The sequence below is a fragment of the Pinus tabuliformis genome, chromosome Q (assembly GCF_031772625.1).
Source record: "Pinus tabuliformis cultivar Carrire ecotype Pingquan chromosome Q, CPIR1, whole genome shotgun sequence".
Lineage (NCBI taxonomy): Eukaryota > Viridiplantae > Streptophyta > Pinopsida > Pinales > Pinaceae > Pinus > Pinus tabuliformis.
The window spans coordinates 224583421-224655509 of record NC_142296.1 but is presented as its reverse complement, the minus strand read 5'-3'; positions in this window follow the sequence as shown (position 1 = coordinate 224655509).

Here is a 72089-nt window from a genome sequence, read left to right as displayed (position 1 = left end):
TTAGCTTCTCAGTTTGAGCTTGATTTTTCATTGATCGCATGCTTGGTTTCAAGTGTGATGGGATCAGTGTGGTTCCTGGACAGTGGTGCGTCTTTTCACATGACGGGAGATAGAGATTTGTTCTCTGATCTGGAGGACAAAGATCTTGGAGTGCACATCGAGATGGGCGATGATGGTAGATACAGTGCGACCGGTATCGGTACCATTTCCTTTGAGAGGGAGTCTGGTAAACCCTTTGTATTGAAGGAAGTCATGCATGTTCCAGGATTGAAGAAGAATCTCATCTCAGTGGCGATGTTAGAAGACAAGGGGTATGATGTTGTTTTCAGCGAGGGAAAGGCCTTCCTGCGCAGCAAGACAACTGGTGAGACCCGGAAGATAGGGGTTCGAGTGAGGAACCTTTATCAGTTGCATGTAGATGGATGCGCAGCAATGGCAGGCAAGGCAGAAGGATTGGTGAGCCGGGATGATGGCGAGTTGTGGCACAGGAGATTGGGTCACCTTCACCATGGAGCCTTGAAGATACTGCAGCAGATCACTACAGGGCTTCCTAAAGGCACACTTGCGCAGTCAGATCAGTGCAAGGGGTGTACTTTGGGGAAGTTTGTGAAAGCCACCTTTCACGAGAAGGATAGTCGCGCCACGACGATCCTTGAGAGAATTCACACAGACGTGTGTGGACCTTTCTCAGTTGCTTCGACAGCAAAACACAGGTATTATGTGATTTTTGTTGATGATTTCTCTCGTAAGTGCTGGATCTTCTTCATGCAGAAGAAGAGCGAGACATATTCAAAGTTCTGTGAATTCAAAGCACTGGTCGAGAAGGAGTCGGGGAAGAAGGTGAAGGCTCTTAGGAGCGATAATGGTGGTGAATACATCTCGGACGAGTTCAAGGATTTCTGCAAGGCATAAGGGATTCGTAGAGAGCTCATAGCTCCCCATAACCCACAGCAGAACGGGGTAGCTGAGCGGAAGAACAGAACGATTGTGGGTGCTGCACGGGCAATGTTGCATGATCAGGGCCTACCCCTTCACTTGTGGGCGGAAGCATGCAATACAGCAGTTTATGTGCAAAACCGTTGTCCTCATAGGATACTTGGCATGAGTACACCCGAGGAGGCTTATTTTGGTAAGAAGCCTGATCTTTCTCATTTGAGGATTTTTGGTGCTAACGTTTACATGCATGTGACGAAGGATGCCAGAAAGAAGTTGGAGCCGACTGCAGAGGTTGGGATATTTGTGGGGTACACTGATACGCCCTACAACTATCGTGTGTATTTTCCAGACAGTGGTAAAACTGTTGTGCGACGGGATATAAAATTTCAGGAGGAGAAAGCCATGAAGTGTTCGCTTGAGAGGGAGCTACACTTGCATGCAGATGAGGAGCTATTAGTTCCTAAGGATGAGCTTCAGGACGTGGATCAGCCACAGGACGAGGTTCATGGAGTGGAAGAGACCACTCATGCAGCGCCAACCATCAGAGGGCGAAAGTGCTTGACAGAAGCTGAGCGACTGGCTCAAGATGCAGAGAAAGTTGTAGGACCACCTACAGCCCAACGCAGGCAGAGACAGTCACCTGATCGGTACACTGGATACATGGCTCTTATGAGCAAGTGTGTTGTGACTGAGCCATCCTCTTTCGAGGAAGCTGTGGAGGATCCCGCATGGGTAGACGCCATGGTGGAAGAGTATGATTCTATTGTCAGAAACAGTGCATGGGAGATTGTTCCTAGACCGGAAGGGAAATCAGTGGTGGGTTCGAGATGGATCTACAAAGTTAAGCAGGTAGCTGACGGGAGTGTGGAGAAGTACAAGGCAAGATTTGTTGCCCGAGGCTTTTCACAGATTGAGGGGATCGATTATGAGGAGACCTTTGCACCTGTCGCAAGGTATTCTTCCATACGGACGATTCTTGCTCTCTCAGCGCAGATGGGATGGCACATTCATCAGATGGATGTGAAGACTGCGTTCCTCAACGGAGTCATTGAGGAGGAGGTGTACATTGAGCAACCCGAAGGCTTTGAAGTCTTCAGCAGCGAGTCGCATGTGTGCAGGCTCAAGAGAGTGCTGTATGGGTTGAAGCAAGCACCACGTGCTTGGTACACACGGATAGACAGCTATTTCACAGGACTTGGATTCTCCAAGAGCGAGGCGGATCCGAACCTATACCAGATTGTGGTGGAGGGTAAGTTGCTTATCATTGTACTGTATGTTGATGATTTGATTCTAACGGGTGATGAGCTGTTGATACTGTCATGCAAGAAGGATCTTGCTACAGAGTTTGAGATGAAGGACTTGGGCCTCCTTCACTATTTCCTAGGATTGGAAATATGGCAGCACAGTGGTGGACTGTTTGTTTCTCAGGGCAAGTATGCTCGGGAGATACTGGAGAAGTTCAACATGCATGGCTGCAAGCCTGTTGATACTCCTGTTCCTGGAGGTTGGAGGAAGGAGGATGCCACTTCGGGAGAAGTGGATGCCACTGTTTATCGACAGTTGGTGGGGTCGCTGATGTATTTGGTCAATACACGACCTGATATATGCTATGTAGTTAACCAACTTTCACAAGCTATGGTTAAGCCTACCAAGCTCTTCTGGAAGGCGGGCAAGCATGTATTGCGCTACTTGAGAGGCACATCGGGATATGGTTTGTGGTACAGACAGGAGGATGAGGTGAAGCTATGTGGCTTCACGGATGCAGATTGGGCAGGGAGCCCAACAGACAGAAAGAGCACATCAGGAGGGGTCTTCAGTATCGGATCGACAGCAGTTTCTTGGTACAGCAGGAAGCAGAGATCCGTGGCACCCAGTTCAGCGGAGGCCAAGTATATGGCAGCAAGTTTGGCTGCATGCGAGGCTATATGGATGAGGAAGATCCTGGTTGGTTTGTTCGGTTCTCATTTGGATCCTACTGTGATTTACTGTGATAACCAGAGTTGCATTAAACTCTCGGCTAATCCTGTATTTCATGATAGATCTAAACATATTGACATCAGGTACCATCATATCAGAGATTGTGTGCAGCGGAGGATCATGTTACTTTCGTACATTCCAACGGAGGATCAGGATGCTGATATTCTGACGAAGGCTCTCACCAGGAGCAAATTCGAGTACCACCGAGGCAGGATAGGGGTTGTTGATAATCCATATCTTGTCGAGAGGGAGTGTTGAGATTGCAACAAGATGATGGAGCTTAGTGAAAAGAGTCGCCTTCACTAAGTGGGCCCGCAGGCTATTTTTGGCGCAAGTCTATTTTTAGACTATGTCTATTTTTAGACATATGGATCATGTCTATGTTTATGGATGATTGATCAAGTTGGGAAAAATAGATGGACTTCTATTTTTGATGAAAGTGTGAGTGATCACAGTGTGAGTGATCAAGTCTATTTTTAGACTGGCTGTCAAAATAGAAAAGTCAAATATTATTATCTCACAATAATATTTGGACTATAAACTTAATCTTATTCTCTTGGAGCACTTCAGTTTGAGCTACGGAAGTGGCACATGCAGCTGTCAGAAGGAAATTCGTTTTTCTTATGAGTCAGTTGAGTTGTTGCATGCATGACTTCAGTTAGAACTCAAGTGAGTTGAGTTTAGTGGACTGGAGGTACAGTTGATGGAGTTGTGTTCAGTTTAACTTAGTTAAACTGGTTGTAGTTAGTCTAACTGTAGATAGACTAATGATGAGTTGTTAAACTAATTATTAACTCATAATACAACTAAAGAATACATCAGTTAACTCAGTTGCATGTCAGTGCATGTTCAGTTCAACAGGGACAGGTGGTAGAGAATCAGATTGCTATCAGTTGTGACTATAGTTGTGCACCAGATCTTGCACAATCAAGGGATTGAGTATGCCAATGAGTTTGCTCACGTATTTGGCCCACATTTTAGCCTTTGCTCACGTCCACAAAGAGTGAGTGACTATTTTGCAGGTGAAAATCGAGTTTGGGAAGCTATTCTCATCAGTTCTTGAGCAGGTATTGAGCAGTGGAGGCAGGCAAGCAGTGGAAGAGATTTGGAGATCAGATCTGAGTTGTATTGTGTGTAACAGAGGTGGAGATACTTGTGAGAAGTATTATGCTGTGTAATGTTACATGACTCAATCATTAATATACAGATAGTGTGGGGTTTTTAGCGAGATGCTTTCCCCGTGATACATACTGTGTTAATGTGTGAATGCTCTTGATGTTTTATTGTTATTGATGCTACTATATTCTTGATCAACGTAGAGGAGCTTATGTATTGTGTATGTTTTCCGCATTAGTACATGATCAGGATAATCTCCATTGAATATGTGTTAAATTATTCAAAATTTCTACAGAAAAGAGGGGGGAAAGGTGAAGAAAAAGGTTTTAAGGTGATCACCTTATGGTGGATCAATGCCTAATTCCTTTTGGGGATATGGATTCAGGAAAAATTATGAATACAGATCTCATTTCTAGCTCAAGGAGGCTCTAAGGGCAACTTCATCCAATGTTAGGTCAAAAAGAAATGTGACCTTAAATCGTTTACACTTTGCTTGAAAACAAAGATGGATTATCAATATAAATTTGATCTCTAGGACAAATCATTCAACAAACATGGACCATACATAGAGATATGCTATCATAGAAACATAATTCCACAATGAAGTAGTAAATGCATGCAACAATTAGCCCTAAAATAGCGAAAATACCATGATCAATGTATGTGACATGGTAAAATAAAATAGCATCAATATTGAACTTACATGTAAGAGAATATATCCAACCATCAATACATTTTCCAATAAAGAAGATTCAAGATAATAAATTCCAATCCAGACATCAATATTCATCCATGCTCCAATTCATCCTGCAACAAAGAAATGTGAAATTCTCAAGAGAGAGAATATTCCAATCCACGTGATGATATGAAATGAATCCAAGTCTCTCCTATTTATACATTCATTAGGATTTGGAATTACCTAATTCGAGCATACATTAGCCCATCAAATAAATAATGTGCAAATAACTATCTTTTGGTGACAAGCCCACCAAACTGGTTCATAAACAAAATAACAAGCCTCCCAAGAGGTCGAATAATCTGTAATGCATGTCGTTGGGCTCTCTAAGAGGATTGATGAAGTCCATAAGTTCCAAAATATGAATTTCATTTCCAAAATTAATTGACAAGGGGTTGGCCCCTTTTTCTCCACATAATAAACCTGTGGTGCTCACAATGGTTGTGAGGGCACACATGTGGCCTCATGGGTCTCCAAGAGAGTTGAAGACACCTGTAGACCATATGTAAGGGCTCAGATGATGGTGTAAGTGATTCCACATTAGCATACAAGTCCTAGGTCATCTACTAAGTGCATGGTAAAACTGTGGGGTTGGCTGCACAAAGGTGAACTAGGTGCATCTTCCTTGTCCAATAGATGAATCTCAAGCAATCTCTGAACATCCTTATGGATCCATGGAGTGTTGTCTACTATTGTGTAGACCTGTGGCTCTCAACACACACCCTACATGTTCCAATGTAGCCCTTTGGAGGGTTAGACCCCGTATAGGGAGACAAAACCCAAGATGGAGACCACCTGCAATCCTGCATAAGATCCAATGCATCCCCTAGCCTTCCAGCACAACAAGTCATCAAGGAAATCGAGTAACATAATTTACAAGCCATGGACAACAGGTGGGGAATTCATAATGGCATGCCCTTCCATAATGGGCTTTGGCATGTGCTAGTGTCTCCAAGCTCCAAATGGGGTTAACCAAATATCCCATTAGTTAGTTTCTACTTCTAAAGGGGATAACATGTTCAAGGTAAATCCTTTAAAAGGTGGTGGCATGTGATAAAGAGATGAATGGAGTCAATAGTGAAAAGGGGTAGCCTTGGGCCACATGATGGGGTACAAGGGTAGCTAATAAAAGGGAAGCCGACACTTGGGTATATATTGTATAGGATAGAGAAATCCTGGTACATGAGGTGCCCCGACCTTGATTTTTCCACCCTTCTTTATATGCCTTTTACCTTTTATCATTTTTCTTTAATTAACTGCTCGAGGCTCAAGGGGTAAGAGCATGATGTGTGAGATATAATAGTGGATACCGATTTTAAGGTAGGGTGATTCATTTCCCACCAAGGGTTGGGACAATCATGGGTTCCTAAATGATAAAGGAGGATCATCTAGGGCCTTTAGGAACTAGGGTGATGGTCATGATGATCAGGTAGAGCTCATGTATTGGCTTTTTCCTAGGTGCTAAATGTGTTTGTCCCATCCATATTTTTCATTTTGTGGTACATTTTCCTTTTGAATGTGGCCAATTATTATTTTCCTTTTCTTTTCAACTACATCAACCTTCGGGGCATCATTCCAAGCATGTCCCAAGGTGTATAAGGGGAAGGGGGAAGCTAACCCTACGTGCATCGAGTGGAGGAATGTGGAACCAGGTGGGAGAAATGATGAATAGGGTTATAATGAGTGGAGAGGGGGAAATATATGTGGATGAGGGAGCCGGAATATGCAACCAAAACCATATTTTCCCATGAAGTACCATCCCTAAAGCCAAAGGGTCAGTAAAAGAGATCCCATGGGATTATAATCCAAGGTTAACATCCACAGGGGGTTTGGGGGAAAAGATCACAAACCTAGCCCATTATTTCTGTTGAATCCCCCCATTAATCCATGTGTGGAAGTGTCCATGATAAGAAAAATACAATTCTCAATTACCAAATGACAAGGCATACCTTTAGGTTTAGGAGGCCCACGTTCAAACATACGATCATGGAAGATGGGTTAGGGACCACATGGTTGTTTCAGGTGGCATAGAAGTGGCTACAAGGGGCTACTACCTACTGGCTGAGGACCATCTTGGAAAAAAAAAATCTCCTAGGGATATCACCCACAAAATTTTGGGTAACATCTGGCTCCAATTGAGACATGATCTCTCAAAGAAGTGGACGAAGCTACTCGAACAGGAGGTCACGAGAACTCTAACAATATCTTGGTTACCATAGATCTGTTACCTGCACATATCAATGACTAAATCCACGGGGAAACATGTTTTTCACGTTGTCTTATGATCACCCATGCTTAGTCTTAAGCCGTAAAATCAACAGAAAAAAAAAATAAATAAAAAAATAAAAAAATGCAAATTTTAATTTAAATACAGCTAATCTACCATGAGAAATATCATATGATGTTATTTATAATCCAAAATCAATATGCAATGCATCCTACTCTACCATGCATATGATATAATATCAAGTGGACTCAGGATAATACTCCTTTAGGAGTTGTCCATTTACAGGGAGGGGAATAGACTCTTTATTGGGAGTCTCTAAGTGGTATGAGTTTATTCCTGCCACATCACTTATCCTAAACAAACCTTCCAAAGATTGTCCCACGTCTTGTGCATGTCAAGATTTTCTCTTCTTTTGTCCCATGAGAGTACAATATCACCGGGTTTGAATGCTTTGTACTGGTTATGTTTGAAGGTAGCTTTCATTTTATCATGACTATGACCAATTTGGTAAAAAAAAATCCTTCTATTATCAAAATTTTCAATTATTTGATCAATACAATATGGTATGGAATTTTGTTGATCGGGGAAATCTTTCAAATGTTCAAGGATTGGCAACTGCATTTGGATAGGTAGTTTGGCCTCAAAACCATAGACTAATTGGAATGGACTAAAACTAGTGGAAGCCTTTACAGTTGTTTACTCAGCCCATAGGGCATACTTGACCTTGCTATCCTAATCCTTCTTATTATTGCCAATAGTTCTTTTGATAATTTTTATGATGTTTTTATTGCTTGACTCGGATTGTCTGTTTCCTTGAAGGTAGTAGTTAGAAGAATGTGATAAGATTATTTTGTACTTATTACATAGGGATATGAGAGCCATGGAGTCAAAAGCTTTGGAATTATCAGTGACAATCTTGGTGGGAACACCAAACCTAGTAATAATTTTACCCTCAAGGAAATCCATAACTACTTGGTCAGTTGCTTTCTTCGTTGGTATTGCTTCAACCCACTTGGTGAAATAATCAATCGTTGTGAGGATCCATTTATGCCCATTGATATAATTGTCTTTGAATTCATTGATAAAATCTAAACCCCATTGTTGGAAAGGTGCACCAATGGCAATGTTCTTTAATGGTATAGCTGCAAGGTGTTGCTTTCCAGTGAATAGTTGGCAAGGTTGACATCATTTTACAAAGTTCAGGGTGCTAGCGAAGATGGTGGTCCAGTAATAACATGCCCTCAAAATCTTATGAGTAGTGTTTCGGGCGGCATAATGACCACCATAAAAACCAGCATGGAATTCATTCATCAACTTATCATATTATTTCTTGCTAATGCATTGGAGGATCAATCCATTAGGACTCGTCCATCCAAGGCCATCTTGGGTCAATAAAAGCTTATACGATTTTAGTCTCAAGGCTCTTATCTTGTGATCAACAAGGGTGGGCGGGGGGGCAGATAGGTTACATAAGTAATAAACAACGTCTGTGTACGAGTCATCTTTTTCAAGTTTAGTGGATGTGGTGCATAATTTCTCCTCCTCTCCTTCCTTAATTCCTTCATTGTTATTTTTTGTAAGAACTTTAGCTAAGCCTTGTCCCTTAACTACCGAGATTAGGATGGATATCGAGGTCATACTCTCACAGTGGGGTAAGGAACATATATATCTTGTTATACCCTACATAGGCCCTAAAGTACTTAAGAGATTTGACAAGATTGTATGTTTGTTTTTTAGTGATAGTGTATCTTGTTTATGCATCCCTGGGAGGCTTACTCATGAAGGCTACAAGCCTCTTCCTTCTTTTGTCATCCTTTTGCATGAGGATGCCAGTGATAGTGTCCTTACATGCGAAGGAATATATGATAAAATCCTTAGTGTAATCAGGGATAATGAGGACAGGGGCATAGGAAATTATTTAATTAATTTCTTCGAAGGCCTTATTTTTTGCTTAGTTCCATATGTAAGGAGTATCCTTCTTTAGGGTTCATTCATAGGTTTGACAATTTCGGCAAAATTTGGTACAAATCTCCTTACAAAGTTTATCTTGTCAAAAAAATATCTTAAAGAACCTTGATCTTTAGGAGGGGAAATGTCTTTGATGGCTTGAATTATTACAGAGTCAATGCTAATCCCATCCTTGGAGACCATGTGCCCCAATATTTTACCCTTCTCAACATTGAATATATACTTATTAGGATTTAGGTAAATGAGTTATTGCCTACATTTATCAAATAATTTTCTTAGGTGCTTGCAATGATCATGTCTTTCTTTAGAGGCGACAGTCAAGTCATCTTGAAAGATCTCCATGATTTTCCTAATGAAGTTTGTAAAATCAAAATCCATGGTCCTTTGGAAGGTGGATCCAACATCAAGGAGACCAAAAGACATCCTAGGGTACATGTATGTTCCCCATGGTGTGGTGAAGGCATTTGTTGGGTCCCTATAATACTAGTGATTACCCCATTACTATTGCAGTTATACCCCTTATTAGTATTTTTGTGCCCCTATTGCTGCCATATTGTTATTATTGTGCCCCATAGAATCCCTCTATTGTTATTTTTGTGGCTTTATATTATTATTGTTAGGTCGGATGGATTATATTGTGACTCCTTAGACTCCTATATATAGAAAGGAGGTTTTGTCATTTGAATCATCCAAGAATTGTTCATTTATGTAATGTAAAGGAGGTTTCCCCCTCGAAGAGGCTGAATTCTAAGGCGTTGATCTATCTTTTCTATCTTTTCTTGAGCTGGTTTCATAACATTTGGTATCAGAGCTTTCGATTCTAGGGTTTCGCTGCTCCAAACAGGTCATCGTGGAATTTTCGCTATAACGTTTTTTATGTGACATTTCAGAATTCGCAAAAAAAACCCATTTGAGAAGAAATCGCACTGAACCTTGGGTCCAAATTTCAGAGCTTTTCGCAGTATATTTGCAGAGATATGATCTGAGGAAGTTGGTATTTTTGCAGACTCCTGAATTACATTCCAAACAGGTGACCCGGGAAAAATCATCATAACTTTCTCTCTGGGGATCGGATTGAAATTTCATAAAAATGTACAAAAATGAGACGGACTGTAGTTTCTTGTATGCGTTTTTCAGATCGAAAGGTTGAAACAGTGACGCGTGGCACGTCGTACAAGTTTGCTCTACTGAACTAGCCTATAATCAAGTCACTGTGGGAGATTTCACATAACTCTTCCTTGGAGAATCCAATTTGGGTCAGACTTGTGGCATTGGAAAGAGGACACAAAGGGCTACTACAAATCAGAAATTAAAAACTAGATGATTGGAAAGTACAGAGATACATCAGAGGCAATATTGAGCTCCTACAAAGTAAAAAAAGGTGTGTAGATTTTCTTAAAGTTTTGCTTAAGCTTGGTTTGAAAATTTATTTTGAAGGAATTCAAAGGGCATAGTAGAGAATTATTATCGGTAACTGATGACCCGAGGAAAGAAAATGCAAACACATAGTAAGGAACTTGAAAGCTCTAGCATGACTCATGAAGAAGAGGAAGAAATGCTACATGATATATCAAAATTACAAGAACAAGTGCAACAAATGTCACGCTCACAAAATTTAACAGAAGCTAAGATAAATGGCGTAGAAGCTAAGATGAATGGCATGGAAGATAAGATGGACAATTTGAAGATAGATTTGAACACAAATTTGAAGACAGGCATGACAGATTTGAAGACAGATTTGACAAATTTTCTACAAGAAATACTTACTAATGGTGAAAACGTAGTAAAGGAAACTCATGATGAGAACAAAAGAAATGTTAATCATGATTCCATAGACGCTAATGTTGGATCGAAGACTCACCATATTCCAAAAATCGATATGATGAAGTTTGATGGCAAGGATCCCGCCACATGGATATTACAGATGGAGCAATTCTTCGATCTCAATAATGTGCAAAACACACAAAAGGTACGTATGACAACTTTATATTTGAAACCAAATCAGTTTGTATGGTATCAATGGCTTTGCTCTCGTAAACAATTTATCACTTGGGCAATTTTTACGGAAGAATTGGTAGCACATAATGAGGATACAAAAAGCAACACTTTTTTTAGCCAATTGATAAGTCTCAAACAAAAGGGTTCAATAATGGATCACATTGAGGAGTTCCAAAAATTGAACATAAGGGTAAAAGATATTCCAGAGGAGCATAGGATTGATGTGTTCATAGGGTCTTTAAAGGATAATATCCAACATGACATTCGCCTTTGGGAACCTGATTCATTAGAGAAGGCATTCAGGTTAGCAAGAAAAATGGAAAGCAAAATTATGGCAACTAGGAAGCATACCACTCACAACTATAAAGAAGGAAGTGTTGTTGCCCCTAGTATTCTGCAACCTGCAAGGTTGACACCACAACAATTGGAAGAAAAAAGAGAAAAAGGGATTTGTTACAGTTGTGATGCAAATACACTAAAGGTCATAGGTGTGCTGAGAAGAAATTATTCTACATAGATTGTGAAGAAGAAGAAGAAAAGGAGCAAGAAAAGTCAAAAGAAGAGGATATACTCCAGGAACAAAGCCTAGATGAAGAAAAAATAAATCCGACCATATCTTGTAATGCATTGGCGGGAATTACCACTCCTCAAACCATCAAGATAGAAGGACAAATCAAGAAGAAAAAGGTAATAGTGTTGATTGATTCAGGAAGCACCCATAATTTTATTCATTATAAGGTAGCAAAAGAATTGAATTGCTTCTTATATCCAACACCAGAGTGTCAAGTGATGATTGCAAATGGAGGAACAATAAATTGCTCTGGAAAGTGCCATAATATCAAGCTATCCATGGGAGAATATGTATTGACTAGCCCAATGCTTTCCATTCCAATGGGAGGTGCTGATGTTGTACTAGGAGTCCAATGGCTACAATCCTTGGGTACAATAGCTTTTAATTTTCAAGAACTTTTCATCAAATTTTCTACGAAAGGAAAGGAAGTTAAATTAAGGGGTATTGCAGGGAAACCAGGAAAGATAATCAGCTCTAATGGTATGACAAAGCTTCTAAAAAAGGAGCAAAGAGGTGTAATTGCACAATTATGCTCGCTAGATGTTTCCACATCGGAATCATCTATTTATCCAGATCTCCAAAAAGTCCTGGACAAGCATTCCAAGGTATTTGAGACTCCCAAAGGTCTCCCACCTATGTGTGATCATGATCATGCTATTCATCTGATTCCAGGAAGTGTTCCTCCAAACATCAGGCCGTACAGATATCCCTATGTCCAAAAGAGTGAAATTGAAGGTACGGTTGCAGAAATGCTAGAGGCTGGTATAACTTTCTCTGCTCCAATAGTATTGGTGCACAAGAAGGATGGATCATGGCGCATGTGTCCGGATTATAGGGAGCTCAGCAAGCTCACTATTAAAGATAAGTTCCCCATTCCTGTCATTGATGAATTACTGGATGAATTGCATGGATCAATTTACTTCACCAAGTTGGATCTTCGTTCAGGATATCATCAAATTAGAATGAAGACCGTAGACATTCCGAAAACAACATTTAGAACTCATGAGGGTCATTATGAATTTTTGGTCATGCCTTTTGGCCTTACCAATGCACCTTCAACATTTCAAGGTTTGATGAATTCAATTTTCAAACCATTCCTTAGAAAATTTGTGTTAGTATTTTTTGATGATATACTAATCTACAACAAGTCTTGGAAGGATCATGTTGAGCATGTTGATAGGGTGCTACAACTATTGGAGGAGAAACAATTATATGCAAAAAGATCCAAATGTTTCTTTGGAGTCTAGGAGGTGGAATAAAATCACGCCCCATGTCAGATCCGTTTCGATAATGACAATGATTATAGAGAATTCTTTCTCGGGATATGTATGGAAAAATACCCTTCTACCTTCTACCAACCCACACACCGTAAGTTTTTCATAGTTTAGGATCACCTTTCCCAACCACTTCCTTGATAAGGTGATTCCAAGATTTCTCATAATACTCAAGGAATGATATGGATAGGTCTCCCTGAGTTTAGGATGAAATTTCTCAAAGTGTCCTCGTTTATCCCAAGGGTCACATAGAAAGGATCAGTCATGCTTAGAATCAATTTTAGGGGGATTCTTGTGGTGAGGTCAAGAGGATTCTTTTCTCTATCATTGATTTCATGTAACGTATCCTCTTTGTGAGGAAATATCTCTTCATTAGTTGAGGGGGTGAGCTCATCTTCAATTTGTAGCATGTTGATGAAATTGTGCTTCATGGCTTGGTCAAGGTTAAACATCATACTTTTAGCTTGGAAGATGTTGGGTGTCAGAATTTCAATTTAATTGAACTCCTTCAACACTTAATTTTTCAAACCAGGGCTACATAAGCTTCGAGGCACAAAATAGGAAATGACAAATATTCTTGGCTTAACTTCTGCAAATCCTACTTCTAAACTAGTAATTAAATCATGCAGAATCAACAAAAAATAAATTGCAAAGAAAACCTTTCACAAAAATGACACCAAGCCACTCTGGGTATTGGATTCACTCAAGAATAATACTCGCCAAAGACTTTGATAAAATAATAAAGCACGCATTGCACTCAAACTTAAAAAAACATCAAAGAACATAATTATGTCCCTGTGGTTGAATTCCAATGCTTAGAAAACAGAAAGGAATGATAGTCTATTGTATTCTTAAGTCTGCTTCCTGTACTAGAACAGTTACGTTCCTGTACTAGCATGGATTTGTTCTTGTACTACAATACTCTATTCATGTACTGGAACACTATGTTCCTATATTGGAATGTCATGTTCCTGTACTAGGACAGATTCACATTCGACAATCCTTCACTCATAAATCAATGTGCTATAAAGAGTAAACAAGAAATTAACAAATGCAAAAAGAAAGCTTTAACTTTAACATTAATGAAAAGAATTACAAATCCACTGCAAACTTTCAAAAAAAAAGCAAAATGCAAAGATTCAAGGAAATTCTCACAATTGTAGAAATGACAAACTCATATGTTGCAACAAAATATCGTTATTCAAAAGATAATGAATCGATTTCATAGTGTGATATAAATACTTTGCATAACAATGAGTTTAATTTAATCACGTGAAGTCTATAAATTCATAAAAGACCATTAAAGATTCATGTACTAAATATTGTTTGATTTATAGTCATTCAAGGATGTCATAACAACTTAAATTCATACACAGAGAGAATATCACACATCTACAACTTCGTATTTTAACTAGGGTACACTTCACCACAAAGGAAATAAACAGAACTTAAAGCATTAAAATCTGCAACCCTAACTATCTTCCATAAATGATTCAAGAAACCCTCTCAAAAAAGAAAATACATGTTGCGATGCTTCATGAAAGAATAAAAGCGGTGGAACTAAAATAAAAACCACTCAACACACACAAAGACTCCTCAGATCTGAGATCACGTGGAAAATAAATACACCCATAAGAGATTCACCACACCTACAAGCTCAAGCGTAAAGAAATCACTCTGTGAAACAAACATTACTATATCTAAGCACACTGAAATAATATGGGGAGACCGAGCTTGGTTGGTTGGGCCCTAGCCAACCAACTTGTTTCCCTTCACGAAAACTCTAAACTCAAATGAGCAAATAAATCATTACAAATATTAATAGGAACAATAAGTCAATGAAACTGGCATTAGCTCCTTCTTTATTCAAATATATCTACAAATATACATAATAAAACCATATATCCAGCCCCAGAGGGTCACAGTGATACAATATTTCAAAATCACAACAAAAATACCAAAGTCTCTTCCCAGTATCACTAGCAAAACCTATCTCAGAATCCTAATTTATACATGAATATTTAGCTCTTGGCCGCAATGGATGACTTAATAGGAAAATGCAACAAACGTGACCGACCTCCATCTTTAGCATCTTCGTAACGCTCCAAGCCTGATACAGGAAGTGGAAAAAGTCCCCCAGTGATAGGTGTGCACCATTCCTTAACAACTGTGATATTTTTGGAGTCAATCTATAGTGAATCGGTTGGTTTTCCATCTAGTGCAGGAACTATGGTGGGTACAAGAATATCAGATCCTGCACCAACCAACTCCAACTTCGATTAATGACAATTGTTCATCACGCCTTTAAAGAAATGTAAGATAGATAAGTTACAAGGAAATACATGCCTATTCAACCTCTTTAATTATTAATAAGCCTATGTAATCCATGTCCAAGAAAATCATAACAAGGAACCAAGAACTATGTGTAAAAGGCTTAATTTAATTTTAAAACAAGGGTTATCGTAGCATGATTTAGGATAAAGGTAGGGTTAAAATAAGACAATTATGGAAACCAACATCCCCCCAACCTCATTCTGTTGTGTGTCCTCACACAACCACTAACCTCTGCAAAAAAACAAAATTGAAAATCCTCCACTTTTGAATTTGAATATTGATTCCTGACCCTTTTTCTTTCACCTTCTTGAAAAAACTTTCTTCAGGTGCTTGACCAATTTCCTCATACAAATTTTCAAATGAGTTACATGGAATTTCCATTTGTTCTCATAAATCTTCCATTCAGACACTACCTCCATTAATTCTCCATTCCTTCCTTTTAATGTAGTATTATGTTATATTATGCATCTATTTAGAACTTCTAGTTCATATATATGTTGCTTCAACTCTTGAATTTGACTTATCCTCTCACTAGAGATAGAATCTCTCTCTTCGTATTCTTCCTACAATGTTGCTTTCTGGACCACTAACTCATAAAAAACATCATTGTTTGTTCTTTTCTTCTCCAGCTCCTGTGTTTCATAACTTAGAGGGACATTGTCTTCATAATTCTCTACTATCTTCTCTCTTGTCTCCTCTTGCCTTATTTCCTGTTCATGCATCACCTTTTTCTTCTTAGCTTTCTTCATTAGGGATGACAGAGAAATATCATCCTCGTCTTCAATGTAACTTGGATTGAAAATCGAAGCACTCATAGCTACCATATCTACTAATATTGAAATATTATTTTGCACCATTAAATTCTCTGCAAGGTTTTCGATAGGAGGGTTTTCTAGAGAGGCACACCCCTCAGAGTCTTCAATTATCTCAACTGTGGTAGTCATCACTTTACACAGAGAAGCATGATGTCTCTTCAACGAACCTCGAGTGATCCTACAGGAAGTTCTGGGTTTTCTGGAATTATCTTTTTCCTTTTTCCTCGACTCCTGCTTCTTGGACTGGGATTCACCAGTCTTCAATTTTCCCTTGTTTCCACCTTTTGAGGGTGTCTTCTCCTCCTGTCGCTGGATGACCCTTGGCTTAAAAACCTTTTTACTCCCTTTCTGTAATTGAATCTTACTACACGATCTTTTTATAGTTTTTTTACCTTGAAACTATTCCAAAAATGCTTCCCACGTAGCACCCCTATTTTCTAGCTCCTTTTTAACCAGAATCTTGATTAAACCATATTGATACGGTTTAAACCCTATCTAGTATTTTGAATTATTTTCCACACTCTTACACATTTTGTCTAAACTCTTTAGCAGAAAATGAGTGAAATTAATCAACTTACTCGATTCGAAATGCATCATAAGTCAAATATGATAAAGGTAAGTCAACAGGAAACTACCATCATAGGTGAGGAATTTTGAAGAATATACAACAAATGTCACCATTTTTCAGCCACCACATTCCTCTACACTCCAACCTTCCATTCCATGGCATAATCATCTTCAATTAAAAAGTGACGTCATACACCCTTTTCCACTTCGCCTTTCTTGAACCACTTCTCCCCTATAGCTGGTAGCTCAGTCGCTTGGGAAATAAAGTGTTCTGTCACTTGAAACTATAGAGAGGCCACAGTGGCCATCCTTCCATCAAAAGTTTTTGTGAATTCCTGGGCCACAACAAAACCATAACCATCAAATTTGAGTAAGAAAGGAAGGAAGCCAGTCTCCTGCAACAGAGGCAAACTACCCTCATACTCCAATGTCCCTTCCAAATTCTTCACAGATCGAGGTTCAATTTTAACTAGTACCATGATGCATGAGGATTGCTACTACTCTGAATCTCCTACAAAATCCTGAGGAAATCCTTCTCAACATGTAATTTCTGAATTCAGATGGTGAACCTACATTCTCTGCATCTAATAATGATTCAAATAGCATGCATCAACTCCTTAATTCATGATCCACAACATCTTGTCCACTTGCATCGATTATTAAAACGACTGCCACCCTGCCAGTGCAAAAATTTGATTCGAGAAGTTGTGAATTTGGCATGATTTCCAAGGCAAGAAGGGTAATAATGGTTAAAGGCAATGACTGCAATGGTTATGATTTCAATAAATGAATGTATGGTTCGCACATGATTAAGGCCAAATCATTAAAAGGTGACAAGGTTCAGATATAATTAACAGGTAATGAAGCAACCTTTTACACATGTACCTGACCCTCATCATGACTTTAATTGGAGATGGTAGTGCTTTGTTAGAGTGAGGTTAGTTAGGCTTATAATATCCCTGCACTTTAAACATTCATTCCTTTTAGGCTATGATAATAATGTCATTAAAAAATAAATACAACAGTCATGACTTCCAAAAATAGCCATCATATCTTTAAATGAAAATTGAAGTTGATCTGATGAAGCTCATCATTATAAGAGAATTCATGTACTACGACAAGGATCCTACACTTGAACCCATCTTCCTGTGCTAGAACTTCAGTATTCCTAAACCAGAATGTTGTGGTTCCTATATTGTGGTTCCTGTATTGCATCAAACGATTCTTACACCTATGATAAAACAATCTTAATCAAAATTTTCCCTATTATAACAAGTTGGATTTACAAATAAGTTGTAGAATTAAAGGAGTTTCTTTTATCGTTGGTTTCTAGTTGTCACAATGCTTCTTGATCTGATCAAGTAAGGTTTTCAAATATTTTATCAGATCCTACAAAAATTCATGAGGGAAAAAAAGAAAGTGGGATAAGGGTATTTAGAAAGGGAAGGAAAATTATTAAGGGCACTTAGAGTGAGATAAACCAATCCAGGGCTATACAAGAAAAGGGAATGGAAAAAAGAAAAAAATCAGGGATAAGAGGGAAACACATAAATTTGGACAGGAAACTTATGAAGAATATGAGGGGTTTTCCAATCTAGGATAAAAAAAGAACAATTTAGAGGGAAAATTAAGAAAAGGGAATAAGAAGAAAAGTTGAGTATTTACCTCAATCAACAAATATCTCTGCAAATAATGTTGTTCCCCAAGTAAATTAACTGTAGCGGGAGTTTTGTGTCACTTGTACAAGATTTTCCATGTCAATTTCCATAAACTTGGATAAGGGCTTGGTTCTTCCAGTGATTCTTCTATCACCAGAAAACCTTATAGAAGCATCCTTCTTCTCAATGAAAATCAGAATTTATAATAAGCAAGTAACATCCCATTTTATTCAAGAGATTGATCCACCTGCCAACATGTTATTTTTCAAGCAAACCCTTCCATGACCATGTTAGCAAGCTCATTTTCACAATCATATGTAAAGTTTTTTTTTTCAATTTGTTAATTTCTGTTTTATTTATTTATTTATTTATTTTTCTTGGAAAAGAGAAATCAAATTCACAATAGGTTGGTATCACCACCTACCATCCTCAATTCTAGTTGTTGTTGTACTTGTTGTATGAATTTTTATTTAGTGGTGGGATGAAAGTATATTTTAAGTCTATGCCCATTCACAAGGAAAATTGATTCTTGTCCATCAATGGTCTTAATTTCTACTGCTCCATTTTCAAAGACTTTAACTACTTCATATGGCCCCATCCAACATGTACAAAATTTCCCCTTAAAATTTTTAAACTTAGAATCCTAAAATAGTACCCAATTACCTGGTTGGAACTGCCTCTTTTTAATCAACTTGTCATGCCATTTCCTACATTCTTATTACATTAATACATTTTTTTGAACATCATCCCTTATGATTTCATCAAGTTCATTCAACTATAAAAGATGTTGTTGATGTTCTTCCAAGAGATCCGATCCCAATTGGACTGCAGTTCTAAAATTTTTAATATGGAATTCAATTGGCAATAGGACCTGCTTCTCGTACACCAGCTCATAAGGTGTATGACCCGTACTATTTTGCCAGGTAATTATGTAAGCCCACAATTCCTCTGGTAATGTATTCGCCCAATCTTTCTTATGAAGATTCACTGTTTTGGTAAGAATGGACTCGATCACTTTATTAGTGGATTCTACCTAGCCATTTTCCTGCGGGTGGTACAGTGTTGATTTCCTGTGCCGAATTTTATATTGATCTATGATACCTTTCACTAGATTAGAAACAAACTGAGGCCCATTGTCAATAAAAAGTTCTTTGGAACACCAAATCTAGTAAAATTCTCATTAAATAAAAAATCAACAACAACTTTTTTAGTGGCAAAAGAAACAACTCTAGCTTCTACCCATTTTGTTACAAAATATGTACAAACCAAGATATGTCTTTTGTTTAAGGATGTTGGAGCTATAGGTCCTACAAAATCAATAGCCCATTTTTCAAAGGGTTCAATCATGACTTGAGGACACAAAGGAATTTCATCGGTTTGACCAGGTTGGCCCATTCGCTGACAACTGTCACAATGCTTGACATACTGTTTGGCATCCTTAAACAAGGAGGGCCAAAAGTAGCCAACGCAGAGAATTTTATATGTTTTTCTTCTATCAACAAAATGGCCCCCACAAGGTTCATCATGGGAAACTTTCAAGATATCAAACACTTCTTCCTCTCTCACACATCTACGAATAATAAGGTCAGGTCCTGTGTAAAAGAGGTCTCCTTGAATCTAGGAATATGAAGCACTTTTCTGAATAAGGTTTCACCTTTCTTGAGTGGATAGGTGAGGTGGTGTTTTACTTGTAAGTAAATAGTTATCTATATCAGCAAACCACGAAGAATTTTCTAACATGAAAAAAATATGCTCGTTAGGAAAAGAATCATCTATAGGAATTATTTCACCAGGATTATTTAATCTAGAAAGATAATCAGCTACAACATTTGATTTTCCTGGTCTATCAATAATGGTAACATTAAATTCCTGTAGTAAAAGTAACCACCTAGTCACCCTACCACTAGTCAAAGGTTTATTCATTAAGTACTTTATGGAAGAATGATCTGTATGTATAAGCACTTCATAAACGTAATGTAGTGTCTGAATTTATTAATAGCAAATATCACAACTAGAAACTCTTTCTCAGTTACTATATAGTTCAATTCAATAGGTGACAAGTTTTTACTAATGAAGTAGATAACATAGGATTGTTGGTTTTCTTCTTGTCCTAAGGTTGTGCCAATAGTAGTATCTGAGGCATTTGAGGAAATATGGAATGGAAGGGACCAATTAGGCCCCCTCAAGGTTGGTGCTTGTACTAGTTTTTCCTTCAACTCCTCAAAAGCTTGTTGGAAATCTTTAGTCCAAGATAAATTGTTATCCTTAGCTAATAATTGAAAAAGAGGGGTAGTTATCCTATAAAAGTTTTCAATGAATCTTTGGTAATAGCCTACATGTCCAAGGAATCCTCTCACCTCCCTTTGTGTTTTGGGTGCAGGAAGACGTAAAATAACTACTATTTTGGCCGGGTCTACCTCGATAACTTTTTCAGATATAAGATGGTCAAGAACCACCCCCTCTTTGTAAATCAATATATATTTCTTATCACTCAAAGTGAGGTGAGCTTCTTGGCACCAAAAAAACACTTTTCCATATTTGTTAGGGCTTCTTGGAAAGAATCACCAAATATTGAAAAATCATCCATGTAAACCTCTACACACTCAAGGTCAGCAAAAATAGCCAAAATCACCCTTTGAAAGGTAGATGGCGCATTACAAAGTCCAAAAGGAAGCACTTGATAAGCAAATGTTCCCCATGGACAAGTAAAAGTGGTCTTGTCCTGATCCTCAGGTGCAATTTGTATTTGGTTATAACCGCTAAATCCATCTAAAAATGAAAAGTACTTTTTACCGACAAGGGTATCTAGCACCTGATCGATGAAGGGAAGGGGAAAATAATCCTTGAGAGTGGCTTTGTTTAGTTCTCTATAATCAATAGAAATACGCCATCTCCCATATTTCTTCGGAACTATCACCAGTGGGGAGACCCACTGACTATCAGATATAGGATAGATAAAACTAGCATCTAAGAGTTTTTATAATTATTCTTTAATGATCTCTCTTAGTGCAGGATTCATGCACCTTTGGGGTTTTCGAATAGGTCGGGCTCCTTCCTAAATATAAATGTGGTGAGTGCAAGTTTTAGGAGGGATGCCTTTCATGTCCTCATAACTCCATGCAAAGGCACCAAGATGGTCTCGTAACAAGCTCATGAGTTTCTCTTGTTGGGATTGGTCCAAGTCTAAGCTAATATGTAAATATTTTCCTAGAATAATCTCAACAAGAGTGGTCTCAGACTTGATAACACTAGTAGATGCAGCTAAACTCTGTAGTGGAAAAGGCTGGGATTCGTAGCTTTCCTGAAAACTGTTGGTCACTTTAATTGCTTATTGAATTAAACAAAGTGCGACATTAATTGTCAACCCAGGGAAGTCTTGTTATTTCAAAGGCAACTGCGTACTATATGCACTCAATTTTAAAAGCAACAAAAGTTGTAGTACAAACAAATCACGCCTTAAATTAACAAATTGAAGCTCCACTCTGCATTACAGAAATTACACTCTATTGTAGATAGCTATCAAAGAATGCTTAATTCCACTCAAAGAATCATATAATGGAAAAGAATCAATCTGCAAAAGAAAACAATGGCTGTGTTGTAACAGAGAGTCAGGATCCTATCCCCAGAGCGGGAATCTCCAACACCTGCCTCTGATTAACTAACTTGCCAATTCACTCTGTAGCTTAATCACCGGTGAAACACTCATGAATTAACTGACAATCAATTGAGAAAGAAACAAAGTTTCAGCAAAAGGTATTATAAACAATATTCAAGAAACAGTACTTGTTAACAAGGCATGAATAAAAGACACACTTGATACACTGCAGAAATATAATGGGTGAATCTTGTGATGAAGGTGGGCCCTGTCCTTCTCACAATATTCCCCAGGGAACAAGAACTAGAAAAAGATGTTCAGAACAAAAATTTATTCATCCATCAATATGTCATATTACAAAAAGTATTGCAGTCCTGTCCCTTCAGCTAAGCCTTTTTCCATAGTCTGTTCATCCCCTTCTAATGTAAATGTATTCTCTTTATAAAGAGGAGACATCTATTACAAAAGATTTACATTATTTTAACCCATTATACAAAAATAGGGAAATCAATTCCCTGTCAACAAAATGATGTTACAGTAATGTTGTATTTAGATTATAGGCGTTACATCCAGTGTAACAGCTTCCTCGGTGATCAATTCTAGTTCCTTTGATGCTGTCAAATTTAGAACGAAAATCTCAATTGTTTCAGCATCACGATTTGCGTGCCATTTCTACTATTTTAGAAACTGCAAAAATAGTCTTCCAGGTTGTTTCAGCAAAGCGGACTACACATCATTCTTTAACTGTTCAGCACTTAATAATTCAAAGATTAACTATGAAGATGTCGTGATTATAAGCTAAATAATTAAACGTATAGTGATGAGAAGAATCATTACATACCTTTGAGCTAATTGGGTTAAAACACTAACAAATACTTTTAAATGTAAGGTGAAAAGGATGATATCATAGCAAAATGTATGGTAAAAAAGGGACAATATGAGGTCCTAACATCCCCCCCAACTGAAGCAGTTTCATGTACCCATGCAACATCTACTCTGAGTCTGAATCAGAGTACTGGGATGTACAATACAAATTACTTATACAGTAAGTATATAAGATGCTATCAGTCGAATCTCTGAAACCCTGGACACTCTGTAATCTCTACCATGATGCAAGCTCCTCCTTTTTGGATACCTTGAAGTAGGCCTTATATTGTTCTACTGGCAACCAGAGAATCGAGAAATGAAAATGATAACCCAACCATTTTTCGCCACACTGTTGAACACGTTTAACATAATTAGGCACTCGTGAAATTGCTGCATGAAGATTAAGAGGGTTAAAAGGATGGTATTCCCTTCTCTCCTTAGGGCAATGTTCCCAGAACAAATTGTTTGCCTGTATGGCAAGAGGTCCTTTCTTTTTGACATACTGTTGACATTCCTCTAACATTGTTGCCTGTAATTCCCTGATATGCTCAATCATTCCTGGTTCTCTTATAACCCGATGATGTTCAGCAATGAAAACAGTAGCATTCGGTGGTTCAGCTCGGATCCATAGAAGGCGATTTTCTTCATTATGTTTTGCTGAAAGAAAAGCGTTTTTCCACGTGAGTTGATTGGCCATAAAAGAGACCAAGGCTCTAATCTGAATGTCACCAGCCACAGGAATCAAATTAAGCTTTCTATCTTCTGGCATGGCCTCATTATGGAGATAGAGTTCACATAAGAGATTATGTTCACTGACTGACGCTGCTGCAAAGGTTTCAATAAACTGCTGGGGTGTAGACACTTCATGAGGTCGTCCATCTCTAACTGCTTTTACCTAAAGGAATGCTAGGCGTTCTGCTAGGAACATAGAATAATTAAAGGATGGCTTCCTGGTAGCCAGAAGTCCTTGGAATAACTCAAAGATAAGAGACAGTCTAGTTTTTAACTTTTTATTTTCCTTGTGCTGTGCATGGAACTATTCCAGGACTTCCCAATTTCTATATACATGATTCTGCCATAATGATTTATGTTCCTGCAATGCCTTTTCTTGCAACAGGGCATACTCTTTCTTCCATATATTCCTGAGTTCTTGAATGCTTAGGGTCTGAGTAAAGACAGTCTCTGCACACGGAGGTTCAGTCTGGGTAAATACCGTCTTTGCAGACTTTGGTGCAAGATTTTCAGCTTTAACAACTAGGGTAGGCCAGGGTATTTGCGGTTTCTCCTCTTCTTCAAAAACCTTTGAAGGCCCTGATGGTTCTTGTGTAACAGCAGGGTGTTCCTTTTTTACTATAACAGGAGTAAATGCAGGGGTGGGTCCAGGCAATGGGACTTCAATTACCTTATAACCAGCTCGAGAATAGAGGTCACCACATTGGCTACACATGTATTCATCATATCGATCCTTATCTGCACTTTTCTCGGCTGCAGATGCTACCTGAGCTAAAGTATACAGATTAAGTTCTTTTTCATAAGCTTCCCTTGCTATTATTAACTCCTGCTTATAAGCCTAAATATTGGCTTTCAGAAATTCATTCTCTTGTTGAAGGGAAGCTAACGTGACAGGGCCTTCTGTAGAAATTGTAGTCTCTGTAGCTGGTTCAAGAGGATGGGAGGATGGTTGTTTGGTGGCAGCTTCATTATTTATATCTCCAGCAGGTGGTTCTTGTGTGACAACTACTGGACCATCAGCTAGTTTTGTAACAGCTATATCCTCCTAAACATGCAAATTCTGCATATCAACCAACTGGGTGGCTAGTTCTTCTGTAGCAGCTATAATTTGTGCAGTATCCTGGATATCTACACTTTACTCATCAGCAGGTGGCTCTTGTGTATCAACTGTTGAGTCAGTAGCAGCCAAGTCTTGCTCTGTTTCCTGGTCATGGTCATCAGCAGGTGGTTCTTGTGTGACACTTGCTAAGACAGTAGCTGATTCAGCTATATGTTGATTATCCATTTCTTGTTTATCAGCAGGTGGTTCTTGTGTAACACCTGCTGAATCAGTAGCTGCTATGTCCTGATGTGTTTCCAGATCATGATCATCAGCAGGTGGTTCTTGTGTAGCACCTACTGGACTAGTAGCTGGTTCTTGTGGGACAGCTACCTCTAGGTCATCTAACTTTTTCTCCTCAGCACCTGTTGAGTCAGTAGTTGGTTCTTGTGGGGCAGCTACCTCTAGATCGTCTATGTTTTTCTCCTCGGCAGGTGTTGAGTCAGTAGCTAGTTCTTGTGGGGCAGCTACTTCTAGGTTGTCTATCTTTAGCTCCTCAGTAGGTGGTTCTTATGTAACACCTGTTGAGTCGGTAGCTAGTTCTTGTGTAACAGCTACATGCTATACATCGTCTTGGGTGTCTACTTTTGATAAATTAGCAGCTAGTTCTTGTGGAGCAGCTGCGTCTTTTGAAAGGAATGATGTCACAAAATCCTGGACATTTTGCATTATAGTACCCGAGGGTGAGGAAGGTAAGGATTCGGGGTTTGGTGTGGTATGGGGTTTTAGGATAATGGGTGGGGAATTTGGGTGGGGGTCTCTGTTGCTACTGCAGAAGACGTCCTCCTTCGTCTTCGAGGTAAGGAGGCAGGAAAAACAGTGGTTTTTCTTTTATGGATGGCCTTCTCTAGGGTAGGAGGAACATCAGAGGTAATAGCTTGTTTAATTGAGGCCCTTGTTCGTCTTTTTGATGAAGGAACAGTCGTTTCTTGCCTTTTCCTTTTCCTTCTCAGCTTAGCCAGGGGAATGTCGTTGTCTGAATCACCGCTGGGGATATGGACAGTGGGAATGGATGATCCAGGTAAATTATGGGACGGGGTTGATGCAATAGCGGGGTCAATTGGACTAGCTGTCACGGATGGCTGAGGATTTTCAGCATTCACTTGGGGAGTCTCGGCTGCTGTTTAAGAAATTTCGGCAGTTTCTTGAGGGTTTTCAGCTGCTGGTTGAGTAACTTCAGCAGCTTCCTGGGGGTTTTCAGCTGCTGGTTGAGGGATTTTAGCAGCTTCCTCGGGTGGGTTGTTAAGGGGAGGAGGGTTCTGTAGGGCAAAGCCCCTCAGGATTAAAAGCTGAACCAGGCGACGGTGAGTAAGGGAGAGGAGTGGGTACTTTGCATCCTTAGAATAATGTGACATATTATTTAGACACCCAAGCAAATAGTATGGCATATTTAATAAACGACCATGTCTTAAATGATTCAACAACACAAATTCATGCTGGTACACTACCTGGTAACGTCCTTTGCAGGTGAGGTAGTGCTTGACAAACTCTGCAACCTTTGGCCATGGAGGTGGTAATTAATGCAGTGCAACACCTCTTCCTCTAGGTTCGACCCACTCCCCAGGTAGAAGAAAATCTTGTTGTGCGTTCAAAATTATGTGTTTACGGCTGAACCAACGGATGCCATTGGTTGGTAATCCTGAAACCTGCACTATATCCTCCTCTGTTACTGGGATTTGCACTCCCCGAACAGTAGAATAACCTTCCTTTAAATTACGTGGGAATTCCAAGACTTGCTGAGAATCAAATTCATGGAGCCTCTGGAAGTAATCCACCCATCCCTCTTGCAGAAAAATTTGATATGTTTCTGGATATAGTCCCAATAGAGCCGTTGAACCAGGTTCATTTCGAACAACGTTACCTCCCATAGTTATTGGTTTGGTAAAATGCACAATATAGAGCCGAGTTACCGTAGCCAAGACAGAGTAAGATATTGCAAATGGGGTTATAACATAATAAGATAGAGACGGGGTGACGAGACTCGGTCGTGATAAAAAATGACAGTGATTGGAATATCGGGTAATGATTGCAAAACTTTGATATTCCCCCCAACTACAGCTAAAATGATAAGTTTTGAATGTACGGCGATTTCGGCAATCATATCAGAATCTTCTCATTAACTATAGTTTAATATTTACACATAAACACGCATACCTCATGTTTTACCTTCGATTGCTGTGCTGAAAGTATATTTTCATTGTTTAGTAGATCACCAATGGTTATGGGAAAGGGTTGTAAGATATGAGGGTATTTATATGAAAGGCTTTGTCTATTCACAGGAGGTAATGGTGAAGGAACACAATTATCAGGATGAATGGTTGATTCTCTCAAATGGAAAGTGTTATGTATTGATCGTTTTTTAGAGAAGTTGATGCCTCAATTACGGAAAAATGGGAAAATTGACGCTTTTTCGGAAAGATGGAAAAATTCGGTGTTTCGGCAATGGAGAAATCAGTGTATCAGCAATGGAGAGAATGGGGAAAAATTGGTGTTTCAGCAACGGGGAAAATGGGCAAAGATTGGTGTTTCAGCAACGGTCGAAACTGGTGTTTCAGCAACGGGAAAAAGAGATGCTACTGTTAAAGAAGAATAGGAAAATGTTGTTGAAGGGTAGTATGAGGGGATGGATCATGAATTGAAGTGGAATGGCAATGTTTCCCAAACTGAAACCTGATCCTACTTTTAATGCAATCATTCCTTCAACCAACCTCCGAATCTAAGACTTGCAAAATAAATTGTAATATGGCAGCCCTTGACAGGGATTATTAGTTAAGTAATCTAATATAATACTAATACAAGAACAATGCAGAGATTAAATGCAACGAGGGGCAAGAGGCTCCCCCAAAAAGATGTAATGTGAATCTTCCATGCAAGTGGCCTTAAAATCCTCCTTATAAATTGGTTGCTGGTACAAGGGAGGCCGATACCCATTTACTAACAATGGAGTTCTAGAACCATCAATTGTTAGGAGCCTTATTGTTCCATTGGGAAAAACAGTATCTATATCGTAAGGTCCCAACCACCTTGTTTGTAGTTTTCCTTGAAAATTTTCAAACCTGGAATCATATAGTAAAGCCCAATTACCTTTTTGGAATTGCTTATGCTTAATAGTTTTGTCATGCCACCTCATTCGTTGCTACTGAATCATAGTTGTTTGATGGATGGCATCCAACCTTTTTTCATCCAATCCCTGCAGCAGTTGCAACCTAGTTGCCTATGCATCAGTCAAATCAAGGTTAACAGCTAAAGCAGTTCTTAAGGTTTTAATTTCAAATTCCACAAGAAAACAACACTTTTACCATAAACCAATTCATAGGGTGAAAAACTTGTCGTGTTCCTCCAAGTAGTTCTGTAAGCCCATAATGCCTCAGGCAGTCTTTGAGACCAATCTTTCCTATTCTCCTTCACAGTTTTGTTAAAATAGCTTCTATGACTTTATTTGTACTTTCCACCTGACCATTAGCTTGGGGATGGTAAGGTGAAGTCATTTTATGATTGATATGATATTTTTGAAGCATATCTTTGAAACCATGTGACTTGAAAGGAGGTCCTCCATCTGTGACTAATTCTCTAGGCACCCCAAATCTAAAAAGATTTCTTCAAATAAAAAGGTTAAAACAGATTCCTCATTAGCTTTAATGAGTGCCTTAACTTCCACCCATTTAGTCATATAATCTATACAAACCAATATATAGACTCTTTGGTTGGATGGAGGATTGATGGGCCCTACAAAATCTAGAGCCCATCTTTCAAAGGGTTCAAGTATTACATGAGGGTTCAGTGGCATTTTATCTCTATGATTGGGTTGGCCCATTCTTTGACAACTGTCGCAGGCCCTGACATATTTCTTTGCATCCTCGAAAAGTGAGGGCCAATAATAACCCATCCTGAGAATTTTATGTGTTGTTCCCTTATCAGCAAAATTCCCACCACAAGGGCCATCATGACAAGCCTTCAATATATCATAAACCTCATCTTCTCTAATGCATCTTCGAATCTCCTGATCAAGTCCTGTATGAAAAAGACACCCACTTATCCAGCTATACCTAGCACTTTGTTGAATGATCCTTCTTTTCTCCCTATGTGATAGGTGTGATGGTAGCTTCCCTGCAACCAGATAATTGGCAATGTCTGCATACCATGGTGAGTGAGCAGATACTACAAACAAATATTCATCAGGAAAGGAATCATCTACTGGAGTATTATCATCATTTTTTATCCGAGAAAGGAAATCAGCAACTACATTTTCTTTACCTGGTCGATCCACAATTGTAATATCAAATTCTTGTAGTAACAATAACCACCTGGTAACTCGAGCATTTGTAACAGATTTATTCATTAAATACTTGATAGCTAAGTGGTCAGTATGAACAAAAGTAGGATAACCAGTAATATAATGTCGAAATTTATTAATAGCATAAATAATTGCTAAAAGTTCTTTCTCAGTAACTGTGTAATTAAGCTTAGCAGGTGTCATATTCTTACTAATGAAATAGATAGCATAAGGAAGATTATTCTCTTCTTGTCCCAAGACAGCTCCAATTGCAATATCTGAAGCATTGGAGGATATATGAAAGGGAAGTGCCCAATCAGGTCCCCTCAGAATAGGAATTGTAGACAACTGATGCTTAAGTTCATCAAATGCTTTCTGACAGGCATCAGTCCACTTAAATTCAAAATTTCTCATAAGTAACATAAACAAAGGAGAAGCTATTTTAGAAAAAAAATTGATAAATCTCCTGTAATATCCAGCATGTCCTTAAAAACTTCTTACATCAGTTTGTGTTTTAGGAATAGGAAGGGTCTGAATTACCTGTACTTTGGATGGATCCACTTGAATCCCAAGGAATGAAATGAAGTGTCCTAGTACAATTCATTCATTCATCATCATGTTAGCGCTTGAGATTTCACCCTAGGCTGAGGAAGGTAAATCTTCAAGGCTACATCAAACCATTTCACCTCGTAGCTAGCCCTACGAGGTATGAGAAGGCTCTCTCGGGTCAGATTCGATAGATCTTTCAATATAATTAGGCTGACCAAATAGAAATAAAGATTTTAGGCTAGTAAATTGATAGGGGGTTTGATTTGATGATTTTTGGGGGTTTTGGTGGCAATTGGTGGAAGTGCAATTCAAGGTGCGGGGATGGAGCACAGTTTTTGCAGGGGGTTCTTTGGGGCAAGGTAGGAACTTGTGCTGATGCCTTTGACTTGGATGAGTGATCAGGGAAGAAAGAGAGGAGGTTAAAGAGGGCAAACAAGGACTTTGAATCCTCTTTAAATAGTGGAAAACATATATATTGAACAGAATTAAAAGCTGAGCATGGCATGCATGAATTCAAACTTTATCACTTTATCTTGTTCAATTAGCAGCAAAGAAAGAGAGATGTAACACATAAACAAACTTACAGTAACAATTAGAAGACACACCATCAACACAATGATCCACAAGAATCCACAATGAAGTCTGCAAAACCCTGGCCTTCCTTTCCTTAAATTGCAGAAGTAGATGTACAATACACAACAATGCTTTCTCCCACAAGAGTCCAACCATGAAAATGAGAAGGAGAGAGCATAATATAGACCATCTAGACCATCTAACTCCTTTCCCCACCTCTAGGGGTCGAGCTCAGCTTCCTAGGAGTAGTTTGAACTAATTCTAAACTAAGAACTAGAAAATAGGCAGCCCAACAACTTGCCTCTATTACTTAGCTAACTCATCCATGCATTAATTTTTCACTTTTTACATCATGGAAGCTTCTAGAAGGGTAAAGAAAGATAAAATCTACCAAAGTGCCATGAAAATATTACATTTATCCTTCATCTACAAGTAAAAATAGTCAACCATAGTCAAAACAGTGTTTTTTGACCAAAAATGTGAATTCTGGCAAATCTGGAAGTTCTGGTTGCGCCCCTGGAAGTTCTGGTCGCGCCCCTTCACAGCTGTTTTTGAGTGAGTTCCACTGGTCCAAATCAGGTGCAAGATGTCTCATTGGAAAGCTTGGCCTGTCTACTTTCCATCCCAAGTGGAATTTCTGAATTTGGTGTTGATTTGACCCCTCAAAAACCATTTCTCCCAAGGTCACTTTCTGCAACTCAAAAAGTGGGCAGAAGGTCATTTTTTTGATGTATTTTGAGCTTTTGGAGGCTCAAAACTCAAAACCAGGCTTCTCCCAAGTATTGGTAATTTTTATTTTTGAATGCCCTTTCCAAAAATGCCAAGTTTGCAAAATTCCGAGCAGCCCTTCAAACTGGTCTCACCTGGGGTGAGACCAGTTCTTGAGAAAAACCTGTAATTTTCACAAAAAATTCACAAATGACAAAATTTTCTCCAAATTTCTTGAAATTTGGGCTGGGAGACCCCAATCAAGTACCATGCTCATTCAAAGAGGCTTTGACCAAAATTTGGAGTGGATCGGGCGTTTTCCTTCGTTTTTGTACTTTGGCCAACCATCCTTGGAACACCTTCGTTCTCGCCGATATTTTTGACATTTCTCTCAAACCATGACACTTGTGTAAAAAGTGAAAGAGGTTTTTCTTCCTTGGCATGTTGTGGACAAAAACCTCTCTCAGTTTTGCAAAATTAATCTTTGATTGCTCTGAAACATCATTTGAGTGCGACTTGTCCCGATGTGTGAAGCAAGGAATTTTGTCGAAATGGAGCGAGATGAAGGGGATAGGGGGCTTCTAAATTCTTGGGGAAATTTTTGGGAGTGGGGAGGGATGTTAGGAAGTAGGGGAAAGTGGAATCTCAGAGATTGAGTGAGGGGAAGGGGTCGAAAAGGACAAAACACAGGCCAAACCTAGAAAATTGCCAAGTTGTAGCTAGAAACTAGGGTTTGTGCAAAAATGAGGAATTTGGCGGATCTAAGGGATGGGAAGTGTTTGATAAGGTACTTTAAGGATAGGGGAAGGTGTATGAACATCAGGAAACAAGTTTTTCCGGTGATTTGACCATCCAAGAGAAATTAGCTTTCAAAACCCTAGGAGAGGGAAATGAGCTTGCCTAGGCACAACTGAAGCATGGACAAGGTGTGGAATGACTCATTAGACACTGAGATGATAATGACAACCATATGAATGATGATAGACTCAGCTGAATAGTGACATGGACTGACATTTGGGCAAAGCCTAGACCTAATGCCTAGTGACCAAATTTTGGCTTGAAGACTCACTGAAATGACAAAATTTGACCTTGACACTTCAAAATCACTTTGTAAGAGCACATTTGATCACTGTAGGAAGGCTGGAAAGACTGACACTAACATTGGCTCCAATGGGGATGGTAGCTCCTTGGAGGTGCCAAGAACCTCAGACCTCTGGGAGAGCAGACCAGTGCCTTACAATTATTGGGCAATGGAGTCAAAAACTCAAGCTGAAATGCATGACTAAAAACTGATGAGTTGACAACACAATTTGACTCTCACTCAACTAAAAACTGACTCGATACTTAAGCACAACTGACAAACTGAAAATGATGCTCAAAGGGGAGCTTATTGACCACAACCTACTCTAACAGTTTCATACATCACCTGATCAAGTGAAATGAAACAACCAATGTAACCAAGAAAGTATCCGATCTGCTGTTTGAATTCTCCACAAGTTCTCGCTTATGACCAACAAGAGAGAACTACTGAAAGGCAACTCCAATGACAACTTAGGAACAGATCCGCTGAATGATATGAATTCTCTATCCGCCTCCAAAAACACTGCATAAGGATCTTGAAATTCAAGCACACTGGAACTTAACTCATCGAATGGATTACTTCTATTTTCCTCATACCATGAATGCAAACTTTGATCTGAGCCTTGTGATGAGACCTCTGCTGAAAATGACAAAGAAACCGGCTGCTGGATCAAATTCATATCAGCACATGTTTCAAGCTCACATGTGGTCAATGGAGAAAGACTTTGACTGCAAACCTCATCCAAAACATCAGCTATTGGATCATGAAAAACTTGAAAAGACTGCTGCAACCCATTTTCTATTGGTTCCATTATGATTACATGATTGCCTACATGCTGCTCATTCTTCACTAAAGATGGACTATGCAAATTTCCCTTCAAATACTGAAATGATTCAAAACAAAAAGGTAGGGAACCTTCTTGTATCATTTGATCAAATATGTCAGCTTCCATGCTTTCATCTGCAACTTGACAACCAATGGCATTTGGGGACTGCAAATTTGAATATGTAAAGTCTGGAACAAGGTTTTTATTGCCTTCAAGATGGTCTAGATCAAGACTTGTTGACAGCTGATTTCTAATTTCATGGAAGTTGTCTCTAATGAACTGACATGAATCAAAACAAAAAGGCAAAGATCCGCCACTTACTTCAAACTGTGCTGCACTTTCCTCGTCACTGTCATAGCTGATATATGATGGCTGAACATTGTATTCAAGCTGCTGAAAATGAACTTTTTCCTCCCACAAACCAGCTGCTGATTCGTCTGCAAGATTAGCTTTTGTTTGGAGAACATAATCATCATCATACTGATCATAACGAGGCAAATCATCACTATAAAACACATCATCAAGCATGCATGTCATATCAATAGATCTCTCTTCTCCAAGATGATTAATAAGACAATCATTATCAGATCCATAACAATTGGCATAAAAAAGAAAATGATTTGAATCAGCAACTTGTTCTTCTTCAATCAGCGAGCCATGAACATCATAATCATTCCTTGAGTTGATCTTGTCCATCATCTTTTCCACTGCACTTACCAAAATGTCAAGCTTTACCTCTAGAGATGTTGATTCGGCCAGATCTATGTTTTTCATCTCTTCTTCTTTCAACCTTGCCCTTCGGATCAGCAAATGAGCCTCTACACTTACTGCACTGTTTTGCATCTCGTGAAGTGTTGCAATATTCTTTTCTCTCAGCTGAAACTCCATCTCTGGATCAAAGGCACCCAGATAGTGCAAGAGAGCAGATCTAGAAGAAGGTCTTATATCAACTGGCATCGAATAATAAACTTGATTAAATCTGGCCGAAAATTGTTGTACTGTCTCACCTGGCAGTCTTTTCAGCTGGTTATACTCTTCTACAATCAAGAAAAGGTTCTGCCCGATCATCCACCTATCGAGAAAAACTTTGACGAACTGCTGGAAATCTGAGATGCTTGCATCAGGCAGGGCTTTGAACCAACTCTTCACTTTGGCTTGCAAAGAAAGAGCAAAAAGCCTTATACTAACATCTTCATCATCAACTTCAAAAAGATCTAGAAAATTCTCAAAATTCTGGACATGTTGTTCAGCGTTGACATTCTTACATTCACCATCAAACATTGGCAAGTATAGATCATAGTTTTTGGGGAAAGCATGGAGAACAGAAGGTAAAACAAGAGGTTTATACCGATCTGGAATTTTACAAGGTGTAGGGATATGTACAGCAGGTATAGAATCAGACTTGGTCGCTTGAGGTTCATCACAAAATTTGGAAAAAGGATCTTGATCAAGCTCAAAGGCATGCAAATCTTTGGTATTCACAATCTTCAAAGGGAAAGAATCAACTGCAGGCCGAGGATCTCTTCTCAAATACAATATACTTTGCAAAGCCTTCTTGACATTCTTGGGAAAAGAGAAGAAATAATTTACGACAAGGAACAAAATGTCTTGGATGAAATTCCAACTTGAATACCTGATTTTGCCATATTCTCCTTTCATGTTTCTGCTGGTCGGGATCATCCTCCAGTGGAGTCTTTGGATCTGATCGCGAAAATGATTTAGAGTTGCCAAGTGAATGATTTCAGCCTTTCAAGTGTCTGATCGTTGTTCACCATCAACAATCAGATCTGAACTTGATACATGTACTGGGGTAAAGTGTCAATGAAGCGCTACGTTCACAAGCTCACGGAGATTGACTGAAGCAGCGTTTATCTACTAACGCTGATGTAAAACAAGAGCGTTTTCGAAGGCTTCTGGCGTAACTTCAGGCTCCGTCTAAGACTTATGAAATAACACGACAATGAGCAAACGATTAGATGTTCTCCCCAGTATGGTCGCCAATATGTTAGCGCTTGAGATTTCACCCTAGGCTGAGGAAGGTAAATCTTCAAGGCTACATCAAACCATTTCACCTAGTAGCTAGCCCTACGAGGTATGAGAAGGCTCTCTCGGGTCAGATTCGATAGATCTTTCAATATAGTTAGGCTGACCAAATAGAAATAAAGATTTTAGGCTAGTAAATTGATGGGGGGTTTGATTTGATGATTTTTGGGGGTTTTGGTGGCAATTGGTGGAAGTGCAATTCAAGGTGCGGGGATGGAGCACAGTTTTTGCAGGGGGTTCTTTGGGGCAAGGTAGGAACTTGTGCTGATGCCTTTGACTTGGATGAGTGATCAGGGAAGAAAGAGAGGAGGTTAAAGAGGGCAAACAAGGACTTTGAATCCTCTTTAAACAGTGGAAAACATATATATTGAACAGAATTAAAAGCTGAGCATGGCATGCATGAATTCAAACTTTATCACTTTATCTTGTTCAATTAGCAGCAAAGAAAGAGAGATGTAACACATAAACAAACTTACAGTAACAATTAGAAGACACACCATCAACACAATGATCCACAAGAATCCACAATGAAGTCTGCAAAACCCTGGCCTTCCTTTCCTTAAATTGCAGAAGTAGATGTACAATACACAACAATGCTTTCTCCCACAAGAGTCCAACCATGAAAATGAGAAGGAGAGAGCATAATATAGACCATCTAGACCATCTAACTCCTTTCCCCACCTCTAGGGGTCGAGCTCAGCTTCCTAGGAGTAGTTTGAACTAATTCTAAACTAAGAACTAGAAAATAGGCAGCCCAACAACTTGCCTCTATTACTTAGCTAACTCATCCATGCATTAATTTTTCACTTTTTACATCATGGAAGCTTCTAGAAGGGTAAAGAAAGATAAAATCTACCAAAGTGCCATGAAAATATTACATTTATCCTTCATCTACAAGTAAAAATAGTCAACCATAGTCAAAACAGTGTTTTTTGACCAAAAATGTGAATTCTGGCAAATCTGGAAGTTCTGGTCGCGCCCCTTCACAGCTGTTTTTGAGTGAGTTCCACTGGTCCAAATCAGGTGCAAGATGCCTCATTGGAAAGCTTGGCCTGTCTACTTTCCATCCCAAGTGTAATTTCTGGATTTGGTGTTGATTTGACCCCTCAAAAACCATTTCTCCCAAGGTCACTTTCTGCAACTCAAAAAGTGGGCAGAAAGTCATTTTTTTGATGTATTTTGAGCTTTTGGAGGCTCAAAACTCAAAACCAGGCTTCTCCCAAGTATTGGTAATTTTTATTTTTGAATTCCCTTTCCAAAAATGCCAAGTTTGCAAAATTCCGAGCAGCCCTTCAAACTGGTCTCACCTGGGGTGAGACCAGTTCTTGAGAAAAACCTGTAATTTTCACAAAAAATTCACAAATGACAAAATTTTCTCCAAATTTCTTGAAATTTGGGCTGGGAGACCCCAATCAAGTACCATGCTCAGTCAAAGAGGCTTTGACCAAAATTTGGAGTGGATCGGGCATTTTCCTTCGTTTTTGTACTTTGGCCAACCATCCTTGGAACACCTTCGTTCTCGCCGATATTTTTGACATTTCTCTCAAACCATGAATCTCAGAGATTGAAGTAGGGGAAAGTGGAATCTCAGAGATTGAGTGAGGGGAAGGGGTCGAAAAGGACAAAACACAGGCCAAACCTAGAAAATTGCCAAGTTGTAGCTACAAACTAGGGTTTGTGCAAAAATGAGGAATTTGGCGGATCTAAGGGATGGGAAGTGTTTGATAAGGTACTTTAAGGATAGGGGAAGGTGTATGAACATCAGGAAACAAGTTTTTCCGGTGATTTGACCATCCAAGAGAAATTAGCTTTCAAAACCCTAGGAGAGGGAAATGAGCTTGCCTAGGCACAACTGAAGCATGGACAAGGTGTGGAATGACTCATTAGACACTGAGATGATAATGAAAACCATATGAATGATGATAGACTCAGCTGAATAGTGACATGGACTGACATTTGGGCAAAGCCTAGACCTAATGCCTAGTGACCAAATTTTGGCTTGAAGACTCACTGAAATGACAAAATTTGACCTTGACACTTCAAAATCACTTTGTAAGAGCACATTTGATCACTGTAGGAAGGCTGGAAAGACTGACACTAACACATCATATGACATTTTTCAGTACTCAATGAAAGATTAGCTTGTATGCATTGTTTAAGTACTTTCTCAAGGTTTTGTAGCGCAACTTCAAAAGTCACACCATAGGGAGTGAAATCATCCATAAATATCTCCAAAGAATCATTAAGCATATCAGAAAAGATTCCTATTACTGCTCTTTGAAACGTTGCTGGAGCATTACATAGTCCAAATGGGAGAACTCTATAAGCAAAAGTCCCCCAAGGACTAGTAAAAGTGGTCTTGTCTTGATCTTGAGGTGCAATTCTGATTTGGTTATATCCACTAAAACCATCTAAAAAGGAAAAGAATTTCTTTCCTGACAAACTGTCCAACACCTGATCAATGAATGGCAAGGGGAAATGGTCTTTCTGGGTGGCTTTGTTTAAAGCTCTATAATCTACACACACTCTCCATTTCCCGTTTTTCTTAGGTACTATCACCAATGGAGAAACCCATTCACTGTCAGATATGGGGTATATAAACCCTGCATCAAGCAACTTTTGAAGTTCTTCCTTAACAATTTCCCTCAAATTGGGATTCATTCGCCGCTGGGGTTGACAGACTGGTCGGGCTCCCTCCTTAATATAGATACGATGAGTACATAATTCAAGGGAGATCCCCTTCATGTCTGCATAGTCCCATGTGAATGCTTCCTTGTTCTCATGGAGCAACTTCATTAGCTGTTGTGTTTCAGCATCTGATAAATTGGGGTTTATGTTCAATGTTTTGCCAGGTTCAATTTCTACTGTTATGCTTTTAGAGGAGATAGCAGTTGATGTTTGAGGTAAATTTTCAGATTTAAGCTTTTGTCGTGTTTCAGGATCCAAAATTGTAGTTATCTGATTATGTGCTTCAGAAGTGACTGAGGAAGGTTCAGAAATAAAATTACTAATTACTTCATCTTCTGTGGTATCTTTAAGAGTTAAGGCTTGTGGGTTTAGTATCATTATCCTCATAGTCTAACCATACAGAATCATCATTATTAATCATAGGTGTAGCATGAGGGTACAGCGTAAGCTGCTTAGTTTCACAACCATTAGAAATTGTCATTGAACCTGATCTATAGCTGATAAAAGCATTTATTGTAGCCAGCCAGGGTCTCCCCAAAATCAGAGGATGCCCCTCCAACTTTGCTTTTGTCTGTAACACAACAAAGTCAGCTCGGTAATTCCAAGATTCAACAGAAATGATCAGGTCTTCAGTAACCCCCTATGGTTTGATTGTGGAACAATCAGCTAATTCCAGGATAGTTGGTGTCTCTCTAATTACATTTTTCAATTGTAACAGCTGTGCAATTTCAAGGGTCATAATATTTATAGCAGCACCTAGGTCTACCAGAACTCGCGAAACAATAGTTTTTCCAACTTGAACTGTGACCATGGGGTGACCAGGATCACCATATTTTACAGGAGGAACTTTTCCTGACATTAAAGCAGCTAGATCTCCCATCACATGAACTGTAAGGGGATCTTTAGCCTTCCTACCAAGTTTCTTGATGCAAATGTCTCTAACAGTTCTGGCATAGATTGGTACATCTCTGAGTGCTTGTAAAAGTGGAATTTTAACATACAGATTCTGCAATTCCCCTAAAAGGTTAAAAGCAGGTGGCTCAGGCGTCTTAGTGAGGGCCAAGCGCTCAGGGAATGGTGGTTCTGTTGTTTCAGCAGTTCCATTAGAGGATGGCTTGACTGTTTCAGTAGTTATATTAGAGGGTGGCTTGACTGTTTCAGCATCCTTATTAGATGATTTACTTTGTTCTGTCTCTTCTTTATCAGAGTCGGAAGAGGTAATATCATCTATAATTGGCTCGACTACTCTCCTAGATCGTAAATGAATATCATTACATTGCACAAGAGATGTAGGCAGGTTCTGAATGTCGATGACTTGCACAGCTTTATTATTATTAGGGTTAGGGTTCGATTGTACAGGCAGCTGAGGCTTCATGGTCTGATTATTCGGTGGGGTACCTGACGGGAGAGAAAGTTGTCACTGGAACTGAGGAAATTGTTTTGTGAATGGAGTTTGTTGAGCTATCCAGTTTGGGTTCCATTGGTTAAAATATGATTACTGTAGAAGCCAGGGAGTCCACATTGCAGGGTCTACAAAGGGATGGTTTGTTTGCTGCATGGGTGGGAAATTCATTTGCTTAAAGGGTGGGTATTACATTTGGTTAAAGGGCGGGTAATTTGCTTGATTAAAAGAAGGATAATTATTCCAACGATTAAATGGCATACTAGAGTTCGTACCTTGTCCTCATTGTTGCCATTGCCTCCTTTGTGTCAGCAGATAAACTGCTTCAGCTTCCTCCTCAGTTGGTTGTAACGCTGCCTTTATCCCTGGTAAAGAGGGGCATTGTTGAGTTTCATGGTCCTTTTCACAAATGGTACAGATTGGCACCTTGTCTAGTGGGCATTCCCTCAATGGGTGTTTTTCTCTGCATTTAGAGCAGAAGATGGCCAAAGTGGCTTCTGCCTCTGCCTTCTTCTTTTTAACCTGCAAGGTATCAATCTGTGAAGCAAAAGAACTTAACATTTCAGTCTTGAATTCCTCAAGTAGATTACCTATTTCAGCTCTTGTTTCTCCTCCACTGGCTGATTTCTGGACCCTTGAATAAGTACTATCCCTACTCTTTGATTTATTTGCAGCTCCTCTTGAACACCTCTTGCAGAGGTTAACAATTTCATCATACGATTCTTTAGATATATCCCCTTTACCAAGCATATTTAACATATCTAAACAATCATCCCTTACCCCTTTCAATAATATTGTCTTGAGAATATCTTTACTTACATCAGGGTGCTCAGATCTCTGCAGATTATACTGGAGTCTTTCCACAAAGTCCTCCAGATTTTCATTCTCCTTCTGAACCATCTTGAATAAATCCTCCCTTTTTTCTCTCATCCGGCAATAATCCTGGTACTTGTCTAGAAATTTCTCCTTCATCTAATCCCATGTTGTGATCGCATGACCTCTCAATCTCATAAACCATCTTAGTGCATTTCCTTTTAGTGTTGCTGGAAACAACTTTAACTTTTGAGCACTATTAACATAATCATAACTTCTACACAATATATCAAACTCAAAAAGAAACTCATCAGGGTCTTCAAAGGATAAACCATGGAAGTTAGGTAGGGCTGAGAGTGGAATATTCTTCATAGGATTTGTACCTCTGGGAAGTTCCTCAATATGGAATTCCAAGGTGGAAAGAGAATTCTCACCTCTTCCTTCACCTCTACATCCTCCACCAAAGATTCCTTCATTGTTTCCATCCATTGGTTTCTTTCCTGATGCACTTGCCCGATCTTCAGTGTTTTCCGTCGGACTCTCAATGTCCTGAACTGGTTCCTCAACTTCAATATCTTCTATTGGTTCTTCAATTTCAATATCTTCTACTGGTTCCTCAATATGTTCCGTTGTTTCTATAATACTTTCAAGTCCCACTATTTCCTCTGTTTGATGGTCCATTTGGAGAGAGTGCTGAGTCTATGGCCTCCGAGAGCTTAACCTCTGGGATGTCTCAACTTTTGAAATAATATCATCGATGAAAGTTTTTCTTCCTCCTCTTCCTTTGCCCTTGCCACCTGCAGGATTAGTTTTCTTGCGTCCTCTCATGCATCCTGCATATCTGCAAGAAAATCATCAGTACTTTTAAAATCTATAATTGCCTTCCCCAGCAACGGCGCCAAAATGTTGGTCACTTTAATTGCTTATTGAATTAAACAACAAAGTGCAACATTAATTGTCAACCCGGGGAAGTCTTGTTATTTCAAAGGCAACTGCGTACTATATGCACTCAATTTTAAAAGCAACAAAAGTTGTAGTGCAAACAAATCACGCCTTAAATTAAAAAACTGAAGCTCCACTCTGCATTACAGCAATTACACTCTATTGCAGATAGCTATCAAATAATGCTTAATTCCACTCAAAGAATCATATAATGGAAAAGAATCAATTTTCAAAAGAAAACAATGGCTGTGCTGTAACAGAGAGTCAGGACCCTATCCCCAGAGCGGGAATCTCCAGCACCTGCCTCTGATTAACTAGCTTGCCAATTCACTCTGTAACTTAATAACCGATGAAACACTCATGAATTAACTGACAATCAATTGAGAAAGAAACAAAGTTTCAGCAAAAGGTATTATAAACAATATTCAAGAAACAGTACTTGTTAACAAGGCATGAATAAAAGACACACTTGACACACTGCAAAAATATAATGGGTGAATCTTGTGATGAAGGTGGGCCCTGTCCTTCTCACAAGATTCCCCAGGGAACAAGAACTAGAAAAAGATGTTCAGAACAAAAATTTATTCATCCATCAATATGTCATATTACAAAAAGAATTCCAATCCTATCCCTTCAGCTAAGACTTTTTCCACAATCTGTTCATCCCCTTCTAATGTAGATGTCTCCTCTTTATAAAGAGGAGACATCTATTACAAAAGATTTACATACAAAAATAGGGAAATCAATTCCATGTCAACAAAATGTTGTTACAGTAATGTTGTCTTTAGATTATAGGCGTTACATCCAGTGTAACAGCTTCCTCGGTGATCAGTTTTGGTTCCTTTGCTACTGTCAAATTTAGAACGCAAATCTCAACTATTTCAGCATCACGATTCGCGTGTCGTTTCTACTGTTTCAGCAAATGCAAAAATAGTCTTCCAGGTTGTTTTAGCAAAGCAGACTGCACATCATTCTTTAACTGTTCAACACTTAATAATTCAAAGATTAACTATGAAGATGTCGTGATTATATGCTAAATAATTAAACATATACTGATGAGAAGAATCATTACATACCTTTGAGATAATTGGGTTAAAACACTAACAAAGACTTTTAAATGTAAGTTGAAAAGGATGATATCATAGCAAAATGTATGGTCAAAAAGGGACAATTTGAGAAAGTGAGTCAAAATTTGGCATTGTGTCCAGGTTTTTCAAGAAATCCAGAATCTCACCTTCCTGGGTTGACTCAGCATACTGATGAATCAAAGAAACATATTGAGTCTCCTCGTCACTACTATCATAGTCTAGCCATAAGGTTTCTCAAATCTCTTGGATAGATCTAGTAGGTGGGTACAAGGTGAATTTTTTCTTAGCATCTCCATGGGAAATATACATATCACTAGAGCGACATCCTATATAAGCATATGTTGTAGCAAGCCATGGTTGCCCCAAAATCAAGGGATGTACCCCAATAGGATTTTTTGTTTGTAGCACAATAAAATCCGCAGGATATTCCCAAGAATCAATCGAGACAACCACATCATCCAACAAACCATTTGGATTGATTTTAGATTTGTCAGCAAGTTCAAGCACAATAGGGCTAAGACAGATGTGAACCAACCAAAGTTGTTCCATGGTCTCACTAGTCATAACATTGATGGTTGCTCCCAAGTCTATCAATACATTGGGGACAAGGACATCACCTATCTAAACAAAAACAGTTGGGTTTCTAGGATTGGTATATTTTTCCATTTGAACACATCCTATCATTAACTCAGTTGCTCTTCCAACAAACTGGATAGTGTGAGGCTCTACTCTTTTCCTCCCTGGCTTTTTAAGACAGAGCTCCTTAACGATTTTAGTAAAAATGGGGATCTCTTTAATAACCTGAAGAAAAGGGACCTTTATACAAATATTCCTAAGTTCGGAAGCTAGGTTAGACTCAGGAGTGGGGTCATCTTTCTCCATAACGAGCCTCTTTGGAAAGGGAGGCTGGCTTGAAGAATACGGTAAGGGATCTAAGTGTGTGGAAATAGGTCAGATGGTGACATATTATTTCAAATGATTGGGAGTTTCCTCTTCACTTTTCTCCTCAATGATTAGCATAGGTTGTTTTTGTTTTTGTTTTTGTTTTTCTAGATTTATTACCATCCACGATCTCAGTTGAAGGTCATTAATCCCAACTGGCATAGTTTGGTATTATGGAAAGGAAGCGATCCAATAGAATGGATCATTTACACCACTTTTTTATTTGGGTTTGGTATTGGTTGTGCAAGCAGATGAGGTGGTCAAAAGGGTGGTGGTAATGGTAATGATGGCATGGCCTGAGTATGTTGAGGCAAGGCTACTGGAAATGTAGGTTGCGCCATAGGATAAGGTGCATAAGTAGTGGGATATGACTGTGTTGGTGCAGGATAGGGATAATGAAAGTGTGGTGATCCCCTCCATCGTTGTTTCCATGGTGGAGGTGATTTTTCATTTTGAAAATGATGCCCATGCTGCCAAGGTTGAGAATAATTTACATTTTGATAGGAATATGGTGGTGCATTATAACCAGAAAAATATGGTGCATGTTCAGGAATCATACCTGTACCTACCTAAGGCCATGATTTCCGTGCTCCCATAACATGCAATGGCTCAGGTTCCTGATGCTCTCCTTCAAATGCTGCTTTTAATCCTGGTATAGCGAGGAAATCCTCGGTAGAATCTTTTCCTATACATATCACACAATTATTAGCACTCTTAACATCTGCAGGACATTTACGTAAAAGATGTTTTTTTCTACATTTCGAACAATAAATGGACAATGTCTCTTGCTCTTCTACTAATTTTGCTAAAATTTTAAAGAATCTATTTGTTTGCTAGCAGTATTCATAATTTCAGTTTTCATATTTTCCATTTTATTTTCCAAACCAATAATCATCACATCCATAGACCCAAATCTGCTATTTCTAGAATTACTTTGGATTCCTCTACGAGATCTAGATTGATTCTGTGAGAACTTCCTGCACAAGTCACAAATCTAATCAAAAGCCTTTTGAGCAATATCCCCTTGTCCTAGCAAGTTTATTTTATTTCTAGCATCATCAGTAAGTCTTCGCCAAAACAAGCTTCTAATAGTACTTAGATCAAACTTATGTTTCGACCTTTAAAGGATATATAAAAATATTTCTAAATAATCTTCCATGGTGTCATCTCACCTTGTGCAATAGTGAAAATCGCATCTTGTATTTCTCTTGTTTTGCAATATTCTTGATATTTAGTTAAAAACACTCTCTTCATCTGTCCCAAGAAGCTATAGTATTTCCTCCTAGTCCCATGAACCAGCGTAACGCTGAATCCTTGAGAGTTGCAGGAAATAGTTTTAACTTTTGGGCATCTGAAGAATAATCATAACTCATACACAATATATCAAATTCAAATAAAAAATAATATGGATCTTCAAGTACCTTACCATGGAAATGGGGAAGAATAGATGGTGGAATATTCTTGATTTGAACTACTCCATTCGGATCCACAATTGGGAACCCAAAGATGGATTGTTCCTCTATCAACTAATTTTCACCAAACCCCTCAACATGATATTCATTATCTACCATTCTTCTTCCTCTAATCAGACCACTCCCAAAAGAATGTGGATGTTGACTATGGTTCGGATTGGTATTTTTGGTCCTAGTAGTCTCTTTCTTCCCTCCAACTAGTTGTGAAACTCCCAAACTATTGTCTCGAGAGTCCAGATGAACAGTGCCTACGTGGTGGGTTTATGTTTGCTTATACTTTCTGCCTACAATAGAAGGCCCAATATCAGATTAAAATAATAATAATAATAATAATAATAATAATAATAAATAAATAAATAATAATAATAATAATAAAATGTCCGCATGGGGTAGCTCAAGCCGCAATGGTCGTGGAAATGAAGTCTCACCGAACTGGAAGTCTTGGGTTCAAATCTTGGGCTACCCTTCCCCTGTAGTGGAGTGTGTAATGGACATGGAAATCAGAGAGTCCTACCAAGCTTACAAAAAAATAATAATAATAATAATAATAATAATAATAAAATAAAAATAAATAAATAAAAATAAAATAAAATAAAATAAAAATAAAAATAAAAAATAAAATAAAATAAATAATAAATAAAAAATAAAAAATAAAAAATAATAATAAAAATAAATAAATTAATTAATTAAAATAAATTAAAATTAAAATTAAAAATTAAAAATTAAAAAAATAAAGATATAAAATTAATAAAATAATAAAATAAAAATAAAAATAAAATAATAAATAAAATAATTAATAAAACAATAAAATAATAAATAATAAATAAAATAAAATTGATTTATCACTATTTCTTCATCCCTTATCGGGCTTTGGACCCCTACCTCTCCTAGTCACACATTTTAAAAACACTCTCTTCATCTGTCCCAAGAAGCTATAGTATTCATCCTAGTCCCATGAACCGGCGTAAAGCTGAATCCTTGAGAGTTGCAGGAAATAGTTTTATCTTTTTGGCATCTGAAGAATAATCATAACTCATACACAGTATATCAAATTCAAATAAAAAAGAATATGGATCTTCAAGTACCTTACCATGGAAATGGGGAAGAATGGATGGTGGAATATTCTTGATTTGAACTACTCCATTCGGATCCACAATTGGAAACCCAAAGGTGGATTGTTCCTCTATCGACTAATTTTCACCAAACCCCTCAACATAATCTTCATTATCTACCATTCTTCTTCCTCTAATCAGACCACTCCCAAAAGAATGTGGATGTTGACTATGGTTCGGATTGGTATTTTGGGTCCTAGTATTCTCTTTCTTCCCTCCAACTAGTTGTGAAACTCCCAAACTATTGTCTCGAGAGTCCAGATGAACAGTACCTACGTGGTGGGTCTATGTTTTCTTAGACTTTCTACCTACAATAGAAGGCCCAATATAAAAAAAAAATAAAAAAAAAATATGATTTTTCTTCAGTCCTTATTGAGCTTTGGACCCCTACCTCTCCTAGTCATACATTTTAAAATAAATCAACCAAAAATAGCAAAACTGAAAAATAAATAAATAATAATAATAATAAAATTAATTAATTAAAAGATAAAAAATAAAATAAAAATAAAAATAATAAAATAAAAATAAATTAAAAATTAAAAATAAATTAAATTAAATTAAAAATTAAAAAAATTAATAATAATAAATAAATAAATAAAATTGCTGGCAAAAACTCAATCAAATGCTGCAGTAAAGGAAAAGACAACACACAAATTAATTCAAATAAAATTCCTTCAAACAATAGAAGTACACTGTGTTGAAAAAAATAAAGTAGACTTACCCTTATTGCAGAAAAATCAAAAGTTTTACCAGATTTCTTTCAACGCCTCCCTGACCACGATGCCAAAGTGTTAAATGTCAGAATTGCGATTTAATTGAACTCCTTCAACACTTAATTGTCAAACTAGGGCTACGTATGCTTCGAGGCATAGCACAATAAATGCCAAACATTCTTGGCTTAACTTCTGCAAATCCTACTTCTAATATACTAATTAAATAATGCAGAATTAGCAAGAAATAAATCTCAAAGAAAACCTTTCAGCAAAATGAAACAAGGCCACTCTAGGTACTGGATTCACTCAAGAAAAATACTCGCCAAAGACTTTGATAAAATAATAGAGCATGATTTGTAGTCAAACTTAAAAAAATATCAAAGAACAAAATTATGTCCCTGTGGTCGAATTCCAATGCTTAGAAAATAGAAAGGAATGATAGTCTACTATATTCTTAAGTCTGCTTCCTATACCAGAAATTTCTCATTCCTATACTAGAATAGTTACATTCCTATACCAGAATGGATTCGTTCTTGCACCAAAATACTTTGTTCCTGTACTGGAACACTTTGTTCCTGTACTGGAACGTTCTGTTCCTGTACTACGACAGATTCACATTCGACAATCCTTCACGCATAAATCAATGTGCTATAAACAATAAACAGGAAATTAACAAATGCAGAAAGAAAGCTTTTACTTGAACATTAGTGAAAAGAATCCCAAATCCACTGCAAACTTTCAAATAAATGAAAAATGCAAAGATTCAAGGAAATTCTCATTGCATAAATGAAAAACTCATGTGTTGCAATAAAAGATCGTTATTTAGAAGATCAAACTTAAACCCTTTCTTAATCTCTTTCACAATGTGATATATATACTCTGCATAACAATGAGTTTAATTTAATAACATGAAGTCTTTAAATTCAGAAAAGACCATTAACGATTCATGTACTAAATATTGTTTGATTTACAGTCATTCAAGGATATCGTAATAGCTTAAATTCATACACAGAGAGAATATCACATAGCTACAACTTCGTATTTTAACTAGGGTATGCTTCACCACAAAGTAAATAAATAGAACTTAAAGCACTAAAATCTGTGACCCTAACTAACTTCTAGAAATGATTCAAGAAACCCTCTCAGAAAAGAAAAGACATGTTTTGATGCTTCAGGAAAGAATAAAAGTGTTAGAGTTGAAATAAAAGCCACTCGATGCACACAAAGACTCTTCAGATTTGAGATCACGCGCAAAATAAATACACCCACAAGAGGATTCACCACACGAGCAAGCTCAAGCGTAAAGAAATCATTATACGTAAACAACATTACTGTATCTAAGCACACTGAAATAAGATGGGGAGAACGAGTTGGGTTGGTTGGGCCCTAGCCAACCAACTCGTTTCCCTTCATGAAAACTCTGAACTCAAATGAGTGAGGAAATCATTACAAATATTAATAGGAACAATAAGTAAATGAAATCAGAATTAGCTCCTTCTTTATTCAAATATCTCTACAAATATACATAATAAAACCATAGATAAAGCCTCAGAGGTTCATGGTGATACAATCTCTTCCTAGTATCACCAACAGAACCTATCTCAGGATCCTAATTTATACATGAATATTCATCTCTTCGCCGCAATGGATGACTTAACAGGAAAATGCAACAAAAATGAATGATCTCCATCTTTAGCGTCTTTGTAACGCTCCAACCTTGATACAGGATGTTTAACAAGTGCCCCAGCGATCGGTGCACACCATTTCTTAACAACTGTGATATTTTTGGGTTCAATCTGTAGTGAATCAGTCGGTTGTCCATCTGGTGCATGAATTGCAATGGATACAAGAATATTGGATCCTGCACCAACCAACTCCAAATTTGATTAATGACAATTGTTCATCACGCCTTTAAGGAAATGTAAGATAGATAAGTTACAGGGAAATACATGCCTATTAAACCTATTTAATTATTAATAAGCCCTATGTAATCCATGCCCAAGAAAATCATAACAAGGAACCAATAACCATGTGTAAAAGGCTTAATTTAATTGTAAAACAAGGTCTAGGGTAGCATGATTTAAGATAAAGGTAGGGTTAAAAGAAGATAATAATGGAAACCAACAGAAGAGACTAGAGGGGTTCTTATTCTGGACATCAAAGATTAACTTCCCTTTTAAGGTATTGAGATAAGTGACCATAGCTACTTCCTTTGGGTGAGACAACTCTTGAGGGAGAGAATGGATACTCATATTGAACCTTTGGTTCAATTCAGTAATGGTTTCATCCTCCCTTCTTTCGCTAGACAAGAGGCCTTCATATATTTGGACCACATCCGTTTTGGTAAACCATATTCTTTTAAAGGTTTGGACGAATCCCTCCCATGTAGATATGGAATATGGGGGGAGCTTACAATACCATTCCCTGGCATTTCTTATCAAGGTTGTGGCAAAGGCAATAATTCAGCTATACTCATTGTATAATTCATCACATGTTCAATACTCAAATTTCATAATATGTTCTTGGGGGCCTTCTTACCCTTTGAACATGGGCTTATTAAGGTCGTTGGGTATGGAACAAAAGAGATCCCTGACCATATTAGATAGGTTTAGAGATCTAAATATATTGTGTTTTCTTCTCAAATGATTGATCTTTTTGTTAAAGAATGGAATATGGGATTCATCATCTCTTCTTCGATGGCAAGTCATAATCTCAGGGCTTTCCTAGTTTCCATCTAGGAAAGAGGTTGTGGAGTCACCATAGGAATACTTGAATTTTCATTAATTAATCAATGATTCACTAGGGAGGTAGAGCTTCTTCCTCCCCGGCAATGGCACCAAAATTTTACCGCTCAAACTAGCAAGGAGCCTAAAAGGAACTCCTAAAGGGACAAATTTTAGATTAATGGCAACAATGGATACTTAGCCCATTGTCACCTCAGCAATGAATCCCTACTGTTTAAGGACTTTCACCAATGGGAGGAGACGCAGTATATAGAAAGTCACTTGTGAAGGATGAATCAACAAATGGATTTGAAGTGACCTTAATGATCCCTTTCCTAGAAGGAGGTTAAGAATGGAGCTCACTTACTCTTCAAGCAAGGTACAAAGCTTTCTAGGAGAAGGAAGTGAGGATTTAAGGGCTAGGTCTAAGGAATATGCCTTGTATAGGAGTTTCCAAATCCATAAAATTCTTATTGAACTTGGTTTCCCAAGTGGTTCTTGAATAATTTGTTGAAAATAGCAAGAAGAAATGTTAAAAATAGAAGTGCTAAACATAGCACTAATATAAATAACAGTTTGGGTACCAGTGCTGGATTGAGCAACAGGGAATGAAAAATGGAAGTGCTAAAAATAGCATTGTTATTTTTCGCAATTCGGGATGGATTCCTATTTTAGTCAGTCCCTAAACTAAAATAGTAAAAAAAAATTCGAATTTGAACTTAACAGCTGTTTGAAAATAAATTAATTAATTCACCGTGAGTTAATTAGTTGTGAAAAATCAGACATGAAGTCTATATGAAAACATGCAACAGTTTCTCCATTAATTGAGGAATTTAAGGATGAGTTCTAATTTGAGTTGTAATTAGTCGGCTCAGTTAACTGAGTCAAGTCCTGCTAGATTAATTCAAACAGTTTGTTGTATTAATGTGAGTTCAATTAGTTAATGCTTGCATGCATGTAACTGCTACACTTCAGATAACTGAATATTCTCTCATAAATAACTCATGCATGTCAGTTCAGACAGAGACCCAGTTGAGATCAGAGGAGGGATAGTGTACTATCAGTTGGATGGATTTTTCCTATAAAGGAAGCTCGTCCATGGAGAAGGATTTATCTCCTTCAGGATTGCGCATTTAGATCAAAGGTTAGTGAGTGTGTGAAGAAGCCAATTCACACAAGTGGCTGCACTGGACCCCAAGGAAAATTGCGCAAAGAAACAGGAGGCTTGGAGGGCATAAGAGAAGGTTTGAGAGAGGCCTTTGACTGTCTATGAGAAGCAGAGGGATTGCAGAGAGAGAAGGATAGCTTGTGAGCTAATTCTTTTTGTAATCCAGACAATATTTCCACTTGTATGATAATACAAAGTTGGGGTTTTAGGCTGAGGCTTTCCCTGGGCTATTTCTTTTGTGTTATGTGTGATTGCTTCTCATTCTCAGTTAGATGTGTTCTCATTGATCGTGCTCAAATTAATTAAGCTTCCGCAAAGTGTTGTAGAAGTAGATCTTATATTTTGATTTAGTCTATTACATTATCAGGTGATCTACAGTGGGAATTTCTACATGGTATCGGAGCAAAGGTGATCAAAGCGGAGAACAATATACTAGAGGAGATTTCGAAGTTTTGAGTTTTGGGCCGTGAGTTTTCAGAGCAGATGTGAAAGTTTTGTTTCAAAAACAAATATCAGATCTGGATTCCTTGCGGAAAAATACCCAAATTCAAAAAACAAATCGGCTGAATCAAAGTTCAGATGAGGGAGATATCACTGATTTAAAATCAGCTCTTTTTCCAGGAAATTTCGTGATGGCGGGAAAGATGAAATAGATTGGTGTGCTAGCCAAGAACCTGTGTGCACTTGAGGTACAAGATGCATGCAAAGCCTTGAGGAGCAAGGCAAAGGTTAGATACTTGGTGGTTGAGAGAGAGAGTAAATTACCTCTCAACGTGCAGCACCAGAAGAAGTCAGACAATTGTGGAGGAGCCACAATTGGTGAAGCAACTTCAGGAGGTTGTGGAGCAGCCAAAACTAGAGAAGATGAGAGGAGATTGAGTAGAGACATCTACTCATGCAGAGACCTCTAGTAGGGGGAATTTCAATCCAGGTGGGCAGAGGGAACACATGCATGCATACCTCCAGGTAGGAGGTGGGGCGATGTGGAGTGACAGTCCCAAGAAGGCTGGAATGGGGGAAGGATCCTTGAGGTACCTAACCTCTTTGATTCGACTTTGCTACAGAAGCCCCGACAAGGAGTAACAGGACTGGCTGATTAGGTAGAGATAGATGCGGATGGAGCAGCAAAGAGAGCTACAATGCAGGAGTCCAAGGACTATGTAGAGCTAGCAGGTTGCAACAATGCGAGAGGCACAGGAGTGTTGCACTAGTGCATGATGGCATAGAGAGGTGTGCAATGGTGCAAGATGCATGGAGTGTTGCAGTAGCTCAAAGGTCAGAGAGGGAGCACTTGTCAGCAGCAGGTAGAGCTTCAGCATCAGAGTATGTTTCTAGCCCAACAAAGAGGTCAGTGGGGAGTTTTTTTGTTTCTAGAGTCGTTGGAGCAACCAAACTTGGTAGAAGTGTTGCATGTAGAACATTCCAAAGGTACAGGATCAGGTTCAAGTTGAATGCCTTTCTTGTTGAGAGGGAGTATTGAAAATAGCAACAAGAAATGCTGAAAATAGAAGTGCTAAAAATAGCACTGCTATAAATAGCAGTTTGGGTACTAGTGCTGGATTAAGCAACAGGGAATGAAAAATGGAAGTGCTAAAAATAGCATTTCTATTTTTAGCAGTTTGGGATGGATTTCTATTTAGTCAATCCCTAAACTAAAATAGTGAAGTAAAATTCAAATTTGAACTTAACAGCTGTTTGAAAATAAATTAATTAATTCACCATAAGTTAATTAGTTGTGAAAAATCAAACATGAAGTCTATGTGAGAACATGCAACAGTTTCTCCATTAATTAAGGAATTTATTCATTAGTTAAAGAGATAAGGATGAGTTCTAATTTTAGTTGTAATTAGTTGGCTCAGTTAACTGAGTCAAGTCCAGTTAGATTAATTCAAACAGTTTGTTGAATTAATGTGCATTCAATTAGTTAATGCTTGCATACATGTAACTAATGCACTTCAGATAACTGAATATTCTCTCATAAATAACTCATGCATGTCAGTTTAGATAGAGACCCGGTTGAGATCAGAGGAGGGACAGTGTACTATCAGTTGGATGGATTTTTCCTATAAAGGAAGCTCATCCATGGAGAAGGATTTATCTCCTTCAGGATTGCAGTTAGATCAGAGGCTAGTGAGTGTGTGAAGAGACCAATTCACACAAGTGGCTACACTGGACCCCAAAGAAATTGTGCAAAGAAATAGGAGGCTTGAGGGCAGAGGAGAAGGTTTGAGAGAGGCATTTGACTGTCTATGGGTAGCATAGGGATTGCAGAGAGAGTGGGATAGCTTGTGAGCTGATTCTTTTTGTAATCCAAACTATATTTCCACTTGTAGGATAATACAAAGTTGGGGTTTTAGGTTGAGGCTTTCCCTAGGTTATTTCTTCTGTGTTATGTGTGATTTCTTCTCATTCTCGGTTATATGTGTTCTCATTGATCATGCTCAAATTGATTAAGCTTCCGCAAAGTGTTGTACAAGTAGATGTTGTATTTTTATTTTGTCTATTGCATTATCAGGTGATCTACAGTGGGAATTTCTACATAATTGACTTTTCAAAGGTATGGGACCACATGGAACCAAGTGGACCCAGGTTAGGTTAAGGGGAGGGAGTTTAGCAACTGATGACAATCTTAACCTAAACAAGGAAGGGGAAATTATCAAAACAATAATTTATACTTAAATGTGTCAAATTGATCCTATGAGGTACTAGCCTAGGGAACACCAAGGCAGAGTTTAATCTCAGATCTAGGGCTTGGGATATCTCACAATCCCACTGAGGAAATTTCTGCAAATTTGGAGTAGATGTTGAGGACACACCAGTGCAGTAGAGGCTAGGAGAACGAAATTTTTCTATGGCTAATTTGTCGGGCAAGTGATGCCCTAGGTGGCCCAATGTGGCTAGACCTAGAAAAGAGGGGGGAAAGTTGAAGAAAATGGTTTTAAGGTGATCACCTTATGGTGGCTCAATGCCTAATTCCTTTTGTTGATATGGATTCAGGAAGAATTATGAAGAAGTATCTCGTTTCTAGCTCAAAGAGGCTCTAAGGGAGACTTCATCCAATGTTAGGGCAAGAAGGAAAGTGACCTTAAAGCATTTATAATTCACTTGCAAATGAAGATGGCTTATCAAGATAACTTCGGTCTATAGGAAAATTCATTCAACAAACATGTCCCATACATAGAGATATGTTATATAGAAACATAATTCCGCAATGAAGCAGTAAATGCAGCAATAATTAGTCCTAAAATAACGAAAAATCCCATTATCAATGTATGTGATACAATAAAAGAAAATAACATCAATATTGTACTTACATGTAAGAGAATATATCCAACCATCAATAAATTTTCTAATAAAGAAGCTCCAAGATAAGAAAATCCAATCTAGACATCAAAATTCATCCATGCTCCAATTCGTCCTCCAAGAAAGAAATGTGAAATTATCAAGAGAGAGAGAATGATCCAATCCAAGTGATGATACAAAATGAATTCATGTATCTCCTATTTATACACTCATTAGGAGTTTGGATTACCTAATTATAGCCTACATTGGCCCATCAAATAAAACAATGTGCAAATAATTATCTTTTGGTGACATGCTCACCAAACTAGCTCATAAACAAAATAACAAACCTCCCAAGAGGCTGAATAATCAATAATGCATGTCGTTGGGCTCTCTAAGAGGCTCGATGAATTCCATAAGTGCCAAAATATGAATTGGACTTCCAAAAGTAATGGACAAGGGGTTGGCCCCTTGTTATCCACATAATAAACATGTGGTGCTCCCAATGGTTGTGAGGGCATACAAATGACCTCATGGGTCTCCAAGTGAGTCAAAGATAATTGTATACCATATGTAAGGGTTCATATGATGGTGTAAGTGATGCCACATCAACATACAAGTCATGGGTCCAAGTTCATGGTACAACTGTGGGGTTGGTTGTGCAAAGGTGAATCAGGCACATCTTCCTCATCAAATAGATGAATCTCGAGCAATCTTTGAACATCTATCGAGATCCATGGAGTGATGTATATTGTTGTGGAGGCCCATGGCTCTCAGCACACACCTTACATGTGTCAATGTATCCCTATGGAGGGTTAGGACCCTATATAGGGAGACCAAACCCAAGATGGGGACCACCTACAATCCTACATAAGATCCAATGTGTTCCCTAGCCTTCCAATACAAAAATTCATCAAATAAATCGAGTAAAATAGCTTAAAACCATGGAAAATAGGTGGGTACTTCATAATTTCATGCCCTACCATAATGGGCTTTGACATGTGCTAGTGTCTCCAAGCTCCAAATGGGATTAACCAAGTATCCCATTAGGTGGTTTCTAATTCTAAAGGGGATAACATGTCCAAGGTACATCCTTTAAAAGGTGGTGGCATGTGATAAAGAGATGAATGGAGTTGGGAGTGAAAAGGGGCAACCTTGGGCAACATGATGGGGTACAAGGGTAGCTAGTAAAAGGGAAGTGCACACTTGAGTATACAATGTATATGAGGGAGAAATCGTGGTACAAGATGTGCCTTGGCCTTGATTTTTCCACCATTCTTTATATGTCTTTTACCTTTTATGATTTTTCTTTAATTAATTGTTTGGAGCTCAAGGGGTAAGACCATGATGTGTGAGACATAGAAGTGGATACCCCTTTTAAGGTAGGGTGGTTCATTTCCCATCAATGGTTGGGACAATCATGGGTTCATAAATGATAAAGGAGGCCCATCTAGGGCCTGTAGGAACCAGGGTGATGGCCATGATGATGGGGTAGAGATCATGTATTAGATTTTTCCCACATTATAAATGCATTTGTCCTAACCATATTTTACATTTTGTGGTAAATTTTCCTATTTAATGTGGCCAATATGCTTTTTCTTTTCTTTTCATCTGCATCAACCTCCACGACATCATTCCAGGCTTGACGCAAGGTGTGGGAAAGGAGAAGGGGGAAGCTAACCGTATGTGGACCCAAGTGTGAAAAATGATGAATGAGTTATAATGAGTGGAGAGGGGGGAATATATGTGGATGAGGGAGTGAGACCACACAACCAAAATCAGGGTTTCCCATGAAGTACCATCCCTATATCCAAAGGGTCGGTAAAAGAGATCCCAGGAGACTAGAATCCAAGGTTATCATCCAAAAAGGGTTTGGGGGAAAAGAGAACATACCTAGCCCATTATTTTTGTCAAATGCCCCCATCAATCCATGCCCATAAGTTTCTATGATAAGAAAACTACAATACTCAATTACCAAATGACAAGGCATACCTTTAGGTTCAGGAGGCCCACCTTCAAACATACGATCATGGAAATGGGTGAGGGACCAAATGGCTGTCTTAGGTGGCAGAGAAGTGGCACCATGAGCTAGTTGGTGGCTACAAGGGGCTGATGGCTACTAGCTGAGGACCACCTTGGAGAAAAAAATTCTCCTATGGATATCACCCACAAAATGGTGGGTAACAATGACTACACATATGCTGGGATGGACTATCATGGAGATCTAAGGATAACACTTCCTCCCAACATCGCCTGGGGTGACATAAATTACTTGTACTTTTATGTTATTTACTTTTATTATTTTATTTAATGAAATCTCAAGAAGCAACCAATTTTTTTTTGGTGTAGCATGTGTCTAATAAGACTCACTAATTTTGCAAATAGTGGACTAGTTCAACAAAAGGGGTAACCTAAAAACTAATATAGAGTTAGAGGCAAGGACTAACCAAAGGTGAGGCAGAGAGAGTTATCTAGTCTACATAGTGAAACCTAGACCGGTTAACTCATTGGGTGTTGGTGGCACAAGTTCAAGATCATCTAGCGAGAGTCTAATGCCAGGTGGTAGGAGTTCCACAAGAATGGGTGTGCCTCTTCCAATAGGTTGTGAATGTCATTGTCTACTACCACTAGACTCATGCTAAGCTAGAGTTTAAAGCCTAGGTATTATGTGTATTTTTTAGTACTATCCACATGTGTATAATGAGGGGCTAAAATCCCACTTTTGTATAACATAAACTACATTTTTTGTACTTGATGGAATTAAAGAAACATATACATAATTTAATTGAATTTACCTATAAGTTTAAATGAGCTTGATTGTACTTATCTACATGTATTTTTCAATCTATTAATGATATGTCAATCCAACATATAATTAGCTAATACAATGGTGACATGGTTACAAACTTGAGGAACATGAATATAAGTAATTAATTCAAATGAACTTTTAGGAAGTCACACCTGTAAAAAAATCCAAAGGAGGTTAGGGTTTCAGAAATTGTACTCACCATTCCATTGTGACACTACAAATTGGAATCCGAGTGAACTATTAAAGATCAAATTCCATGAGAAATGGTTTACAAATTAAGTAGCCTTGGGTAATTTAATTGTAAGTTAAATTACTTGCAATTAATTTTCAAACCCGGGGTTCTGTTGAAGCCCCGAAAATCGGGTCTACAACAAGGGGGATACCCACCCGGTCCGGACCTTGGTTAGCTGTTCCTTTTCTATTTGGTATAGTGGGTCTGACTGGGGATATGGGACCAATTTCAAAAATTTGTGTACGTGTGTGTGACAGATTGATATTTCTCTTTCTAATAGTTTCTAAATGGAATACTTTTACTCTAACTCTAATCTAATAATAAGGAAATTGTATTCTAATAAGCAGAAATGTCTAAGTCTACACTAACCCGGGGTGTAATCTTTCTTTTATGCGATCTAAAATGATTTCAAATAAAAACTGGTAATAAAGATCATTCAACTCTTATGAGAAAAGAATTCAATAAATATGAACCACTTCGTATAAAAAATTAGATGAAACAGTTGTGAGAAACATATCGCATAATAAGCTATTCATACATTAAGCATAAATAAATATCTATCACCATACAAAAGTGCCAAATGATAACTCAGGCATTCATACATCAATATATAAATAACTGAACATGAAAATCACTTTAACACAAAGGCAGAAATAGTTAAGAGATAGAAGTACCATTTATAACTAGTCCTACTCATGAGCTTCTAGCAATAATGATTTACCTCTTCTTAATCTAATATCCACTAAGAGTACAAAAGTGCAACATCAGTAGCAGATATCAAATGCAAATATCAATAAATCTTGTTCCATTCATTCATTAAAACCTCCTCAGAGGGTACAGAAGTTCATGTTCTGGGGATAAGTTTTTGACAAATTTCAGGACCCTTCTCTAAATACATGAGAGGGGTTTAAATACTACTAACTAAATCTAAAAATAAATTATTACAAAAATGTAGGATGTGGTTTAAATGACCGTCCTCATTTCAGGAAAAATAAAACAAAATTAAAACTAAAATTGCATCTAAAATTAAAACTACTTATGTATCTGCTCCTTGAAATCGCATGCATTCAGCATCTGTTTGAGAAGAGTCGGCTGGCCGACTTCCGATTTTAGTTGAGCTGAGAAAACAGAATCGGCAAGAGATGGCGCCATCTTTTTGGCCGAATTGATGATACACTTGATATTCATCCACTGGCTATGTGGCTTTACCAAGTATGCCCAGTAATAATCCCAGTTCAACTTGGTTAACCCTTGGATTTCTTGTGCCTTTTCTTGAGCTTTCTGCCTCCAATCTATTTGTAATTGTTGTACGTTAGGTAAATACCCTGGAGTGGTTTCTGCGATCAAATTTGCCCTGTGCAAATTTTCATTTACACAATCAATAATATTGTTTGCTTTCTTGCAATTTTTGGGGCTTACAGGTAATTGAGCAATTAGAAGCTTTCCTTTTCGAGAAATTTTTCTCAGCGATGCGCAATTTAATCGTGCCTCGGAAACTGCCTTCGGTTCTTGATCCAGGTTTCCTTGATGCGTTTTTCGCCTTTAGCACTTTTTCTTTTTAGCGGATATAAAGTTCAAATTTTGTGAAAATAATGATTCTGTAAGCTCTTGACCTTGAGTTTTAAACTGTCTATTTCTGATATCAACGTTGTCTAGTATCCACTTATTCATGTCCGTATATGGGAGAATTTTGGGTCTTGCTGCTATCCGATGCAAGAATGAGCAAGCTAGCTCTGTGATAGATGCCTCAAAAGAACTATGTGAGCCCGCAGTAGCAGTAACTTCCATTACTCTGTGATTCTCTTCCTCAAGCAAATTATACATGCCTTCCCACGTAGCAATTCTTGCGTCTCTATTATAGGCCGTGTCTGTATACAAGGGTGACATTTCTTTCTCTTCAGAGCTCGGAGCTTTGATTTTCTTTCCCATTTTATCCTGCGTATTGATTTGTATCGTTCTCTATTCTCTGTTCCTACAATTCACAAGAGAAGTGAAAATAATGACAAGGAAGGGTGATGGGAAAGTTTTGAATTCCGAAGATGCATCAAATATACTACCTTACGTGAGATTATTTTTCGATAAGCACGAAACCATATTCCATTAATAACTGGCAACTAACTCATTTATTAGCATTAAAGCGCATAACCAGGTGTCAGTTTATGGAAAATACTTTTTTTGTTAATCACGCGCCCGAAAGATCTGCGATGAAGCGATTTTGCGATTTGCTTTTCAATATCACAGATCGCAATATCGCGGAATTACAACATCGTAGAATCGTAACATCACAGAGTTGATCGCTCGTGACATTGCATTATCGCATTGTCACTGTATCACGAAATCGCAATATCACAGATCGCAGGAACGTGATATATGACAATATTTGTTATTCTATTTTCTATGAAATGCGATTTGCGATATGCATCATCGCATATCGACAATTTAAGATGTTTCAATGTAAGTTTTGCTTGATGTATGCGATGCGATATTTTATTATCGCGTATCGCGCAATGTTGGAATTCGGCTTGTAAGGTGGTATCCTATCATTTTTTTGCGATGCGATATTTCCTAAGGAAATATTTTGTCTTACCTTATCATAAAACTTAGATTTTTTAGATTTTTCAAGGGGATTTCCTAAGCTTATGATGGTAAGTTCTTATTCGAAAAGGAAATTTAAGCACTAATTGATTTTTAAATTTTTAGCTAAGGGTCCCCACTTATTTAGTATTAGGTATAACACTAAATAAGAAGGGGGGGTTGCTGCTGGCCACAACAATTGGCAATTCACTTGGGAGAACCAGTTATCCCTGTTGTTCTTTTGAATTTTCAAAACTTTCAAAACAGAAAATTTTCCAGAAAATTAAACTTTATTATAGAAAGACTAAGTATATTATGCTTTTGCCTATCAATGATATTCGTTTCTTCTTTTTCCTAACTTTGATTGTTTACTCCCTCAAGCCAGTCCTTGTATCTACATCAGTCATTACTTGGTTTGTAAAAATAAAAACAAAGTCTTCTCTGTAAATTAGTTTTAAATATGCTCATTTGTCATAGGTAGAGCCACTGCTGCCAGCAAGCATTTATAGCTTCGACAGGGTTACCTATTATCCAGCAATGATCCTGTATCCTACTTAGAGAAATTTACAACTTTTCAAAGAAAAATCCATTTCCACACTTTTTTCTTTCATTTTCTTTTTATTCTTAAAGAACAATGTCTTGGTTTGGTAGCAAATTCATAACATATTCATTCACTGATTTATAACTTTGCTAAACAAGCTGGCTCGTGATGAGACCCCTTATCTTTTGATTTTAACAATCTTGAGTCATTGCCCTATTGTGGTATGCAGTATTGGCAAAGTCAGCAAGCTATAACATCTATGATCATGATAAGTCGGCTCGTGATGAGACCTCTTACTCTTTAAGTTAAAGTGTATCTTTGGTTCATTCTCTGAATATTGTAGTTTCCTAGGTGGGGAGGAAGTCATTGTTTCCTTAAGACAACTCTGGACGACAATGATAGAGTTTTTTGGAAAGAGCCTTTCTACAGAGAATCTTCATTTTGTTATTGATACCTTTCATTTGACTGAAATAAAACAATTTCTAACTAAAGGTGGCTTTTCATCAAAATTTATACAGTTGAAACTAATATCATTTCTAGGCCTATAGTCTTTAACTGTATCTTTCAATAGTAATGATTAATTTTTCAGAAAGAATTATATTTAAAAAATCAAAATCTAAAAGAGAATTTGTGTCTCTTTTCGTGAATCTCAAATGTAACCATTTACAACCGATTTTATTATGGAAAGAAAAACAACTACTCTACAAAAATAGAAGAATGATCTTCTATGGAAAATATTTTTTAAGGATCTGACCATTAACAGGTAAAGAATCTCTTTTCCCTATTAAATCTTGTAACATGAAAGTAAACAGAACTATGACTTCTATGATTTGAAAAGGACCAAGCCACATTCTTTGAAATTTTGTATGCTTCCCCTTTTCCTCATGAGCTTTGTCCCATTTTAAAACTAGATCTCCCATCTGAAAGTCTTTTCTGGATATCATGTTTGAATCAAAAGAAGCCTTCACTAATGCTTGGTGATGGGTGTGAGTTATCTTAGCCCGTTCTCGTTGTTCTTCTAACTTAATTAATTCCAGCTGCCTTAGTTGTAAGGAAGAAGTTGGTGCTTCATCAATATACTGAACCAAGGCTAAAGAAGGAATTGCTAGATGTGTTGGAAGAACCACTTCTTTCCCATAAACTAAATTAAAGGGAGAAGTGCTGATAGAGGCTTTCCGCGTTACTCGATATGCCCATAAAGCATATATTAAAGACTTATGCCAATTTTTTTTATTTTGGTAAATGGTTCGCTTAATGATTCTAATTAAGTTCTTATTTGTAGATTCAGCTAACCCATTCCCTTGTGGGTAATAATTGGCAGAGTATTTAAGCTTGAAACCCCTTTTGAGTGAAAATTCAGTCATTGTATTGCCAGAAAAATATGATGCATTATCAAACATTAAAGCGGAACGCAACCCAAACCTGGTGATTATGAACTGATCTATGAACTCAATGATATTTTCAGCGTTAGCCATCTTGAGTGGAACTGCTTCTACCCATTTAGTAAAGTAATTTGTTGCTATAAGGATGTATCTATGATGTTTAGAAGAGTGAGGAACGATCTCACCTATTACGTCCAATCCCCACTGATCGAAAGGTTGTTCAATGGTAACTGGTTGCAGTGGAAAGGATGGTTTCTTTTGTCTCCCAGCAGCAGTTTGACAGACTTGACATTTCCTTACGTAGTTATGTGCGTCTTTGAATAATGTGGGCCAGTAATAGCCTGCGTGCAAAATTTTATGAGCAGTAGCGTCTCCAGCGTAGTGTCCGCCTGCTGGCCCATCGTGGAGTTCCTGCAAGACTTTTTCAGCTTCAGCTTTCTCAACACATCTAAGGAGAACAGAATCATAATTTATTCTAAAAAGAACGTCATTCGCAAGTTGATATTGTCTGGATTTTAACCTTAGAGCTCTTTTCTTGGTATGATCGAGGTTTGAAGGAGCATATCCATTCTTTAGATAATAAATAATATTAGCGTATAATGACTCAATATCGTTTAGGCTTACCTCGTATACTTGTACCTCTGCAGATGGATTTTCGGACATTAGCGATGCTCCTGCCAGCATTTTGCAAAAGCCTTGACCTTTTACAATACTTGCTGGTTTGATTTCTACATCATATTCCTGTAAGGCAGTAACCCAATTGGCCCTTTTCTCACCCACATCCTTCTGTATTAGAAGATTTCTTACCGCTGGAAATGGTACTATGATCTTGGTATCTATTTTGAGTAAAAAAGGTCTGAAATATTTCATTGCTTTGAAAACAGCATAAGCTTGTTTCTCCACATCTGAATAATTCAACTCAGCTCCTTGTAAATTGGAACTGAAAAAAGCAATTGGGGCTCCCGCCTTTTCTTGATTTTCTCGAGTGAGTATCGCAGCATATGATTTATCCGAGGAAAATGTATACAATATAAAAGGATCGGAAAAATTTGGAGTTGATAAAGATGGAGCATTGATAATTGCTTGTTTGATCAAATTGAATGCCTCATGTTCGTCTTGGCCCCATTTAAAATTTACATTCTTTTTAATCATTGCTTGTAAAGGAGATACGATTCTTGAAAAATCTAGAACAAATCTCTTTACAAAGTCAATCTGGCCAAGGAAAGATTGCATGGCTTTCTTGTTGTGAGGGAGGGGTACTGTGGAAATTTCCTTGATTCTGTCAGGATCAATGTGAATTCCAGATTTTGACACTATGAATCCTAGAATTTTTCCTTCACTTAATGCGACAAAGGATTTTTTTGGGTTAAGCAAAATCCCATACCTTAAACAACGTTGGAATATTTGTTTCAAATATCTGAGATGGTTGTTTCGTTTCTTGGAATAAACAGTTATATCATCCAAATAGATTACCACTGATTTATTAACTAACCCCTTGAATGCGATGTCCATGGCTCTCTGAAATGTGGCACCCGCGTTAATCAATCCAAATGGCATCTTTTGATATGCGTATGTACCCCATTTAGTTCTGAATGTAGTTTTTAATTGATTGTCGGGATGTACCAACACTTGATTGTATCCTGAGAATCCATCCAAGAATGACATTAATTCTAAGCCTGCAACTACCTGCAGTATTTTTCCATGGGGGGCAAAGGAAAATTATCCTTTTGGCAGGCCTTGTTAAGGTTTCAAAAGTCAATGCAGATTCTAATATCTTCGTTTTTCTTTCTAACAGGTACCATATTGGAGACCCATTTAGAATGTCTAACGGGAAATATTATTTTGGCTTTCAATAACTTATTGAGTTCAGTTTTGATCTGGTTTTCTAAATTGGGATGGATCTTTCTCAAATTTTGTTGGACAGGTTTTTCATTATCGATCATTGGGATAGTATTTTGGATGATAGAGGTGTCATATGTTTTGAGTTCATCATAATTCCAAGCAAAGACACTTTTGTATTGTTTCAAGAGACGGATATATGCTAATTTTTTTTCAGGGGCTAGGCCAAGGCCTTGGTTGATATTCTGCAGTTTGGCATCAGTTCCTAGATTTACTAATTCATAATTCAAAGCTGAACTTTGGAGTTTTGAATTGGTAGATCTCTTGAATCGATCTTTTAAATCATAAAGGCCTTCTAATTTGACTACTGATTTAGGTATAGCATTGTTAGTACTATCCTGTTGCAATTGTTGGTCATGTTGGTCTTCGTCAATTATTTGATTGGTGTAGGATCCTTCAGATGTGAGGAAACTCACGATATCAGGATCGTCGTTGAAAATCCTCCAATTGGTAATGTTATCAGGAATAGATGGTCTAAAAATTAACTCAATTGAAAATTGGTCAGGGCTAAAATCTTCTGAAGGAATGAGCTTGGAAGCTACGTTGGCTAAGAGGTCTGCGCTAGCATTCTGGAGTCTGGGAATTGATGAAATATTAAATGCTATAAAGTGTTCAGTCAGATCTTGAACTAAAGATTGGTAATGCTTTAAATGACCTGATAAACAGTGTATACTATTACATGCATGTCTTATTACAATTTCAGAATCTCCAAAAACTTGCAGGTATTTGACGTCTAGTCCGATTGCTTTGTATAATCCTTGGATTAAAGCCTCGTATTCTGCGGTATTGTTGGTGCAATCAAATTCAAGTCTGCAAGTTAGCATGGTTTTATCTCCCTCTGGACTCATTAACACACATCCTACTCCTGCTCCTTCGTTAGACTTAGAACCATCAAAAAATAGTTTCCAAAACAAAGATTTATTTACATGACTATCTATAAAATTAATGCATTTAGAACTATCTGTTTAAGAGACATTTTGTACTTGAGATAAAACAAAATGTTCTAAGTAAGGTGAAGTATGAGCATTAAAATTTCCTAGGAAAGATTCTACTGAATTGTTGCCAGTGATATTAGAATTATATGCTATTGGTTCATTTTCTCCCTCGAGTTCTGTTACTATGTATTTCTGATGTTTCTCCTGCTCAACTTTTATCTAATTTGGTTTACCATTGTGAGGGAGCCACATATGCGACCAATCAGTTGCAAAGTATCCATGAAGTTTTTCTGACCAATCTCTGCTAAGAATTAAGCCATAAAATTCTGAAATATCAGCAACTAAAATGTCGATAACTTAACATACCTTTGGGTTGTATGACAGCCTTATGGTAACCTAATTTAATTCGCCAATTACTTTGACTTGCGATCGATCTAGCTGAACTATGCACACAGTGGATTTATGTGGTTGAACGTTCAATTTTTCACATATTGATCTTGGTAAAATATTCGATGAAGCTCCAGAATCCACTAAGCAATTATGCACGTTTTTATTGAAAATTTCATAAGTAAGGAGAAATGGGGGGGTATGAGATCTCGATCTTCCTCCAATTAAGGAAATATCGTTTGGATCAACCTTATTCATTGTATTAGTTGGAGGCCTTCCCATATCATGGGAATCTTGAGAGATTACAGCGGCTGGTAAAGGTGCAACTGTTACAGCATGTAATTCTTTCAAAAGTACTTTTTGCTGGTGTTTTAACTTGCTCAATTCAAAAAGAGTAATATTGGCCCTAGTATTTTTCATGTCTTCTATGATATTATACTCCATTTCATCCAAAACGATTAGCGTTTTAGATGGATTTGATGTGTCTGTTTGGACTGGTCTGGTTTCAGTCGCCTTAGGTGATGTTTTCTTGGCTGCGACTTTATCCTTAGTCATCGAGCTTGCGATCTTTGGCTTAGGTGTAGGTTGAGGAGGATCAAGTTGATTTCTACTGTGAGTACTAACCGGGAATGCCTCTTTATCCTCTTCATCTGGGAGGATGAAATCCCACATACCTTGTAACTCTACAACTTCTTCTTCATCGGTATGTTCTTCAGTAGCGATTTCCTCTTCTTCTTCTTCTGATTTAGCATTTGTAATTGTGTTAGGGGGTTTGGAATCAGTTGAAGGATTTCTTTCAAAAGGCCTGTATGGCTTTTTAGAAGAAGTTTCTGCTACTTGTTTCTTAATGTCGACCATTTCGTTAGACATGGTATTCAAAACTTTTTGTAATCCTTCTAAATCGAATGGATCTTTCGATATATTTTTCTTGGGATCTTCTTTGAAAGAAACCTTCTTAGATTTTCGTTCTTCTATGGCGTTTTTCTTTTCTAGGGCCATAATACGTTTCTCTATTTCTATTGCTTCTTTCATATTTTGAACTAAGGTTGTTTTGTTAGCCCTATCAACAAAGATTGCTAAGTTTGATGGTAAAGCGGTGATGTACCATTCACTTCACACTTCTTCGCTAGGCTGAGAAGCAGTAGGAATTTTGTTTAAGATTTTATTGAAACGTAAATTGAAATCTTTGATAGTTTCTCTTGACTCGGCCTTAAGGTTAGACAAGTCATTGATCAATGTCGTTGTAGACCTGTCATCACCGAACTTGGTCAGGAATTGTTCTTGGAAGATGTCCCAACGAGTAATAGATCAATATGGTAATGAGAAATACCATGATCCGGCTGTTCCTTGCAGAGTATAAGGAAAAAGTCGAACAAGAGCATCTTCGTTAACAACTCCATTGAGATTTATAGTTAGCATAAAGTTATTTATATGTTCTTTCGCTAGCATGCCTGCCTCAGGATTAAACTTAGGCAGCCATTTTTCAAGATGGGTCGGTAACTGACTCAAGGGTGCAGGCATTAAGACTGCCCCTGGGTTATTCCATGGATATTGGGCCATCGCTAAACTACTAACAGAGGAAAGTGCAGAAGATGATCCCTGCGGTTGAGAAGATGAGGATATTACGACTCTAGATGGTTGAGAAGGAGTTGTGGAAGTTGCAGTAGGCTGATGGACAATGATCTGAAGTGGAGGAGTGGATGGTTGAATTTTCGGTGAAGAGGCTGAGATGGATGATGATGATGAAAGATTCTCGCTATCGGACCCTTTAGGAGACTTTCTTGCTCTCTTCCTAGTAGGTAGAGGTAATTCGGTTGCCTGAACACCAAAATTTTCGCTTTTTAACCTGGTAAGAGGATGAGGAGGGTTATATGGCGAAGTCACACTGCCTTGAGATTTATTAGATTTTTGAGGAGATATAGAAAATCGCTGAAGTTTTTGAATCAAAGATTCAACTTCAGGAGGTTCAATAGTAGATTGTTCTGAAATGTCAGGGTTTGTAGTAGCGACTATTGCTCCAGCAACTTCTGACTCTGGATTTAAATGCAACGGAGAATTCGGGGGAGATGGTGAGGGTGATTTACTCTCAGAATGGTATTTAGATTTAGATTTAATTGCCATTCACAGTTCGGGGCCCTCCTTCTAGCGCCAAATATGTTGAAGCCCCGAAAATTGGGTCTACAACAAGGGGGATACCCACCCGATCCGGACCTTGGTTAGCAGCTCCTTTTCCGTTTGGTATAGTGGGTCCGACTGGGGATATGGGACCCGTTTCCCAATTTGTGTATGTGTGTGTGACGAACTGATATTTCTCTTTCTAACAGTTTCTAAATGGAATACTTTTACTCTAACTCTAATCTAATAATAAGGAAATTGTATTCTAATAAGCAGAAATATCTAAGTCTACACTAACCCGGGGTGTAATCTTTCTTTTATGTGATCTAAAATGATTTCAAATAACAACTGGTAATAAAGATCATTCAACTGTTATGAGAAAAGAATTCAATAAAGATGAACCACTTCGTATAAAAAATTAGACGAAACAGTTGTGAGAAACATATCGCATAATAAGCTATTCATACATTAAGCATAAATAAATAGCTATCACCATACAAAAGTGCCAAATGATAACTCAGGCATTCATACATAAATATATAAATAACTGAACATGAAAATCACTTTAACACAAAGGCAGAAATAGTTAAGAGATAGAAGTATTATTTATAACTAGTCCTACTCATGAGCTTCAAGCGATAATGATTTATCTCTTCTTGATCTAATATCCACTAAGAGTACAAAATTGCAACATCAGTAGCAGATATCAAATGAAAATATCAATAAATCCTGTTCCATTCATTCATCAAAACCTCCTCAGAGGGTACAGAAGTGCATGTTCTGGGGATAATTTTTTGACAAATTTCAGGACCCTTCTCTAAATGCATGAGAGGGGTTTAAATACTACTAACTAAATCTAAAAATAAATTATTACAAAAATGTAGGATGCGGTTTAAATGACCGTCCTCATTTCAGGAAAAATAAAACAAAATTAAAACTAAAATTGCATCTAAAATTAAAACTACTTCTGTATCTGCTCCTTGAAATCGCATGCATTCAGCATCTATTTGAGAAGAGTCGACTGACCAACTTCCGATTTTAGTTGAGCTGAGAAAATAGAATCGACAAGAGCTGGTGCCATCTTTTCAGCCGAATTGATGATACACTTGATAGTCATCCACTGGCTATGTGGCTTTACCAAGTATGTCCAGTAATAATCCCAGTTCAACTTGGTTAACCCTTGGATTGCTTGTGCCTTTTCTTGAGCTTTATGCCTCCAATCTGTTTTTAATTGTTGTACATTAGGTAAATACCCTGGAGTGGTTTCTGCGATCAAATTTTCCCTGTGAAAATTTTCATTTACACAATCAATAATATTGTTTGCTTTCTAGCAATTTTCGGGGCTTACACGTAACTGAGCAATTAGAAGCTTTCCTTTTTCGAGAAATTTTTCTCAGCGATGCGCAATTTAATCGTGCCTCGGAAGCTGCCTTCGGTTCTTGATCCAGGTTTCCTTGATGCGTTTTTCGCCTTTTGCGCTTTTTCCTTTTAGCGGATATAAAGTTCAAATTTTGTGAAAATAATGATTCCGTAAGCTCCTGAGCCTAAGTTTTAAACTGTCTATTTCTGATATCAACGTTGTCTAGTATCCACTTAACCATGTCCGTATATGGGAGAATTTTGGGTCTTGTTGCTATCCGGTGCAAGAATGAGCAAGCTAGCTCTATGATAGATGCCTCAGAAGAACCATGTGAGCCCGCAGTAGCAGTAACTTCCATTACTCTGGGATTCTCCTCCTCAAACAGATTATACATGCCTTCCCACGTAGCAATTCCTGCGTCTCTGTTACAAGCCGTGTCTGTATACAAGGGTTCCATTTCTTTATCTTTAGAGCTCGGAGCTTTGCTTTTCTTTCCCATTTTATCCTGCGTATTGCTTTGTATCGTTCTCTTTTCTCCGTTCCTGCAATTCACAAGTGAAGTGAAAATAATGACAAGGAAGGGTGATGGGAAAGTTTTGAATGCCGAAGACACATCAAATATACCACCTTACGTGAGATGATTTTTCGATAAGTACGAAACCATATTCCATTATTTACTGGCAACTAACTCATTTATTAGCATTAAAGCGCATAACTAGGTGTTAGTTTATGGAAAATACTTTTTTATGAATCACGCGCCCGAAAGATCTGCGATGAAGCGATTTTGCGATTTGCTTCGCAATATCGCAGAATTACAACATCGCAGAATCGTAACATCGCAGAGTTGATTGCTCATGACATTGCATTATCGCATTGTCGTTGTATCGTGAAATCGCAATATCGCAATACCGCAGATTGCAGGAACGTGATATATGACAATCTTTGTTATTCTGTTTTCTGTGAAATGTGATTTGCGATATGTGTCATCGTATATCAACAATTTAAGATGTTTCAATGTAAGTTGTGCTTGATGTATGCAATGCGATATTTTATTATCGTGTATCGCGCAATGTTGGAATTTGGCTTGTAAGGTGGTATCCTATCATTTTTTTGTGATGCGATATTTCCTAAGGAAATATTTTGTCTTACCTTATCATAAAACTTAAATTTTTTATATTTTTCAAGGGAATTTCCTAAGCTTATGATGGTAAGTTCTTATTCGAAAAGTAAATTTAAGCACTAATTGATTTTTAAATTTTTAGCTAAGGGTCCCCACTTATTTAGTATTAGGAATAACACTAAATAAGAAGGGGGGGTTGTTGCTGGCCACAACAGGTTCGTATCCTTGTGAAGTACACTTGTACAATATATTCTAGGAATCAACTTTCAATTATAATGTGTAAAAATGAAAATAGGAAAGATGCAAAGCTTGTTCTAAAATGTGCAAAAAAATTCTAAAGCAATGAAGATGGATTTTAAAGCAACAAAAATGAAGTGCTTATGAGATGAATTTTAAAGTGAGGCACACACACATGCAAGAGTTAACTATCCATGAAAGAAATTGAGGCACTTATTCTATGAAAGAAAGACATTTAATCTAATTTCCAATTTGTAGAAAGAAAAGAACTGTTCTATGAATATTTTGATCTATGAAACTTTGAAATTTCTAATCTAAAATATTTTTAATCTATGGAAGCAATCTAATTAATGAACTTTGAAAGCAATCTACACTAATCTATAATTTCAAAAGGTAAATTGTAACTATATTTGCAAGAAATTTAAAGTAAATGACTATGGGTGTGCGCATACAAACTCAGTGTTGGGAAAAATACTAAGGTGAATTAGTATTTTCAAATCAATCATTTTTTCAATTTCATTTCCTGATTTATGTTTGCTAATTTAAATAAGGGAACCCACGTGTGTACGTGACTGTTCTTAAGACAACTAGCATATATCCAGTAAACTTACTATTCTTAAGACAACTAGCATATATCCAGTAAACTTACTTTTCAGTTAATTATTCTTCTGTTTATTTTGATCCAGTGCATCAATACTTCATTAAACATTAAATAGATAGTAACCATGTGTAGTAAGAACAAAATAAACCATCACACACATGAACATCGAGATTTAAGGTGGAAACCCAATGCAGGAAAAAACCACCCGTTGTTGTCGTATCTACCTTCTTTTTAATATAAAGAAAATCTTTTACAATCTTGTATTGGCGCAGACTCATACTAGTACGTAGGCACCCACCTACAGAAGGCTACAACCTTCACTCGTTTTACAGCTCCTACTAAAAGGGAGCTCCACCCCCTGAATCGTGTACTAGCATAAACTTATACTAGTACGCAAGTACCAACCTGCAGAAGGCTACAACCTTCACTCGTTCTCTAGTTGCTACTAGAAGGGAGTTCCAACGCCATGATCTCATTTAACAGCTACTTTCGGAAGTAATCTCCAACTCCCTCAAATTTTGGGACCACATTTCATAAATTTTCATATTGGATCCACCTGCTACAACACATCATAGCTTGTAGGACACATTTTATCAAATTTTCAAACTATACCCACTACCAACATTTAAGCTCAATATCAATCATCGAACTATAACTCATCTCTATAACTCAATCATCAATCTCTGCCCAAACCGAAGCAACCAATCACTGAAACTCAATCACTAAATTAACCAAAAACTCAACCATTCATAACAGTAAAATCATTATAACCAAAATAAAACCATCATATTGTGCATCACAGGTCCGAGATTCAATAACTAAAAACCCTGATTAACCATCTGTCAAAATATGTACACTAATTTTCAATAGAAAACACGTGTTTGCATACGCCTTTCATGAATCATACCCGCATACAGATCTTAAACCTATGAAAACTTCGCAATTTCCATTCTAAAACAAACATTGAATCATGCTTAGATCTATTGCATCATTCTGAACTAATCATAAAACTTTCCCTGATCTCCAATCACAATCAGCAAGTAACTTCAACATTCTTTAATCAATCAATCCATAATCAAAACATCATTGTTTAAGCATAGATCATCAAGAAGACTTCATTGATAGACAACATAAACACATCAAGACTGATTAAACTGATGAGACATACTTTTCATCAAAACCCTACTTTGTGTACACGCTTTCTTCGAAGCATATCCACGTGTGTACGCACTTTTTCAGAAACCAAACACGCGTGTATGCGACTTACCAGAAACACATCCGCGTGTGTACGTGCCTTGCAGGCTATAAAACTCGCGTATAGATCTGCAAATTCAGAGTCAAATATTTGCTACAACATAGAACTTCAGATATACCAAGACCTCAACATACACAGACAACTCATGCATTAGTATGTCATCAACACAAATCAAATCATACCATAATCATGATTTCCATCTCATATCTATTGGATCTGATCCATCATCAAACTCTCGGGTATATACTTAGTTTAGATCAAGAAAATAATCAATAGCCCATAAAATGCATATTTCCTTCATATCTAACTATTCATAAGATTTCCATCACTTACACACTTTGCACACTTTTTACCACTTTGATCTTCATCACCTCATATAGCTTAGCCATTTTCAATACCACAGGTCAAAAACATACTCCAGCCGATGGTTTTCTTAGACAAGATCAAAACATCTGTTACTGGGCTCAATACCATAGAGAAATACCACCATGGTAAGGACCCTTGGTATTTAGAATACCATTGTGCAGAAATTGCCCGCATCATTGCTTCTTTATACTCGCATGTGTACGTGGATTTACTTAATAGAACCCGCGTATACTTCTTAAACTTTCAACTTTATCATACCTCTGCCTCTGAACTGCTATGCCTTTGCCAAAACACTCTGTCACATCTGTAAAACACTCTATCTAATATTGTTTACATCTTCAATAAGTAGGTTTCAAGCAAGAGACAACTCATTAAGTAGGTTGTCATTCATTAGGTAGGTTTCCATCAAGGACAACACATAATTCATAATGCCAACAATCTCCCCCTTTGGACTTGATGGCAACCACTTTGGTGTTTGGTCACCACAACCTATAAATACATGTAAAACACATCAAGCCAAGAACCAAACCAAGCTACTCCCCACCTTTGACATCAAGGGAAAAGGGTTGACAAATGTTGAATGAAGACTTCCATATCTAAACAGTTGAGTATGAACATTGATCATGCTCCCCCTGAGCACAGGCTGAAGTTTCTAACAAATGTACAATGAAGTACATGACTCTATGACTCATATGACTTGTCCTATCACCAAGAACTCAAACTTACATCAATCACCCAATCACAGTGGGTTTACATATTTGACATCATTATTACATCAACTTCCCAAACACAGTGGGGTTACAAATTACTTCACATATCCAAAACGACTTGACCACAATAGTCCATACATGACTGAATTCTACAATGATTACATCATATGTCTTTACATGACCTTTACATCAAATTAGAGATAAGACATTTATAACCAAGTTCAAATACCTCAAAAATACCATGATAGCCATCAACAACTATCATACACCATATATGATTTGTACCATGAGCATCTGACAATACCATCAAGAACAACAACCTGTTGATAAATATCATTAAGCAAACATAATGCCAACAATGCATTATTTGAAGCAAATGCTCCCCCTGAACCTGTGCCATCTCTGCAGACCAATTCCAGAACCAACAAGCAAAATTTGAGCTTATTTCTTCATCATACCAATATATACACAACTGTTCAATTCAGAACTCATGTATACACGTGACTTTTCGTTATAGGATCTTTGTACGAAAAGTGAAATACTAAAATTTCACACATGAAGCTCCCCCTAAGTATGTTCTTTCTGTACCTATGTATTATGACTACACCAGAGACATTATCAATATTATAAGCAACATGAAAATAAAAAACAACCATGGGAGTCATCATCAAGTCACATATGTATTACTCCCCATACGA